At 36.7% G+C, this 72,089-nt stretch overlaps 2 protein-coding genes across 2 annotated transcripts; one reads left to right on the plus strand and one right to left on the minus strand.

Moving 5' to 3' along the window:
- Nucleotides 1-24,707: 24,707 nt before the first annotated feature.
- LOC144997667 (mitogen-activated protein kinase kinase kinase NPK1-like) lies at nt 24,708-29,654 on the plus strand. Its single transcript, XM_078957544.1, has 17 exons — nt 24,708-25,230; nt 25,331-25,372; nt 25,814-25,879; nt 26,095-26,205; nt 26,298-26,378; nt 26,457-26,534; nt 26,631-26,713; nt 26,829-26,910; nt 27,012-27,112; nt 27,203-27,242; nt 27,399-27,458; nt 27,545-27,591; nt 27,681-27,885; nt 27,974-28,183; nt 28,817-29,133; nt 29,215-29,282; nt 29,366-29,654. The coding sequence occupies exons 1-17, from the start codon at nt 24,907-24,909 to the stop codon at nt 29,464-29,466; spliced, it is 2,016 nt and encodes a 671-aa protein (XP_078813670.1). The 5' UTR covers nt 24,708-24,906; the 3' UTR covers nt 29,467-29,654.
- A 5,260-nt stretch (nt 29,655-34,914) lies between these two features.
- On the minus strand, nt 34,915-35,836 carry LOC144998097 (protein FANTASTIC FOUR 3-like). The gene has a single exon (XM_078957917.1). It carries the CDS (start codon nt 35,800-35,802, stop codon nt 35,200-35,202), a length of 603 nt encoding a protein of 200 aa, XP_078814043.1. The 5' UTR covers nt 35,803-35,836; the 3' UTR covers nt 34,915-35,199.
- Nucleotides 35,837-72,089: the final 36,253 nt, after the last annotated feature.

The following is a 72,089-nucleotide window of genomic DNA, read 5'->3' on the forward strand; positions in this document are numbered from 1 at the left end:
AAAATTTAAACCTCTTGCACGAATAAAGCGGATCTAGGACTAGTTGCATGGTGGATTGTAGTGCGGATGTCTTGATCAGTTAATCTCTCAAATGGATCTACTTCCTGTGACAAGGACATATGAAATATATATATATATATATATATATATATATATATATACAGAGAGAGAGAGAGAGAGAGAGAAATAATAATGAACGTGTTTGCACCTGCCATTCGGACCACAGACATCATCTGCGTTTGCTCCTGAAATCAATAACATAAGAATTAATAGTAAGTCAACATTTAACTATTATTTTAATTATTGATGTGAAAGAGCTCACTCACATGCTAGAATTTAAAAGCCCAATGCCCAGTACCATGTTGTTGCTCAAAGGATAAAGCCCAAGCATTCGGGTCCCCACCGTGTTCTTGGGAAAATTCATCAGCCCAACCATCTGCACGGGGCCCATGCCCCATGACTTGCGACTCCCCCCAATACTGTTCCAGCTCTACGTATCTACCAGGCATGTGCTCCCTAACCAACCCCTCATGATTATCGATCTCTAAATAAGATAACAGAGCATTCACCTGAACAAGTATTAATATATGTATTCAGTTATCTATCAAGATTGTATCTTAGGTAGGTCAATAGAGTAGTTGTTTATATGTAAAATCTTCATCAAGTTTTGCTTATCTAATAAGGTTGTTCCCTCCCTAAATCATAACAAGGAACGTGAAGCAAAATCTCAAATCTTTTTATTAGTCAAGACTTAAGACCATATCAACCTTCAAGGCTGTTACATCTAACTCATATAGTGATCAATAATGTGTGTATATATAGAAAAAGTGTAGGTTGTGTCATCATACCTTAAATGAGAAATTATTGAATGAGTAATTCACATTGAGAGTTGAAGCACCAAATTCTTCCAGGTTACCACATTCATCACCCAGCCTATTTAATCACACAGCCAAATGATCAAGGATTACAAAAGAAACTAGGTATGTGTGTGTGTCTGTGTGTGTGTGTGGAAAAGGATGCATGGATATGAGATCATACCTCTTCCTCTAGCATATTGCTGAAAGAACTATCACCAAATGTGCTGCTTGTATCAGACATATCATCAAAATCATTGCCTCCATCAACCTGCTAATCTTCTGGATTCCAAATAGACCGGCTCATGAAATAACTCGTGTCCAGAGTCTCAGCAGATGGTATGAATGTAGCCTGATTGAAACATACCCCCACACAACTCAACTCAACTCAACTTTTATAAAACAACTTTTTTTTTCTTAGAATAAAAGTTTAAAATAGATGAAATTACCTTCTGCCTTGCAAGTGTGTCCCAGTGGATATTCTTAAAGAAAAGGTGCATCTCTACCTGTTTGTTTATCATTAATAAGTCACACACATCATTTATCAATTAACTTCCTACCTCTTTGCCTTATATATATATATATATATATATATATATATATATATATATATATATATATATATATGATGGAGAGAGAAAATGTTACCTGTACAGCCCCTATGGCACCAAGGCGTTGAGCTGGATTTTCAGTCAGCAACCTAAAATTAAAATAAACATAAACATAATTATAATTATGTATAAATATGTGATGATTGGATTGATTGATAAAAAAGTAGAAACTTACTTATTAATCAGATCATATGCTTCATAGCTCATCTCCTCAGGAATCTTGGTCCATGTTATATCTCTGTTCATAATGTTGGCAAAGACTTGCTGCACCCTAACCCAACCAAATTCAGAAAATGAGAAGATAACCAAAGTACGTTTGTTACCTTTTTATGCAATGCAAAGCAATCTACCCTCCATCCTCAACAAAGTGTCATACTTTTATGAGAGTGAGTACCTGTGGAGATTCTGCATTAAACGGTGGTATCCCTACAAGTAGCTCAAAAAGAATAACACCAACAGACCACCAGTCAGTGTTTGCACCTACAACAAACCAGACCAAAGGAATTAAGTGTGTTTCAACTTTCAATATATAGATAAGCAATAAGCAGAAAGACATTTGAATAAATGATAAAGGGTAAAGGGAAGGGGTATAATTGTAAATTCCAACCATGTCCCGCGCCAAGAAGTATCTCAGGAGCCAGATAGTCAGAAGTCCCAACAACCGACTGTTTCTAAGAAGTTCTAGTGGGATTCACTGATTCAATTCCAGTGGCCTAAGCCCTTTTGATGTTTATTAGCAACAATAGAGACTGCCTTTAGATGAGTTGAGTTATTTTAAGCGGAATACATTTAAACAACACTACATTCTCATCTGTTTTCATCTCTCTCAACTTGGCAACAAAGTTAGCAGGTTCTGAATAAAGTACACGTGGATCTGCCAAAACATGTCATACATATATACCTCCAGTTAAACAATACATTAGATATATCAAGAAAATGATATTGGCACAAATTACCAAATAAAAAAAAGTAAACACTACAATATGTCACTGTTGTTATCTTCTGGAAAGGACAACCTACCATTATTCCAGCAGTAACAACTATGGCTGGATAATTCTAAGCTTTTACCTATTCAAAATAGACACCCATAAGTAATTAACTTCAACATTTTCATTTGATGATCTGTGAGATGGATTTATGTCAGTTAAACTGAAACAAGATACATTGGCACTCACATTATCAACTGGTGAATATGATTTCATGTAAAAGTAGAACTCTTCTTTCCGAGGATCACCCCATTCCTGCAATAGAGCAAGTCATTCACATTTAGAAAGAAACATACTAATATTATCATAGCATCCGGCTTTGAGTTTCCAAAACAAAAAATATTATATATAAATCACCTCCCATTCTGCAATTGTAAGAGGAATAGTTGGACCAAGCATTGTAGTCACAACATCTACAAATGGTACTCCAGCTACAGTAGCCTTAAATAAATCAGGTCTCATGTTCACAACAGCACCAATAAGCAACCCCCCTGCACTTCTTCCATTAATGGACAACTTTTCTTTTGTACAATATTTCTTTTGGTTTGAGAAGTTTGAGTTTCACCTATGTCGTTGGGTGATTGAAGGCGTCGAGGCTGCATTTTCTTCTTAGAGAGAGGGAGGGCAAGAAAGTAAACACAAACTTCACAGATTATAGAGGTTATCAAAACCAGTAAGGGGAACACCAATGAAAAATCCAATGGATTATTGAGAGAAAAACTGATTTTTGTTTGTTTAAAAGCTAGCGAAGTATCAAGAAATTTCCAATCTAGGATAATTCAGAAAGCAGATAGATAGGTACCTATTTTGACTAGAACCGCAACTGGACTAGGGTTTGTAAATTTAAGGAGTCGTTGTAGATGGAGTAGGGTAGAGGTGAAGAGGAGTTCAGTTACGAATTTTATGTTGAGATTATTGTGTCTAAATTTCGCCATAAAGATACGATCGAGAGAGAATGGTCTTCGATTTTTGGAAGGAAGCAAGGCTATTACAGAGAGGGGGGATTAGACTCACATGGAGATCTAAGGAGAGAGTGAGTGGTCTTCGATCCGATCGAGAGAGAATCATCGCCATAAAGATACGATCAAGGAAAATCGTCTTGAGAGGGGAAATTATTTGGGAAGAACTTGAAGCATTTGAAACCCTAGACCTTGATTCGATGTAACTTGACAGTAGACATTGTAGATTGATAGATTAAAGACCTGGAGCGATCCCTTGTGATGAAAGCTGCGCGATTACAGAGAGTCCTTCTTGACCGGATCCAAAGATTCCGTCAATGGCTCTATCGGGTTTGGTTAAATCCCCAGTTTGGAATGTGCTACATCTGGTTCATGAACTTGCCAAGTTAATTAGGGTTTTTTTTAATGAAAAATGAAAGGGGTTAATGGATTAGGATGATGTTGTACCTGAGAAAACAAAGAAAAAGAAGGAGACCTCGCAGATCAATTACGATTCACCTTCGAGGTTTACAGAGAGACGGGAGGTAGAGAATGAAGAGAGATCTAGAGGAGAGAGTATCTAAGAGGGGAGAGTGGATTGCAAGGATACAAAATATATAGAAGATAGAAAAAACAAGGCGGGTTTTCAAAATTTTGGGGATTTCGTTTCCCCCTTCATTAACTAAAAGCGCGTTTCATTAAAATTATAAAGCGACATGTACAGACGACGCGCGTTTAAGATAAAGCGCCCTCCGTGTTTCTAATTTTTTTTCTTGAGACACTAAATTAAGGGCACGCAATAATGCGTGACGTAAATCCTTAAATTTTTTGGAGAGATGACACTATTTTAAGGGCACGTCCTATTGCGTATCGTTAATCAGCGCGTGTCGTAAAAAGCGCGTCATTAAAGGTCTATTTTCTAGTAGTGAAAGTATCAAATCTTTATGTAAGACACTATGAATCGTGTCCCATACGCTTCGAGTATAGAATCGATTGCAAATGCTATAATATTTGACCATTCTAAAATTTTCCAATGTCTAGCGCATTTAGAGGGAAAAAGGATAAGAATCGGTTTTGACTAAGATAATTAAACAACTATCAAAGGACAATCCAAAGTTCGCTGAGGATTGGTCGCTTATGAGTAGTTGGAAGTATAGTATTGGATGGAGTATATCAACATTTTTATGAATAGATAAGATTCTATTAAGAATGAGTAGTGATATGGTAAGTATGGAAAGGTTTCCATATTGGGAGTTAGATATTGAGAATCTATGTCTAGATTAGAAACTTTATGCAAAAGGATGTTCAAAGAAATGTACTTTGAATGAGAGACATCACATCTATGGAATTGTCTTGTAACAATTTCCGATAGAGAACTTTGTAATTCATTGGCAATAGTCATTGTAACTTTAGTGCAATGACATTACAAAAGGATCTTTGCATAAAATGTTAGAATCTAACATATTCTATAAGTGGCAAGAATTTGATATTCTTACACTTATGAAAAAGGATTTGGAGTTGTGAAATGAGTATGATTGGAAATGTGTTCATTTGATCTATTTCACAAAGTAAGAACCATAGGTAAACATTGTGTGCATGCTGAGAGCATAGGACAAGTGTTATAATTCAAGTAAGAAGTTGATTACCGGAAACGACAAATAATGAGTAATCGATATGGTGATAAATAAAAGGTGTTTTATTTATACTCGAGGGTTTGGGGCCATATGGGATTAGTATTATCCTTGTGTTTCACTTTGCATGTTTTGACTTCTTGAATAATTTAATTGGTTAAGAATAGTCAAATTATTCGAACGGGCCACAATCATTCATATGTTGGAAGTAGGTATGAATGAAGACTATCATGAATTGGTGTGTGAATTTCTAAAAGAGTATTAGACATAAGCAAATGTTTGCTGCAACATTCATGAGTGCTTATGAATATGATTTGAGCATTGGATTAAACCCACACTCACTTGGATCACTTCATGGATTTTATCATGAGTGATTGGTGAGACGATAACATCTTATATTCTTGAAACCGAGATGTGTGAGTTGTACCTTGCGAGTCGGTTGCACATTGATAATATGTAAACGCACTAGTAACTTGGTGTTATAAAACATATTGTTATGTGTAATTCGGTGAGTGAGTGCAAGCGAGCATTGAGTCAAAGTTTATCCATTCCTTTTATTCAAAATAGGATAAAAGCGATATCTTTGGGCCACTCGATGATTTAGTGATGATAAACGTAAATGCTCGACCGGGCTAGGGCTAATTTGATTTGTTCAATTAGTCAGTCGTCATAAATCGGAAATCGAGAAATAGTACAGAAAGAATGATTTGAAATCATATCTTATACGATATCTAGAATGGAGAAATATATGATCCCTTATCTAAAGGACACGCGTATCTGATAGGATTAGAGTTGACAGCAGCTTTGGAAAGCTACGATTGCAAATCAGGATCTGAAGTCATACATAGAATAGTTATTAGACTTATCCAAGTGGGAGACTGTTGGATTAGTGTCTAAGTCCATAACTATTTTGGTATGTACTTGACCCGATGGTGCATGGTCCTTTTGGGTTGCCTTCACCAAAGCAACTTGATAGGATGAATTATGGAGAGAAAGGATTAAATATGATTTATTAATATATTATGGGAATAATATATTAAAGGAGAAATCATATTGTTTAATTAATATTAGTGAAGAACTAATAAGAATTAAGTTTGTGACTAAAAGAGATTAATTAAACTTAAGGGACTGGAATTGTAATTATAAGATAATTGCAATTGGGCTATGGATTACCTTATTATATAAGGTTGGACGAATTCTATGGGGAAACCCATAAGAAATCATCCAAGGGCTTTAATTAAAAGAATCCATGGGTTGCTTAGTGCTTAAGCATCCAAATTTAGCTTTCCTTGTTAGATAACCCTAATGGCCTCACTATATATAGAACCCTTAAGCCCCAAAAACGTGGTGAACTTGTTCTCTAGGGTTTTTTAACGGTTTTGGGCAGCCTCTTTCTCTTCTCTTCTTCATCCTCTTGCTCTTGGTGTTTGTGAACCATTAGAGGAGTGACATTTGTGACTCTAAGCTTTCTAAATTCATTACAAGGAGGATTTGTGATTGTTATTGCTACATAACAATCAAGGTAATATCTTAAACCCATTATTATGTTATATTGATTATCATATGCTAGATCTAGGGTTTATAGTCTTGGATAAATTGCATGTACAATAGAGAAACCTAGATCCGAGCATTAGGGTTTGTATGAGCACATAGGATGTTCTTATGACTAAAACCCATCACTATAAACTCTAGTCACGCTCCCTATCTAAGATATTCTGGTTACAGAGGCGGTCCTCCACTCGCATATCTCTGTGGAGTGTTCTCCGAGGACGTGTCTCCAACTTATAGGAATAACAAATCTACAAGTAATAATGCGGAAAATACTGTTTAAATTCTATTTACAATTACGATCCTCCACTCACGTATCTCTGTGGAATGTTACCGAGGACAAAACAAATGTACTAATCTACTACTTTTAACAATAATTTTAAGGAACAAATCATTTGTGAAATATATATTATAACATTATATAATAAGATATGAAATCGGTTTGTAAACTGATTCTGCAAGGTAAACAGTTGGTTAATACAGTTTCAATTGTTAAAAGCAAGTGGAATATGAAACATTTCAATTGAAATAATAAGTTTAAGCACAAGATATTCTTGTACTTTTGCTTGTATTCCCCCCTGTAAACATTGAAAAACATTGAAAAAGGATAGGGGTATGAACTCACCGGACGAGGAATGTGTCGACTAGGATGCTAAACGTCGGATCGAGGCTTGAAAACGTGCAAGGTTCCTATGTAATATTAAATGATATACAAATGTATCTAATTATATTTTAAATCACTAATTAGTTGAGGGTATACACTTCTAGTCACGAAAACACTTCATTTCAAGTGTTTGGAGTGACCCGTGTGACATCTATGGACATATATGGTTTGGATATGGAGTTTACTCTTCAAGAGTAAACTCCCAAGAGAGTTCACGACCCTAATGACCCACTGCCCATGAGTTTACGGACGTAAACTCATGGTGGGGTGTTCTAGAAGGCTAAATGGCCTTATATCATTTTAGAGGTGATGCTAGATTTGGTTTCAAGGCATTTGAGTGAAATTTGAACATGATAGGGACCAATTGAGGAGTTTACAGCAGTAAACTAAGTGTTTAAGGCTGTAAGCTTCCCCACACACCTTCATTTGATGTTTTGGTGGTCTTAAGTCAATCATATGTGATTCAACTCATTTTTACAAGTCAATGGGTGAATTTAGGGTACCATTTAACCCATTTATAGGATTTTACAGCCCAGGAACCCATTCTTGGGGGGTTTACGGCTGTGTACATCTAAAGGAAGGGTTTTCATCAAGTTTAAGGCTTCTAATTTGATTGTGGTTGCTTCTAGTTATTAGTTCAAGGCTTAGGAGGTCTGTAAGTGGCATTTTAACACCTAAAAAGGAGTTTACTACCCATGATATGGAGTTTACGGCCCAAGCATGTTCTTGGGCAGTAAACTCATGTTTACTCCCCAAATGTTGAGTTTAAGGTGTTCTAAGTCCAATCCAATAAGTCCTTAAGTCATATCTAAACTCCAATGCTATTTTGGAAGGGTTTTAAGGCTCAAAAACCCCATTTATATGTGTTCACTACCCAAGAGTGTTCCAGGGCCGTAAACACATGTTTATGGTCCTAAGTCATGATTTAAACACGAAATTGAAGGCTAAGGATGCTAATCTATGAGTTAGGGTAGTTACCTTGGTGATTTGAAGCTTGATTTGGATGATTTTTGGACCTAGATCTTGGATTGAGGAGAGAGGTTAGAGAGAGTGTGAAAAAGGCTTCAAATGAGACTCATTCCACTTTATATATGGTTCGGGTTTGAGACACGGTGGAATTCTACCCGATACTGACGTTAACCGAGGCTTTTGGTCGCACCCGATTAAGTTGTCGTAACCCGATATGGTCGAAACTAAAATTTTTCTAATTACTAGTTTGGGGAGTTTACTTGCGTTATAACGTGTTTGGATACTTACGAGGTCAAAATAAAAGTCCTACATTAGTTGACCTAATCCAAAAACGAAATCGAAACAATTTGCTAATGACAAATTTTACGGACGAAACGGGTTACGGCGATGGAACAACTTCGGGTTGTCACAATTGGTGACTCCCAATGTCTTGGTGTGGCTATTCCACCAGGACAATGATGCATCTGCAAAGGTGCAAGCTACGAACTTCACCTTACTCTCCTCAGTACATAAACTAATGTCAAAAATAGATTCGGTCATCTCAATCCACCATGTGAGTCCTAAGACTCCTTCAATTACATAAAAAATTGTGGGCTTGTAGTTCATAAAATCCTTATATGTACAAGCTCTAGGAAGACCTCGATTATCCCCTTTAGAGCTATCACCTCCCGTCCCTTGTCCAGATCTAGTGTCACGGTTGTCTTTGAAACTTGGCATGGCATCACGGATGCGTTGTACTACTAAGGCTTTTATGGCTATTGAGTCCATAAGGTTGGTGTTTTCAGTCAATTGATCATCTTCGTCTGGATGGGGTCTAGGGTTAGATATGGTGATTCTTGTGGGCACCATTTTCTTGATCCTAAAGTTAGTGGTCGAGATATGTGTTGGTTGATTGTATTCCCTATTAGTAGTTTCAACTTGTATAGGTATTACATTTGTAAGAGTTAGCACAATTTGTAAGAATCCGTTTACAAATTTGATGTTTTGCAGGAGAATAACTACAAACTTCGATTAGGTGCTTCAACACAAAAGTGTGAATTTTTCATTTGTTGGTGGAAATAGTGAAACATCGTCATTATCCTATGGTTTATGGGTTGTTAAAGTTAGCTTTGGTTCTACCTATCACGACCGCAACAATCGAAAGACGTTTGATGGTGCACTTGTACTTTTATTTTTTTATGTTATTATATTTGGTCGGAAAAAATAATGTCACTGATGTTGTAGGTTTATGTGTGTGTCACTATTAATCTACACTTCTACACTATCAGAATGTCACCAAGTTTCAGGTTTTCCAACTCTAATGTGGAGGTTCAACCCAAATACAATCATTATATTCATTATATATATATATATATATATATATATATATATATATATATATATATATATATATATATATATATAACTAGTTTTGTTCTTTTTATTATGATTTCCTAAAAACAATAATTCTCAATTAAATGGTAAAATGTTATTTTCATAAAATAATGTTTTTACAATTAAATACAAGTGTTGATAATATTTAATAATAATTAAATTACTATAATAATTAATCAATTAGTAGTAATTTGCTATAATGTATAACCCTATATGATCATATTTATTAGTAATATCATTCTATAATAACTCTTATATATAAAGATTTCAATACTTTTTTGGAAGATTAAGTGGAAATTTAGTGCCTTTTCTAGTCTATGATAGAAATGAAGAAATGGGAGATTATATTGGAGGCTATTACTTATAGTAGTTGTTCTTTTCGAAAGTTTTATAGTGTCTTTTTGTTTAATGTAATCAAGGTTGTAGAACTCGTTACTCAGTACCTGCTCGGCCGACTACCGAGAGGCGAGTACTCGGGGAGTACTCGGATTCGGTAATTCATGTAGAAATATTTTTAGGGACATTATATATGTCAAAATGATAAGCTGATAGAAATATATAACAAAATTAGATACATGTGAATACATAAAAACTAAAAAAACACATAATGATCTCACTTCGTGAATAATTACTGAAAATTTAAGAGATATACATGTAGTAATAATCACATGTGAGTTTGTTAAATAATAAATCATTAATTATATTATGCATATTAATCACCGAGTTGATCGGGTTTACAATATTGCTCAGTTCAAAAAGCGGCCGATCGGGGAGTACTCGTGATTTTGCAACTCACCTCGGTAATGGGCCGAGTAGCGAGTACTCGAAGTAATCGGCCAACTCGGCGAGTTTTACAACACTGAGTGCAATCAATGTTGTCTTGTAATGTTTTCCAAACTTCAATGGTATTTACTATCTAGTTAAGTACAATGTTATTTCAGACATATTTTTTAGAGACTTAGAATGTTTTTTTTCAAGTTAAATTCCATCAAATAAAAAGAGTGTTCTAAAAAATGTCAAAAAAGCACAAATCTAAGTTTTCCAAAAAGTCCCAAGACTAGTTAAGAGATTTTTAAGAAAGTATAATGTTGTTTTTGATGTTAAAATCCAGGAAATATGATGAGTAGTCCAAAAGCTATAAAAATCGAAAACATTATTTTTCTCAAGTTCAATGTATGTTATTTAATAAAGTACAATGCTATTTCATACATAATTGTTAAATATAGAAGAACATCATTCTAGGTTTTTAATTCCAACCTTTTTCATTTAAGACAACAAGTTCATTGCTATTTAGGGCTTACAACTCGAGAAGGAAAACATAATATGTAGCCTTCACTTGCAGCTTTGCCTTACGTTTTCCTATTAACCCTAGGTTTTATTTCCATTGTAATAATTTAAGGGCATTTATGTCTTTGCATAGTTTAGTGGATTATTTATGTTTTTAGGTGGTAAAGTAGGTTACTAGAAGGTATAAGTAGTTTGGGGGGGGGGGGGGGTCTTAGACATTTACTTATTTGGTTCAGTTGAACTCATTTAGGAGAGCCTATACTTTTTAAAGACAGAACTGTAATGAAACTGAAGAGCCATAAGCAAAAAATTCAAATCCAACCAAGAAGTCTAGTTACCCCAATTACATGAATAGGTAGGTACTCCTTATGGTTTACAAGAAAGCATGTTACATGAGTTCTTCAAAAGAATAATCACTTTGACATTTGCCATTATAATCTATTACAAAAAGTACTTAGCTTTGGTACCCCAACTAAAAACCATTTCCATAAATGTGACTTCATGCCAATCTAAATCGAGTTTCGGATTTTCCCCCTTAAATTCAAAAAACTCAACCCTTTTCACATCTGGAGTCATCTTTCTCCTTACATCACCTTCATGCAACTCCCACTCTTCCGGCCCATCAAATCTCTAGATCATATCAAATAAAATCATAAGCTTATTTGGTTCTTAGAAATTTACTTATTTGGTTCAGTTGAACTCATTTAGGAGAGCCTATACTTTTTAAAGACAGAACTGTAATGAAACTGAAGAGCCATAAGCAAAAAATTCAAATCCAACCAAGAAGTCTAGTTACCCCAATTACATGAATAGGCAGGTACTCCTTATGGTTTACAAGAAAGCATGTTACATGAGTTCTTCAAAAGAATAATCACTTTGACATTTGCCATTATAATCTATTACAAAAAGTACTTAGCTTTGGTACCCCAACTAAAAACCATTTCCATAAATGTGACTTCATGCCAATCTAAATCGAGTTTCGGCTTTTCCCCCTTAAATTCAAAAAACTCAACCCTTTTCACATCTGGAGTCATCTTTCTCCTTACATCACCTTCATGCAACTCCCACTCTTCCAGCCCATCAAATCTCTAGATCATATCAAATAAAATCATAAGCTTTTCATGTGACGTGCGGAAATTCGAACAAATGTTTTTTATTCTTGAAATAACTAATCATCAGCTCAATTGTGTTTTTTTATATAATAGGATAATGTGAAGGTCCCCACTTTAAATCCTTTTAATATTGTATCTAGGGTTCATGAAAATTCTGTCTAAAGACCATCTGAGATGTTTTATATGCAAAGAAGCTTTGAAGAAAACCTTTTACCAAATCGCAGTCTCCCAAAAAGTCAACATAGGTCAAATGTAGAACCCTAAGTGCCGGGAACCCCATAGTATTAGACACCGGTAGACAACGAAACCTCAAATTCAACCTTAATACCTCCAAGGAGCTGCCTGTCACAAGACAATTGGGCATCTCGACATCTTCATTTTCCTCCTCAGGGGAAAACATTAATTGAAGTTGTTTGACGTTTCTTGTAACAGCCATGTGAATCCACCGCCCTACTGTCGACATAGTGTAGTTATCAAAACAACCCAAATAAAGACATTCCAAATCGACGGATTTGGTTGCTAAAACCAAGTACACAAACTCTTTGAATCCGTCTTTTTTTTTTTAATTTGTCTTCTCTATCAAATCGGTAAAATAAGTTTAAAGATGGAATTGCAGTCCACAAATTCCCCCATCGTCTGGACAAAATGCTGGTTCGAATCACTTCTTCTATAAAGGAAATATGGGAAAGAATCAATAGAAGAATAGAATCCGGCATGTTACTAATCAAATCGACACCGTCTTCGCATTTTGATGCCTTTGGTGCCTTGGATTTCTTCATTATTATGGAGATGTGAATAGAAGAAGTAGCCAAGAGACTCAAACGAATCTCAAATCACCACGTTTTCAGTTGATTTCTCTCTTGGGTCGCTCATAGCTCCTACATGTTCTGTTATCGCGCCAAAGGCGTACTCTTATCGCGCCAAAATTAATCTTTGGGTTACATGGGAGTGGTTTTGGGTAATTTGGGTGATCGGTTCATCTTTTATTTTTTTTTATTTTTTTATTTTTTTTATTATTATTATATTATATTACTTTTAGATGTTTGTTGTTTTGTTTTTTACGATCTTTCATCTATACTTTTAAAAATATTGTTTTAAATTAGTTTTAATAATTATTTCAAATTGTTATTATTATTATTATTATTTAAAAATAATAATAATAATAATAATAATAATTAAATAAATGGATCCACCTCCTTCAATCTAATGAAATCCAAGTACCCAACCCAACCTAACCCCTCTATCTTCCCCCTCCTCGTACCCTCTTCTTTTGGTAATCCTCCATTCAACTACAACCAACCCTTTTGTCTTCTCTAGCAAGACCGTAGACAAATCACCACAAAAGGTGGAGGAAGTCGGAGAAACCAAAGAGTCTGATGTTGGCACCCCCTGTCGCTTACCCTTCCCATTTATTCCTTACTATTGACACATTATATAAAAAACACGAACATCCTTCTTCTTCCATTAAAATTGGTGATTTATAGGATGAAGGCTGTTGAAATCCCCCATAAATAGAAGACGTATATCCCCCTTGCTTATCTGGTGTTTGCTTAATCTTTCCTTCTACGGAAACCGTTGAAACATCATCATGGTTTGGTGTTATAGTGATAGGAGATGTTGGATCCGGTTGAAGGGATGTCGGAGAGGAGAAGACGCAAGTGATAATGGTGATCAGGTTCTATCGTGCAAAACCACTACATCAATATTCTTTCATTTTAATTTTTGAATATGATAGTTTAGACAAAAAAAACAATAAAAAGTAAATAAATAATAAAATAAAATAAAATAAAATCCCAAATCTGGAACTCAACGAAATACAACATAGCTAGGTCACAAAAATGAATGACTTCTTTTTCTTGCTTTCACGTGGATTCTTGGAACACTGGCCGCGACTTCTGGAACATGAATTGAAGATGTGTTTTTGAAAAAGAAAAAAAAAGATTTTATGGAGGTTTGTTAGAAATTAGGTTTTGACCTTTTTTCTGGTTGAAATCAGTTTTTTTTAGATTGAAATCGTACATTTTTTTCTGGATTTGTTTTAGGTTTGTTAGAAATCTGATTTTTTTTTTCCTTGGGATTTTTTTGGTTGAAATCATTTTTTCCTTTTATGTATTTGATGCAAGTTTGTTAATAATTAGGTTTTCATCTTTTTTTATCTTTTTCTGGTTGAAATCAAGTTTCAGTTCGATCAATATCTTTTTTGGAGACGTGGACGGTGAAATAGCAAAGAAGACGAAGGTAAAGTTAGAGGAGATGAGTTGGAGGTGATGAGTGGGGCCCATTTAATATTTATAGATATATAAACTAAAAAATAATTTATAAACAATTAATATAAAGATAAAAAAATTGGACAAGGGCATATTAGTCTTTTTAACTCAATCATGGACCAAAAGCGAAACCAATCCAAACCAGAAAGTTGGCCCGAGTGAAAAAAATGTTAGAGATCAAACATACAAATTACCTAAACCATAGAGATCATTCGTGTAATTTGCCCTTAATCTTATTAAATAACACGTTTCATATAAATTATCAATCTTTCAAATCTAACTATGCACATTTAGGATTTAGGAGTGTTTGACATGTAACGTCTCAAAAATTACTAAGTAGAAATTTCATTTTAAGAACCAACAGAATCATCATTCATTCATTTCAAAACTCATCAACGTTGATCTCAACGAGGTTCATCGAGAAGATATCTTCCTTTATGTTCTAATGTGATATAATCACATTCTAGCGTGTAAGACTTCTAGTTATAGGCTGCTTGATCTCAACGACGGGTGCAATACATGTATCGATTGCTTCAATTATCTTTTCCTTCAATTTTTTAACTTAAGGAGGATGCTACACCAATCATGGCTCTCTAAACCAGGTAACTTACTCTGCAAACTTTTTCTTAAGTCAGACTCGATTCAATATGACAACTAGGGTCAGAATACATTCATCATTTTAGTCGTTACCGAAACGATGGTAACAATATACATGAACAAAACAAAATCAATTACTAATTCTTTAGTAACTTTGTGACTCATCCTTATTCAAGTATGAATCATGTGTTTCTGGTAGTATGGGCTCATACTACCTTCCACACCTACTCATACATGTCCCAAAATTTGTCTCGCAGTCCCAAAGTTCTTATTCCTGAAATCACAAAATAATTTAACACACACAAATGTGTCCAAGCAATCATAAAAAATTTCCTAGACTCCAGTAGGACTTCTTCCAAACGTATCTTTAATAGCAATTCTACTTCAACTCGGTTGATGGTGGAAACACCAGATGATGGGACGACTTTGGGAATCAAACCAAAAGTTCTACCGTCCCGCCAATCAAAGGTGTACTTCATATGAACCATATTATTATGTATTATAAAGGCAAGATACCAGTCTATAGGTTTTACATGTGATGTCTTCTGATAGGTATCATTCATTATCGTAAGCCCTCTAATCTCATACATTTGTTCACTCCACTATCAGTCTTTACCATGAGGCTCTATACACCAAAGCAAATGTTCGGTTTACTGAGACGAGAATATAGATAGGGAAGGTTTTGACGCATGATCCTCCTTATCACTTTGAACTAGTTATATGCCAATTCTAATACCGTAGTTAAACGTTTAGAAGCCTGAACATATAAATTTTCCTAATTCCAGGTCAGCAACAGACCTTAAACCTAATAGCAATTTTGATAGACAACCTAAGGTAGGTTATAATATAAATTATTGAGCACATAATAGCAATTAAGGCATGTTCCTAAAGTATTCTACTACTTGAAACATCCCAAAAATACGGTCCAAAAATTTTGCTTTTAAATCATTAATTAAACCATAGATATCACCATCATAATAAGTTCTAAACCATGTATCTCAAAAATGTCATATCAACTGTCAACATAACAAAATCTCGTGTCAAATATCAGAGTAAATATCCCAGGCTAGAAACGGTGGTGTGTGTCATGCGATAATCCTGAGCCCTTCCCTTTGCTAAAAGAGTACCTGAAACGAAAACTGAAAAATGTAAGCACGAATCTTAGTGATCTCCCTCAAACTACCACATACCATACACATAGAATATAACACAAACTATGGGACTTCACCTAACTGCATCGAGATGAACCTGACATCGGCTTACCTGGCACCGGACTCCTGCCTAGCATCGGGCTCACCACGGCATCGGGTTTGCCCCGACATCAGGCTTACCCCGGAATACACACAACATATCATATATCATAAACACATAACATAAGCATATAACACTCATCGAGCTTGCCCCGGCATCGGACCAAAGCCCAGAACACATAACATATACGCTAACATACATGTTGCCCCGACATCGGACCGAAGCCCGGAACACATAACACATAACATGTATGAATCATAAAGACATCAAGCATACATAAACACTTCTCGGGACCGCCTGGGCATCGGACCGAAGTCCGGAACACATACTCTACATCGGGCTAGCCCCGGCATCGGACTGAAGTCCAGCATACGCTGACATACATAAACGGGGCCGGTATTGGTGCCTTCGACCCGTTCTTACTTCAGGAAGACTCACCTCTCAAACTGGATGTTGAACTCGTACGTGAGGAATCTCTGTTGGCTGCTCCCACAACTCCTCGACTAACACTATACAATAATACTTAGTCAAAAGCTGAAAATCCTTCTAAGGGTAAAATGACCATTTTACCCCTGGTCAAAGTGAACGCTCTGGTCAAAGTCAACATTCTAGGTCGACCAACTCGCCGAATCAACCTTTCAACTCGTCGAGCTCTTTAACTCATATAACCTGAGATCACGACTCAATTCGCTGAGTCACTCCTCCGACTCATCGAGTCATATCGAACTGCTCATAATCGTGACTGGGCGAATCAACTCGTCGAGTCCCTCTACAGACACGTCGAGTTCTGTTCTAAACTAAAATGGGACAACACAACCCGACTCGTTAACTTCCCTTATGGACTCGATGAGTCCTTCTGTCTGATTTGGCCATCCTAACAGATTAAGTCCCTATTTTCTATATCCAAGGTCCATATTTCGTTTGTCCATTGGAATGATCTTTCTAAGGGTAATGTTTCCAACTTTACCCATTGATAACTCTTCTTGAATGGTTTAGGTAAAACCCTAATTACTTTAGGACATATATCTTGTCCAAAAAGCCTTAACCAAAGCATGAAAACCTAGATCAAGGGCCTAGATACCAGTTAACCACATAAAGACTCGATCTTGCTTCCATGCATAGCCTTTTAGGGCTAAAAAGGCCATATAAATGCTTAAAAGCTTGCATGAGGCTTCCATGGTCATAAAGTTTGAAACTTTATGCCATGGAACCCCTCTTAGAGCCCATATCTGAAATATAAGTCACTTCGGACGTCCAAATCCCAAAGACCAAGGTTCTAGAACCAAAATTGTCACACCCGTGAACCAGACTACAGAAACGTCCGAGGGCCCGCGTGACTTAATTGAATATCATCACAATGAATATACATAAATCATAACATAAACATCACTATGCATCAATACATTACAACTGACATTGTTCACATCAAGTACATTGTTTAAACATTACAAATTCATAACATAAATTGTTTGATAGTTTTCCAAAAAAAAACATAATACTCTAACATACTTGGTATTTCTCCTCAGCTTACCTATTACCTGAAAATACAAGTTATTTTGCAAAACGTCAACATATGGAATGTTGGTGAGTTCATAATCATGGTTGTTATGAGAATGTTTTGTGTGGTTTATAAAACCCAGAAAATCCAATATTTTCTGAAAAAGACAATTGTTTATACCAAAGTGTGAAGATCCATAGGTTTATGCATGAATGATTTCAAAGCATGTATAAATGAAAAGTTTTGCATTATAGTTATTGAAAAGTACAAATGAATGGTGTTGATTTCCTCAAAAAAACCCGATGTTTTCTGATCAGAAGATATAATTGTTTCAAATTGTTAAACCGTCACATCAAATGATTATGATTTTTCCCCGATTACTCGGATAGTATTAGATTTGTTTATTTGAGTCATTATAACCATGCATGATAATGACTAGTTTGTCTGTCTTGGCATTCTAACGAATGCCATAATTGATCTTAAGAATTTGTCACCCAAGACTGGCCGAGTCTAACTGTAGCGAACAACTGAGGTGAGGGGGAGTCACCCCCGTATAGATCTATACATAAACTCTTGCTCTCCCTCCAAAAGACTTTGATTATAAATACAAACTACAGGCGACCCATAGAGGTGCCTCCTGCTATTACTCACTAAATCTAACAAGAATTTGATTAACAACTTGTATATGTTTACTGAATTGAAGGTATACCTAATAAACAAGGAGAAGAGGATTTCAAGGTCCTACTAATCCCACGTATTATTTATGGCTACTGGGTATACGAAGGGCACATTGGCCCATTTCACATTTGATTTACTTGGACCTTACTAGCAATGCTAATGGGCCACTAAGGCCTAATAGCACTTAAAAGCCATTGAGGGTCCCTTAAATATGAAATTGGGTCATAGAAGGCCCAATAACATTTATTATTATCATTTGGGCCCAAAAGTCATGTTAATGGGTCATAAAGGCCCAACAAGCATGATTGAAACTTTCAAGTCCAAAGATTTGAATATTTAATTGTTTTAGGTATTGCATAATTATCAGAAAGATTGATTTTTGGATTCGTAACGACACAAGGTCGGTCAGTTGTTTATAACGATATTTAGAATTATATGTATATTCATGTTTCTATCTTTGTAAGCTGTAAATTGGTGTTTTTGACTTAATATATTAATAATAAAGTATTTGACTCAACAATATTGATTTGAACCCCTTTCATCTCTTCTTTAGTGAAAATGACAATTTTAGTCCTTTATAAAAAAAACATTTTAAGTCCTTAAACCATTTTCTTGACACTTCTGACCCATAAACTTGTTCAAGTGATATTTTTAGCTTAAAACTTATTTTTTGGCAGTTTCAGCCCTTCCAGAAAAGTGTTTTTCGGTTAAAGCCCAAACTTTTTGCAACTTTTACAAATTTGGCCCAAAATCCAAAAACTTTACATTTTTTATCCCTGTGTGGAAAAATATCATTTTAATCCCATGAATTAATTTTGTTTACTCTTTTACCCTTGTTTTGAGAATTTTACCATTTCAACCCCTTGAAAAACACCTTTTTTCAAAAATTTGGGCCTAGAGGCCGAAAAGCCCAAGGTTTGGCCCATTAGGCTAAAATTTTCACTTTTAGTCCCTTTAAAAATCAATATTGTTATAATAACTCATATTTTAACTGATTTGACCTTTTTGACCCTTATAAAACTATAAATGACATTTATTTCCCATCTTTTGCTTATTTGTCAAAAATGGTTCATAGTTTGGATTTGTGTTTTGTTTTGTTTATTTTCAACTTGTATAATACTTTGTTCTTGATAATAACATGTTTTAAGATGCCTTAGAACATATATATCATAATCATGGTTAAGGATCTCTACTAGATCATGATTTTTCACACATATTTATTAAATAAATGCAAGAAATCACACATATCATACAAAAACACATAGATCTACACATTTTACTTGTATTCTCCCCCATAAATCTTGTAAAAACCAAAAATAGAGGGGTATGAACTCACCTTTTCTTGTGGATCTCAGTTTTGAAGAAGAAATGAAAGAAAATGGTGAGATTTTTCGGCCTAGCAAGCTTATTGGAAGACCTTTGGCTTAGATGTGTTCTAAGACGCAAGATCACGAATTTTGTATGAGTTAAGGAAGATTTTTTAGGTAATCAAGAAGTTAAAGCATGGATCAAACAACAACGTACCAAGGATTAGTGATATTAAGAAAAGATCTTCTCGTAGCCCCTTGTGATTCTCAAAAATGTTGGAGGAAAAGTGAAGGAGTTCTAGAGAGAGTTTTGGAGAAACTTTGAAATGGTGATAGGGTGTGTATGTGTTTCGGCCGAGGATAGAAGAGGAGATGGGAGAAGAGATAAAATGAGTTGACATGCATGGAAGTATAGGATTTGTGCATGGGTTTCCAATGGATAATTATGAGGTGGCATATAAAAGTCAACTCTTTTTCCCCCTATTTTTTGTAGTTAGGTCGAGAAGGGGAGAAGAAAGAAAGAATTTGGGCCTTTTGTGCTTAAATCCATAATATGGCCCATTTTGATGATTTTTCGGCCCAATAGGTCTTTGGAGATGGTTTACGGCCCAAAATAAATTAAAGTATGAGTCTCATGGCCTATTTGGGCTAGTTAGATTTGTTATGGCCCAATAAGGCCCATTAGAGATAAACTAGTCCACTTTAGATCCATTTATGGTCCAAAATGTTAAGTTTCATGAATGTGGTCCAATTAGGTCCCATTTAAGAGTTCTAAGCCCAAAATAGTCAATTTGGAAGCTTATTGGCCCATTAGGCCCAATAAGAAAATCCTAGTCCATGATGGACCTAAACCGAGATTTCTAGGGTTTCCAAATCTTTGTTGACTATTTGAAGTGTTTGTATAGAGTGTTTGATGAAATTTTGTTGTCATTGAATAAGCATCCTACATGCTTTCAAGTTTTAATCACCATGTTATCATTGTTCAATGCTTACAAAGCATCAAAATTCCTAGTTGTGACAAAAACCCTCATAAAATGGATAGAAATAGGTCTAAGAAAAGAATGATCAAGTTAGAAACTTGATTACCAGAAAATGTAGCAAAAGGAGTGTAGCTTCTGGATCTACTCCTTCTCTCTTGAGCCCTCTATCTTCTTCTTTTTTCACAAGCTTCAAAATCCAAAAAAATCACTCAAAATGGCTCACACGCTCAAGGGAATCTCTAGGGTTTCATGGATTAGGTTTTGGGACAAGGAGGCTATAAATGAGGCCAAGGTTGGGAATTAAGATGCTTAAATAGGGTGAAAAATCCTAAAATTAGGGGTTCAACCTGACTGAGCTTCTCGTCGAGTCGGGGATCTCAAATCACCGAGTAGCTAGCTCAAACCCCGCGCATACTCTGCCCTCTACTCAATAAGTTAGGGCCACCAACTCATATAGTCCTTCTTTTAAAATAAATAAATAATGAGTTAAATGTGTACCAGGAACCAGGCGTTACAATTCTCCCCCACTTGTCTTAGACTTCGTCCTTGAAGTCTGCTGCATCTGGAAACAACTCCGGGTAGTGCTCCCTCATTTCTTCCTCGGGCTCCCAAGTCCACTCTGAACCCTTATGGTGCTGCCACTGCACCTTCACTAGCTCAACCCTCTTGTTCCTCAGCTCATTCGTCTTGCGATCTAGAATCTCCACTGGTCTCTCAATGTGATTCATGCTGTCATCAACCTGAATGTCGTCTAAGGGCACAACTGTTATGTCATCCAATAAGCACTGTCGTAGCCGGGAAACATGGAAACTGTTGTGGATTTGGCTGAGCTTTGTTGGAAGATCCAATCGATACGCTACCTTTACCACCCATGATATGACTCTAAAATGAAAACCCTATTTTTAGGGGTTTTTACCCTATTTAAGGAACTCATGGATCATTTATCGCCTCTCTCGCTGTCCAAACTGCCTAGTGAAACCCTAATTCGAGCCTTATATCTCCTTGAGTGTGTGAGAGAGCTTTGGAGAGTGTTTTTGGTGTGGTTGTGAAGCATTTTGAAGCTTGAAGGAGGTGGAATAGAGAAAGGAGTAGTAGATCCGACATCTACTCTGTATTGGCAACCATCTTGAGGTATAAACTTGCTACCTTGACAGTTATTTTTTTAGATCTTGTTTTATGGAAGAATATGGTCACTTTTGGTGCAAAAAGGGTGTCATACTCGGATTTGGATTTGTCATAAGTATATAGCTCCAAATCTGGACACCTCTAGGTCTTCAATGACATAAAGTTGCCCACTTTATTTAGTTTAGGCTCTTTTCCATGCACTAAACCTTATAGGAACCTTGGTTTTAGTGTTTTAGCCTTAGGAGACTTTGCATCCACGTAAAGTTTTACGTGGTAACTACACTATAAAGGGTTGGATCTGTAATTTGGAGCCTTGAATCTCACCGGAAAGGACTGAACACAAAAATGGTTGAAGGGACTCGACGAGTTGCTTAGCCAGCTAAACGAGTCGGGTAGGGTTTACTCATTTTCGAGATTTTGAGTGATTTCGGTGAGGGATTAGAGTTTTCGGTCTACATGAGTTTTCGGTCTTTTGGACATTAAGGAACTTGACGAGTTACTCAGGTAACTCGGCGAATTGACTCGGGATTTTGGTTGTTTGGACTCTGAAGGAACTCGACGAGTTGTTGGATGCATTCAACGAGTTAGGGTCAACATGTATTGTTGACCTTGACTATTGACTTGGACTTTAACCATGGTTATTTTTGGTATTTCGGGATTTTGACATGTTAATCACATGATGTTTATAGGCAGATAAGTTGGAGCTGCGCGTTGGGACTTATCTGATCTTGTCTTATCAGTTCAACATTTTGAGAAGGTGAGTCTCCTCACCATACCAATGGGTCGAAGGCACCAAGATCGACCTATTTTATGATATGTGGTACACTAGCTGAAGTTGTATTATGTGGCATGATAATTGGTTATGTGCTAGGAAGTATGCTAGTTATATATGTGGTATGCTTGTATGGAAGTCCCCCGGGGGGGGGGGGGGGGGTCCCGTGGCAATATGTTAAGACCATGAGGAGGTTCCCATGGCATTTGGTATAACTCCTGGGAGGGTTTCCACAACTTTCTATTATGTTTACATGTTTAGTTCGTATGATATATCTATGATTAGGGAAGACCGTGTGGTGGTTCCTACGACAGTGAGCCAAGACCACGTGTGGGTTCCAGTGGCGGCTAGTAAAGACCACGTGGGGAGTTTCCCGTGGCACTTGGTGTAAGACCTTGGATGGTTTCACGACATCCCTATTTGTTTATATGCATGACTTATGTGTTTTATGTAGCTTTATAGCTAATATGATATATGTGATTTATGTGGATTTGTGGGGTATGCTTTGGAAAACTCACTGAGCATTAGCTTACAGTTTGTTGATTTATTCCAAGTACTTCTAAGCCTAAGGGCAAGAGTAAGGCTTGATGGCGCGACATGCACTCTCACATGCATTCCTATGGGACACTCTCATATTTGGAATAAAATATTTATGTTATGGATTTTGAAAACAATTGTCATTGATATTCCATATTTTGTGAAAGTGGTAGCAACGATTTCAATATTTTATCAACGACTTGCTAACAATAAAAGGTCACCAACGACGGTAAAACATCCGGCCACCAAAAAGCGTGAGAAATCTGTCGTAAGGGTCCAAAATGGGTCCTTAAACCAGAGACTTCGCATTCAGAATCCGACTCCAACAAAAGGCCAAGAACTTCCGAGTTGGATGTGGGTTTTGGTGTCGACCTCAACAAAGACTTTGACGACACCAAAGGGGATCGTCCACCGGAAGTCCAACTTCGTCGATTACCGAGAAGGAACAAAGGGAAAAAAAGCGTTGTCTTCAAGCGGAAAAGCGATTAGTGAAGACGTATTTGGGGAAAATTTTGAGAAAACTGTAAGTTTTTTGCAAAAAAAATAAAATATGACTCAACGGAGGAAGCTCGTCACCGGAAACTAACTTACTAATATTCCAATTTTAAACACAAAACTGCAACTGGACATCGAACCAAAAAATTTAGCCGTGTTTCTGAAAATCAAAAAACAAGTTCGTGATAAGTATGGAGATTAGGTTTTTAACGTTTTAATTTTTATGTTTATTTTTCTATGGTTTTTAAGTCGTTTAGGTTTAAATTTCTATGATTTTATGTTCTTTTTAGTAATTAAGGTTTGAAATTTATATTTTTATGTTTTTTTAGTAATTTAAGTTATGTAATGTGAAATATTTATTTATGTTTTTTATTTAATCAAAATATTAAAAAAAAATAAAAAAAAATGTGGAGTGATAACCATTTTCTAGTGCTAGTGAATATATAGTGAACATGTAGTGGAGATGATGTGACGTATAGATGACATCACTTTTCTAGTGTACATATAATGAACACACTCCTTGGCCTTAAAAGCCTAAGTGAACAAAAATTAAAAATTGTATTATAATTATTACTAGTTGTGAGACTCATGTATTATATGAGTTAATTTAAAAAAAAATTAAATATAAAAATATAAATATTTGAGAAGTTTGAATTTATAAGAAAAATAAGATAACTAATGAAGTATTATAATGAAAATGTTTTTTATATTTTAAATTTAAATAAACAAACAAAAAATCTAATAAATTTTAATTTTGAGAATTTTAAAATTAAAATGTAAATTTATTAATGATATTGATATCTATTTATTACTATATTTATTGTAATTATTATATTAAAATATTATGTGAAATTTAATAAAATAAAAAAACTTAGAAAATAACGTGTGGAAAAAAAAATTCATAATAACCAAAAAATAAATTTGACAAATTAAATAATAATGTGATAAGTGAAAAAAAAATATTTATTTATTAAAGATGATATAAATATGATTGACAACATTAGGGTTTTACAACCTTAAAAATATAGTTTTTTTTTTTTTTTTTTTTTTTTTTTTTTTTTTTTCGAGATACATAGTTTGACGTTTTAATAAATACATGAACATTTAATCAAATTTCTTATTAGGAGAATTTAAAATACTTTTTTCAATAATAGTCTATTATTTATCGACATAAACATTAAACACCACCTTGAAAATGAGACTTTTTAGGGCTTCATGAGTGAAAAGCCTCTAACGTAAACTACCATTTTCGATTTGTTTATTTTTGCATTTTTGAAATCCAATTCCTCCAACGGTTCCCTCCTCTCTCTATCTCTCTCATCGCATCATTGCAAGTGAAGAAGAGATCAAGGGACAACCTGGTAACACATTCGTGTTCGACTTCCTCAGTTGATTAATCTCAACTTCTTCACTTGGCCCTAAGTGATGCAAGATTTTATCGGCTCAGTTCGTCGATCTCTAGTGTTCAAACCCTCCGCCGGCGGTGGGGGAAATGAAAATGGTGTCGGCGATTCTTTCGGTGGATTTGTCGAAAAGATCGGTTCAAGCATTCGTAAATCAAAAATCGGACTTTTCTCTAAGTCTTCCATTCAGGCACTACCTCCAAGCAGACCGGTGGCGAAGACCAAAAACGAAGAGGCCGGCTCCCAGATCCGATGGCGGAAAGGAGAATTAATCGGTTGTGGGGCGTTTGGTAGGGTTTATATGGGAATGAATCTCGATTCAGGGGAGCTACTTGCTGTCAAACAGGTTTTTAAGGCGTAATTGGCATCTGCTGCATGTTGCTTGTGGTAGTACTAAATCTTATAGATTTGGTATTGATGTTGTTTTTTGTTGTGTTCATCTGCAGGTTTCTGTTGTTGTAAATACTGCTTCAAAGGACAAAACGCAGGTGTGTTTCTATTTACATAAGTTTTAATCACTCATGGTTGTGATTAGACCTCATTAAGCTCCCATTCTGATGAGGAAATAACCAATAAGTTGATTTATCTTTCATCACTTGTCTTCTATATAATCTGATTGTTTCTTAGCTTACACTTTTGTAATGGCTCAGATTTGGATCAATAAGTTACTAAGTGATCACACTCTGATCTATTAATTAGCTAATCACAATTCAATTCAGGAAGCACAGTACTAACTATATCCTGAACTTCTATCATATGACATATACCATATTTTTTTAACACAAATTGCAGTCACAAAACTTGTATTGGATTTTTAACATACAAGTAATAAGATACTGCATGATTTTGATTTGTAATATTAGATTATAGAATATTTGACTCTGTATTCAAAGATTGGTAGCTTAATGGAGGATTTTTACTCATGATAGGCACACATCCGGGAGCTTGAAGAAGAAGTGAAGTTATTGAAGAATCTTTCACATCCAAACATTGTTGTAAGTTGCAATATATTTTTTTTATTATCTTGTATTTGGTAAATCCCAACACCAGGAAAATAGCAATTCTCAAAAGCATTTATCATCATCCATATATATCATCAAAGATACATCATTATCCACCTATAACTGTATACATAGAGTATCCAAAAGCTACATAATCATGTTATGCCAATGTACCTTATGTGTCTTTTTTTATTTATATTTTGTTACAGAGGTATCTGGGAACTGCTAGAGAGGAGGAATCATTAAATATCTTCCTGGAATTTGTTCCAGGTGGATCCATCTCTTCACTCTTAGGAAAATTTGGCTCCTTCCCTGAATCTGTAAGTTACTGTTACCATAAGTTTGAATTTTAGTTAATGGAATCTTTTCATAAGGAACATGGAAATTTAACTTTAGTTTCTAAATGGAGCAGGTGATAAGAATGTACACAAAACAATTATTATTAGGGCTGGAATATCTCCACAAAAATGGTATTATGCATAGGGACATCAAGGTAAATTCACTCTCTCTATATCTCTCTGATATAAGTTCATGTTTGTAGTTGAATATGTGGACTTTTTTGTGACAACAGGGGGCAAATATTCTTGTTGATAATAAAGGAAGGATCAAACTTGCAGATTTTGGTGCCTCAAAGAAAGTTGTAGAGCTGGTATGCCTGCTAATATGCTATGCCCTAATTATTATTGAATACTTTTACCTTATATACTGATTATTTTTTTTTAAATATATTTTTTATTTTCTTTAGGCTACAATGACAGGTGCAAAGTCAATGAAGGGTACCCCATATTGGATGGCTCCTGAAGTTATACTCCAGACTGGCCATAGCTTGTTAGTATAATCAATTAATCATTAATTGTTTTCTGGATAAATAAATGTTGTTTAAAAATATATTTGAAAAAAAATTATATCACATTTATTTTGTTTTTATTTGTTATTTTTGTAGCTCTGCTGATATATGGAGTGTTGGATGCACTGTTATTGAGATGGCAACTGGAAAGCCTCCATGGAGCCAACAATATCAGGAGGTGTTTTTTGTTTACAATTTATTGTTCTGAGATTTTAAGGTTTCACAATTTATCCCTAGGTATGTGTACTAAATAAATCATGGGTGTTTTGTTTTGTTTAGGTTGCTGCTCTCTTTCATATAGGAACAACAAAAGCTCATCCACCTATACCAGATCATCTTTCTGCAGAAGCAAAGGATTTTCTTCTAAAATGCCTCCAAAAGTATGACTTCTGTTTTTGTATTAATTCATATTATATTATTATCTTTATTTTTATTTTTTTTCTTACATTTATTGGTTTATGCTATGATAGGGAACCAAATCTCAGGCCTGATGCATCAGAGTTACTACAGGTGATTTCCATCTCAAGCTTTATTTATAGTCACTAAATGGAAATGAATAACAATTAATATGGAAACAAAAAAAATGTTATTTATTTTTCTTTTCCTTTTAAACTTATTTGTTTAATAAAGTAAAAGTTTTGTTTTGAGTTTTCTAATTCTTTGCAGCATCCTTTTGTTACTGGAGAGTATGAGGAGTCTCATCCTGTCTTTCGCACATCAGTTATAGTCAGTATTCTAACATAAAAACTCCTTAAATTTTTTTTTTTAAAATATATTTTTTTTCTATAAAGTATTACACTTTTGTTATATAGGCAACCCCTAGCAATCAAATTCCAACATCCATAAAGCAACGTAGAAGGTGAGAGAATCCATAAGATTTATGATTTACTTTTTTTTTATTACTTATATAAATTATTTCAATAAATGAAAAGTTGATTGCTATTGCAGCATATGCATGAACATGAAAACAAGTGGTAGTGGTGGAATGGTGGATGCTGATGATAAAGATAGTGTAAGGTGCTCAACTATATACCCTGAGAAATTTTCTGGATGGGGTTCAAGTAGATATGATGATGACATGTGTCAAATGGATGATGATGATCTAATGGCTGGGAACACATCTATGAAATTTGAATTTAATGATGCTAATAAGGTAATAACTGCATAGATGGCATCCAAAATGCACATATGGTTATTCTTTTTTGGATATTATGGTTCTAACAATATGTGATTGGAGACAGAGTTTTAACCCCATGATGGAACCTGATGATGACGTGGCATGTCAGTTTGATGCGAGCCCTGAACTGGGAAAGAGTGTAGCTGCTAACTTGTTTTCAGATGAAGTTTGTGAGATGACTGCAGATGGAGATAATGGTTTCACTTTTCCTTTAGGGGTAGAGGAGGAAGAAGAAGTTACAGAAACAAAGATCATAGCATTCATTAATGAAAAGGTGGATTTTGTTTCTAAATTCGTTTTCTTTTCTAAATTTTGTTACACACAACATGGCATGATATGACAGAATAGAACAGGTTGTACTGTGTTTGGTTTGTAGTTTGACTTTTGACTGGGATTAATGTGAAGGAGACAAGAAATGTAATTCATGTCCCGCCTGAAAAGGTGGAACAATATTTGACATGGACTTGCTATCCATCCATCATATGTGCAAATGACATAAATGCCCTCCTTAACCTCATCATTGGAAATAGCCCTAAAAAGCTTGTTCAGTCCCGTCCAATTATATCTTGTGTAAAGAACACGGCCGAAGGCCGTGTTTGTTACATGGGATAGGAGTTAATGGGAAGGGACTGGACAAACATTTTAGGGCTATTTTCAATGATGAGGTTGTCGAGGGTATTTACGTCATTTGCACATATGAGGGATTGAGAGCAAGTCCATGTCAAATATTGTTCCACCTTTTCAGGCGGGACAAGAAGTACATTTCTCGTCTCATTCACATTAATCCCAGTCGAAAGTCAAGCTGCAAACCAAACACAGTGCAACCTGTTCTGTCATGTCATATACTGTGTACTGTACTGCATAATAAATGTTTAACTTTTTATTTTGTTGGGTATGTGGAAAACAGGCTTTAGATCTGAAGAAGATGCAGACGCCTCTATATGAAGAATTTTACAACTCGATGAATACAACAATTACTCCTGTTGGGAATGAAAACAAGGAAAATTTATCAAGCAACCTGCACTTACCTCCGAAAAGCAGTAGATCACCTATTAGGCGGCTAAGAAAGAGATTATCTTCAGCTGTTGACATTTCCAGTCCTGGTAATAATAATAATAATAATAATTCTGGGAGCTTATCGCGTGTTGGTGGTGTAAATGATCAAAATCCACATGAAATTCGGTCTCCTCAGAATGATTCTCAAGCCGAGGCCATTAGTCCAAGGTTTGTGACTATATAAGCTCTGTTTAAATTTAGCTTCTTATTTTGTGGTTATTGGAGACTAAAAATATTGTATTTTTATAGGGCAAGCTTCTCAGAGAGGCAAAGAAGATGGAAAGAAGAACTTGCTGAAGAGCTTGAAAGAAAACGAGGTAAATCTATATTTTCTTCCATCCTTTAAGAAAAAAAAATGAACGTACTTTGCTATGTCTTGTAACAATTATGAATGTGGCAGAGATGATGAGGCAAGCTGGTGTAGCAAAAACATTGTCCCCAAAGGATCGGATTATAAATAAGCAAAAAGAACGATTGAGGTTTGTGTTTCCTGGAAATTAAATACATGAAGATGATGAGAGCAAGGGTGTAATGTTGGGTTTTGATTTGTTTTTGATTTAGTTATTGTATTTAGTTCTAATATTATTATTTAAAGTGAAGATGTGACAAACGAATACGGCGAGCAAAACCACCTCAATTTGTATTAAATCCATGTGGTCGCCCTCATATAAATATTACCTTTTTTTTTTTTTTTTTTTTATTATTATTTTTTTTTATTTGTTGTGATTCTGTTATATGTGAAATATGAAAATAAAAAAAAAATATTTCATTTGCTTGGATTGAAAAAAGGCTTCGTTTGTGGTTTGATCGGATGCTATAGCTTTTTTCATTTTTGACTTCGGGTAGCATATAGTAGATGAGAGACAAGACAAAGTAGCACATAACAAACTCCTTTTGTTATGTATTATTGTTTTAGTCTTCTCAAACGTTACACCCGAGGGGATTAGAAATGTTCGTCTTAATAGGTAACTAATCTTGACAAATTGCTATTGCAATAAGTTCAATCAACGAGATAAGTATTATAAAACTAGAAATTGCCCTCTCTCTGTTTTATGGGGATGAACCTATATTTCTAATTTATTCGTCAAGCCCATGAGTTGAAAATGTCCGCTTTGTAAGGAGTGTAATGTAAATTTTCTATTAGGTAGGGATCATTTTTGTATATTTTTGTAAACACATGGATTATTTGCAATAAAAAAATCTGCATAGGGACCTCTTCTATAAATTATATAATTTATTTTCAATAAAGTGATCAAATCTTCCAATATACAAAAATCTTATGGTTAAAGTTTCAAACCCAAAGTGATAACAAAGACAACTTTTGTAATATATTCTCCACCCCCAACACCATTTTCTTTTCATTTTTTTGTTTCATCCTTAGACTCCATTTTGGAACCCACGCCGACAATTTTTGATTAATACGTTCCGCGTCATTTTGATCTTTGTTCATAAACATTACTTCCCCTGATACAATTTGAACAAATCTTTTCTCCACTAAAAATGTTTCGAAAGAAATTTTAATTCTTTAAGATACCACTTACAATCTTAGTGTTGTTTGAATTTTAGACATGAATGGACTTAAACTCAAGTCGTACCTACAAACCTCCCATATAGTTGATCTCAACTACTCCATAACCCTCCTTTTTACAAACCTTATGAATGTTAGTAATTAAATTAACATCCTGAGCCTTACCTAGCACTACACATGAAGCATCCGTCACTTTTAAAGGATATTTTCCTTCAATTACCATTTGCTTGGGATTGTTCTTTTTCGTCTCCAAATTCTTCTCCATTTTTCCTTTTTCTACCACCGAGGCACACAAATTCCCCGAATCCTTATTATCAGCATTCATGTTGTTTGTAGGTTTTGAGTTATTCACTTTTAAGTCTTCATCTACACCATTAGGTTTCCATTCATCTTTATTAAATCTTGCTACCGAAGGAAATAGATGTAATTTCCAATCCATATAGAATGTAAATTATGAACCAAATGATTTTAATCTTCCACCTTGATAAATCTAACAAATCTAAACCTTTTCCCAATACTTAGATAGCTTATGAGCTATGTAAACATTGGAAACCATATCTTTAGACTCCTTCAACAATTCTTTCACATCCATTGGATTTGGAAAATTTGTAACATACATTAAAATCAACAAGTTCTCCATGCTTCTGATGTTTGGGTTAGTTTTAAATCTCTCCTTATCTCGTTATTATATGCCCGATTACTGAAAATCCAAATCTATTCTCATTTGTTCTTTTGAAAAAGTACCCATCAAACCATGCACATAGAATAACAAACAGGGTTTATAATCTTAAGACCTCAAACCTGCTAAAAGAGAATTCACTTATAGAGAATAATAAATCAGGAAGAAACAGTCATCCCATAGTTGTAATACCTATCTTTTTAGTGATTTTAAAATGTTATGATTTCAAAATATTTCATGACATTAAGTCACGCTTTGTAATTTTTTTTACATCACAAGTGTTACCAAATTCATATTAAACACAATCCATATCATGAAATCTAGGGGAAGCTTGGATGTTGAATAAGATGGATGAACCCAAAAAGACACCAGTAATGTGCCAACTTGATGTAATGCTAGTTAAAACTCTTAAGCTTTAAGTTAAAACAAGATTATGACTTAAAGAGAGGATGGAAGCAATAATTATCTTCAAAGTGCAAGACTTGAGAGAACATGGAGAGGGAAGGAAGAGCTCTCAGCTTTTGCTAGGAAGAAGATGATGGGTCTTATACAAACAATCCTATGTGTGCATGCAACCCTAGTATTGGATCTATGTTTTCACTATTAGTTATACAACTTTATGAACACAAAAAGAAACCTGGCATGCTACTATAATTTTCGAAATTCATATATAAAGCTAGAATACATACCTTTTGTTGTTATATAGCAATAACAACTAGTTCCTTGAATTTCCTTAGCTCTTGAAAGCAAGTACCACAAGTGTAGTACCTCTAATGGAGTCACAAACACCATATGCAACTTGGATGAAGAGGAGAAGTAAGGAGGCTGCCCAAAAACGACTAGAAACCCTAGAGAATCAGTTGTCCACGTTTTTGGGGCCTAAGGGGTCCTTTATATACTTGTGTGGGCTGCTAGGGTTTCAGTCAAAACCCTAATGGAAATCTTAAACTCTAAGCAGCCCATGGAACCTTCTGGACAAGGCTATGGACGAAAATATGATGGGCTTCCATCATAATTTCGTTCACCCCTTATTCCTTTAGCATTCCTTAGCCCAATAACTCAATTATCCAATAATTGCAGTCCAGTTCCCTATATTTAATTAATCTCTTTTAGTCACAAAATTAATTCTTAATTAATTATTGACTAATATTAATTAAACAATATGATTTCTCCTTTAATATATTATTCTCATAATATATTAATAAATCATATTTAAACCTTTCTCTCCTTAAATCATCCTACATATTGCTATGGTGAAGGCAACCCAAAAGGACCATGCTCATAATCGGGTCAAGTACATACCAAAATAGTTATGGACTTAGACACTAATCCAACAGAAGAACCCATATATGAATCCACTCTCCATTCTTTAAAGTAAAATTATAATCCAAGAGCCCTTAATCATTAAGTACTTTAGACAACGTTGTCCCAATGCATGCACTTCTTTTGATTAGACAAATAAGAAAACCATGCCTTTCTTTTCCACTTAGTATGGCCGGCCATATGTGGAAAAAAGAAAAGAAAAGTTTATATTTTATAAATTCAAAGTTAATAAGATATAAACCATATCTTTTCCTAAAAGACAAAATAATATTCAAGTCCAAAATATTATACATGACTTATTGATTCATACATAATGAAATAATGTGTTACTTATATTTTAAAATAATTATTTCCATGAAATAAATATTTTCTCATTTTATTATAAGAGTTTATGAATATTTATTAAAATTAATTTCTAATAAATAATCAATTGTATCAAGTTGTTGTTGTTAGTGTGACCCTACTATCATATGTTATTTAGTAATATCATTATAATATGACTATTGAGCATACTTGATCCTTCAATTAAAAAAATGAAGAAAAATAGAAAAAAAAAAAGAAAAAAAACAAATAATTTAATAATAATAATAATAAAGACGTTAAAACCGAGTATATATCTATTTAAATTTATTGAATTTTTTTAACGAAAAGAAAAAAAAAAAAGAAAAAAACCAAAAAATAATAAAACCCACTTAAAGGATGTTCTATAAATGTTTGCTGCACGTGATTAAATCATCGAGTTCGTATTAATTACCACAGACATGGGTCGCATTCAAGCGCATCCCGGGTAAATACTTGGGTTTGACGTTTGTGCCTTTTACGAAATAGGTGGTGAAGAATTGTCTTCTCTTTACTCACAATTTTCTAAGTACTTACGGTAAGCGGACCCTATATATATATATATATATATATATATATATATATATATATATATATATATATATATATATATATATATATGAGAGGGTATGTATAAGGAAGGTGGGTCTTTAGGCCCTCCTAATTTTTTTTAACTTATTTAAAATTATTATAAAAAGTTTTTAGGGACCTATCTTAAAAAATTTAAGACTTATCTTACCTATTAAAATCTTTAGATTTGTATAAAAAATGTATATAGAAAAGTTAATAAACTATGTGATTTTCTATTCTAAACCCACCACTATATATATATATATATATATATATATATATATATATATATATATATATATATATATATATATATATATATAGAGAGAGAGAGAGAGAGAGAGAGAGGTAAGTTCAAATGTTTCTCACATCTGTTGTGTGCTAGAATGCACCAATAGGAATTTAGTATTATATATATATATATATATATATATATATATATATATATATATATATATATATATATTAAATGTTATCCATACTTATAACTCATTTTATGGAAACTAATTAAATTAATCATTAATATTAACAATAATATTTTTTTAGAATAAATTCATATCTAGAAGAATGAGAGTGTATTCTAGTAGAATACACTATCGTTCTTCATATTCCATGCAAATTTATTGAATTTTAAGTGAGTGAATCCTGAAACAAAATACGAACTCATATATAAAAACTTAGATGTGAATTCATTCTAAAAGAATGTTATTGCTGACATTAATGATAGATTTAATTAGTTTCCATAAAAAGAAAATTATAATTATGGATATCATTTAAAATACATATAATTATGGAAATCATTTAATATCTATATTTATTTAATTAAATAATTATCTAATTACTTAAATCTTATTGGTGCATTCTAGCACACAATAAATGTAATAAACAAAATAACCTACTATATATATATATATATATATATATATATATATATATATATATATATATATATATATATATATATATATATATATCTTAATAAATGAATAGTTTTAATATCTATTTGCCAAGTGTCACTTTAATACAAATCCTCGTTAATATTTTAATATTATTCCATGTATTATTTAGATATATTAGGCAACTCATTTCAAAATTTAAATTTACATTTTCTAATTGTATGTTAAATTTGAATTTATAATAACTTTAAAAATTTGATATATCTTCTAATTAATAATTTATTTAAAATGGTTTATTTAAAATAATGATTAATAATTATAAATTTTTATTCTGAATGTTTAATATAGTATAGCGGTGGTTCCGAAGGATTATAAACTAGTACATATATTAACGGAATCATGTTTGTTAGTACTAATATTATTTTAATACTTGATATACAAATCTTAGGTGACAAGCATTAGCATGGTATTCCTTCAATATAAAAGTGCGTTTTCCAGAAATAGAAGTGACATAATAAATGATAGAACTCAAAGAACTCAATCTCATCACAGGACAAAGGGAACAATATTATATGTCATGTAGTTAAACTTACATATTCTTTCAGATTTGATGACATTTGCTTTGATAAAAAAAATCACTACCCAAGAAAAAAGGTTAGACATTAAAAAAAGCTTCAAAAGGTAACCAACCAAAAAGGTTCTCAATTACATGTAAGTCCTTTCTATCCATGCCATCTTCCGTTCACCTAATTGGCACAATATGTTTTTCTTTGCTTTTAGGTTCCATCACAACATCAATTGTATCATCATCATCATCGATGGGCATAGTCGTATCCAATATTTCTGTTAGTATATCGTACATCGCTTGAATGGTTTCTTGATTTGTATGCAAAGATCTATCATCTTGACATACTCTTCGTGCATATCAACCGCAGACGTCCATGGCTTCTTTCAGCTTGAAAACAGCTATTCTTGTATGCTGCCTCCACTGCTTGGATGATTAGCCTTCCACCTTCCCGGTGATGACTGACATGAAACAAACTCGAACTACGTATTGTAGTCAAAGGGGGTGGAAAGCTACGAGAAACAACTTTCTTTGATCCCATTTGAGGAACCAAAACCCTAATTTTCTCCCTAGGAGCAATTTTTTCTTGGCTCCTTGCGTCCAATCTGTTGGACACTGAAAACAAGGCAACGCTCCCTTGGATAGTGTCACTCCCGCTCTCATTTCCTAGGCTTTCTGTGCAGAGTGCAAGGCTTTTCTGACTGAGCTTTGAGTGTGAAGATTGGTTGACCCAAGGATGGACATAAGAGCTTTCTTTTTCAATGGGTTTTTGGGAGGAAAGAGACTGAAGGAAGCTCCAAGAACCATAATCGTTATGTCTAATGACTTCTTTGCAACACTTTGGTGTCATTAGTTTGAGTCTCATGGTGGTTGCCTCTAAAACAAGCGGGGACTCGATGCAAGAATGCACACCTTGTTGACAAACCACCGTAGACATTGTAAAAAATGTAGATAATTTGGTGGTTTAATTTCTGATGGAAATTAGAACATGAGCGAAAGGATCAAATGGGGAGGATGCCAATTTATAGCGACTAGAAGTGGTAACGAGGAGGTGTGGGTGGGAAATGGAAGGCTTTTTGCACCACTTCGAATATAGTATTAGTTGTTGTGCCACAGGGGCATACAGTGCTATTTATGCAATCATACAACTATTTAATATATTATATTTATCTATAAATATCCAAAACAAAATTGAATAGTTACGATTTATCAAAAATCAAAGGACCTTTAAATGAAAATAAAGGTTAAACTTGTTGTATTGGTAAGTTTCTATTGCAAAGCACAAAAGATCTTGATATTCACAAAATCAGCCAGTTTTAATTAAAGCTAAAATTGATGAGCTTTGAGTGGGTTTTGCGGTTTACCGAAACTTATTCCTGTTCTTAAAGATGATATATCTTATGTTATACTGTATGATGAGTTCTTTTATCATGTAATGTTATAGTTAACTAAGTGTTTGGTTCAAGTATAAAAATATTTTTTTACATAATCTATGTGAAATTTTATACTCTATAAAGAAATTGAGAATCCAATTAGAATATGTATTAGGAAATATTTTGCATGAGTATGTATTTAGTAACACAAGTTTTTTTATAATTAAGGAAGTATTTTACAAAAATAACGGATATCAGAAAAATGGAAATTATGATTTTATATAGAAATGTTCGACAAAAATTGTTGTAAATTTTTTTAAGTATAAACTGTACTCCAATAACTAATTTTGAAGTAGCTTTTTGTTTATGAACTTTTGCTTACAACGAAAGCTAAAAGCTTGTGTAGGCTAACAGTACTTTTTGTCTAATTCAAGGTTTTTGTTAGAAAAAACTTAAAAGCAAAAGCTATTAAAAGCTTACTAATTACAATGCCCTAAATCCATATAAAATTAACACAAAATTACAAAAATGGTACATATGGTCTTTTGTATAGCAAGTTTAGTCCGTGTGTTATATGTATAACCCTTTTTGTCATTGAGCCACATGAAATGAATTTTTAACCTTCTTATTTTTTTTTACATATCTTTAATTAATTTTAATTAAAAATATAAGAAGATATCAAAATAGCACCTATTTCTCTCACTCCTGCTTCTTCCTCATGTTGTCACTCTCGCTCACTCACCTCCTCATCTATATCTCCCAATCGAAGAACGGGCACTACTCGCTTGTTTCCCCTTTATATTTCTCCGCCTCGGGTGGCGACTAATTGCCACACATGAACACCCATAACTTCCTTCTTGTACATTTATGTAACACCTATTTCATGTATGATCCAATCCGTATTCCTAATTTAAGTCTCCACTCTGGGTAACCACAAAGTGGTGCGACATCACCATGGCGTGGAAAAAAATTTCTTGATCACAGGATTAAAAGGACCCACCATGGCGTGGCTGATATGCGTATATTTAGTTACATATTTTGTCTAAAATCTTAATACTTTTTGGCTAATTTTTCATAATTAATGATTGAGTTTAAATTGTACTTGCAGCCTAAAAGACATGCTCAAGTTAAAAACGAAGCGGGAATAGCAAACGGAAGCTCGGGGAACAAACAAAGAAGAAAATGAAGCTTAAAGAATGAAGAACTCGTCGAGTTGGCCATCTACTCGCCGAGTAGACACGAATATTCGCGAACCATCGGCTGCCTTACCACACACAAATTTTAAGTGATGGACTCGCATAGTCAGCCTACGTACTTAACGAGTTGCCCCTGTTTTCAGAAAACTATAAATAAGGCATAATAACTCGAGACAAAGACTTCTTCTGGATACCTTGGAGACTTAGCTGCGATTAAAGGGTTATTGAGGCTCTAGAGTTCGAAGATTTCACCCTAGAGTTCAATTCGAACGTGATTAAAGGCAACATATCTCTTTTTCTTCGTATTCTATTGAACAAAAACATGCTTTTACTTCTAGATTTCATTTTTGAGTTATTGTTTGCTGTAATTATGAGCTAAAACTCGTATCTTCTGTTTAGGGTAGATGAACTTGCTAATATAGTTTGATTTTATAGTGTGGATTATCTGATTTGGTGAAAACTGGTTTGCTAAGCTTGTGATCGATCCTTATCTGTTGACAATAACTGTTTTTCTGTTAATTACCAAGTCTATTAATTTGCATGAACATCCTCTTAATTACTTGCTTCATATGATTTATGTGAAAACAACATTATATGCCTAGTATTAGTGAATATGAACCTAGGATTAATAGGAAATAGGTAATTAATGTGTAAGCTTGTATGATGAACAACCATACAAGATGTTGAATAAATTACTCATTTAATTAGCTAAACTACAAGTCTTACTTAACCCGAATCAAAATACTAGGAAATTCATTAGTTTAACCAATTGGCCACTATTTATATTAATTTATTTTCTAAGGATTAGTAATAATGAACATGAGTCTAATCACATTTATTGGTAGCCAATAACAAAATAATCCATTGCACTTGCTATAAAATCAACTATAGAAACAAGTGAGTCGAACCTAAATAGAAGTCTCTTTTAATATTGAATCTAGTTATCTTCAATTTCCTTAGCTGCTAGTTGTTAGTTTCTGTTTAAAGTATTAATTGTTAAGTTTCTAGTCTTGCAAAACTAGACAAAACCCTTTATTTTTATTGTTTGTTTTAATTAGGTAATTTTAGTATTTAATCTAGCTATTACCGTTCCTGTGTTAAATACCCTGCTTGCTTAAACTAAACTGCTATCGATAGGTACACTGCCTATGTGTGTTTGTTTTTATTTGAGTTTGTTAGGATTAAAAGTAGTTTGTTTAACACACATCAGTAGCCATAAGGGCCACAACGTGGCATGTAATTTTAGTATAAGCCTAATTTCTAGGTTTTGCGCCTTATTTAAAGGGAAGTGGGAGGTTAGGGTTGCCCATCTTCAGCCTCTATCACTCTCAAACCCAGAAACCCTGACCCTAATCCACCTTAGTGCTCTTGTGCTCATTTTAATGAAGTTGTGGTGGTTTTGAAGGAAGAAGAAGAATTAGTGCTCGGTTCATCAAGTTGTAACATCCCAATTTTCAAGACCAAAATTTGTTTTTAATTAAGTAACTTATAAAGCAGTTTACTAAAAAACATCATGGATATCATAAAAAACCATAACCGCATAAGTTAAATATCATAAAACACGTCGTGGAATAATAATAATGTTAGACTACAATCCCAAGAACATCATAATGCGGAAATCATGTATGTGAGATGCGCTGCTACCGTGCCGGCTCCTTCCCCTTCGCTAAAGAGGTACCTGAAACAAACTGAAAATTGTAAGCACAAAGCTTAGTGAGTTCCCCCATCATACCACATACCATACAATTTCTAGCCAGACATATCTCGGTGTCGGCCTCCCCTTCGGTGTATTTCAACCGGATAAGTGCCTAGCATATCTGGGTGATGGCCTCTCCTTCGGTCTATTACAATCGGATAACTGCCTAGTATATATGGGTGTTGGCCTCCCCTTCGATCTATTTCAACTGGATATCAGGGACTATTTCACACCTACCACTAACACATAGATTCATAACATACTGGCACATAAAACATAACATATAGTGGCATACCAGACAATTATCACACATACAATCATCTAACTACAAGCTCCTACTAGTGGGCCGACATTGTGGCCTTTGACCCACTTCTACTGGAAGGTAACTCACCTCAGTGTCGTGAGTTGTCTAAACTGTCCTCGCTACCGGGATCAACTTCTCTCGATTCCTACACATAGAAATTTTCCTTAATTACCATTTCATGGTCAAATCTTGTCGAAGTCAAAGTCAAGGTCAACACCTTGGTCACAGTCAACTCTTGGTCAAAGTCAACATCTGGTTGACTCAACTCACCGGGTTGATCCACCAACTCGGCGAGTTTTCCTTCATACAAGGTCGGGGCTTTCTACCACTAACTCACCAAGTTTATCCTTGAAGTCGTCGAGTCCTTCTTCATGCAAGAAGACACGTCTAGTCCTGGACTCGTCGAGTTCCTTATGAACTCGTCGAGTTCTTCTTCATGTAGTTGGGGCTTAGTCTTGAACTTACCGAGTTTTGTTCTAGACTCAACCAGTTCGATCAAAAGCCAAAAAGGTTAGGGAACCATACCCCGACTCGCCGAGTCCCCCACATTCCATGTCCATACAGTTCATTTCAGTCGAGCTTAATACATCCAGAACATAAATCTGACCTCCTAGGGTCCATATTACACGTAAAGTTACAAACTTGACGTTCGTGCATGGGGGTATTTGGCTCAAATGGACCTAATGAGGTTATATGATGCATGGGACTCCCATGGCCATAAACTTGGCGCCTTTATGCCATGGGAATCCTCAATGGTTCCAGATCTGAAGTTCTACCCCTTTAGAACCACAAACCCCGAAGTTGGCTCTACTAAAGCTTAGAAAAGGTAGAAATGAACCCTGACTAAAGATCAAAGAGATAAATGGTCAAGGTTGAAGCTTTTTACCTTGAATGAGCTGGTAATGAAGCAAAACCTCTAGATCTACTTGCTTCTTCTGGAACCCCCAAGCTCCCACTTCTTTCTTCAAGCTTCAAGCAACCAAAACACACAAAAATGGTTCTAGAACACTCCAAATGCTTTAGGGTTTCGAGTTAGGGATTTTCTGGGTTGTGAGAGACGATGGAGGCTGAATTTGGACAAGATAAAGCGTTTAAATAGGGTGCAAACCCTACATATTAGGGTTTCATCTAAGCATACCTACTCGCCGAGTCGGGCTACCGACTCATCGTGTAGGTTACTTAAAACCCACATCCAAAGTCTAGTCTACTCGATGATTTGGGCCTCCGACTCGTCGACTCCCAGTTTAAAACATGCAATTATTTAAATTTAAAATACATACAGGGAACTGGGCGTTACACAAGTGATCCTTTCCTCCATTGGTGTGCATCTTCTGGACTCCTTGTAAGTCCTCAAGCTTCAACCTTTTTGTGTTCTTATTCATAGATCTACATTTTGGAGCATGATTGGTCCTTTTTGGACTGGTTTGAGTGATATTAAGTGATAAAGTTTGCAACTTTATGGTTTCTCTATGTCCCTTGAATGTCATATCTCATAGATGTGGACTTTTTTCGTAAGATGGGAACCATGCATGGATTTTGGGTCATTTTGTTCCATTTTGACCTAGTTTGAAGAAAGACATGCATGGTTCATGCATGTCCATAAAATTTAGATTTTTATAGGCCATTAGGAGTCTTAGAAGAATTTTGGAAAAAGTTGGATTAAGGACTTTTGGTATTAAGTGCTTAATGGTTGAGCCCTTGCCACTTTTATCCTTTTTGGATCTAAGACTTGAGATCTAGACCTCTTGGTCGGTCTTAAGGAATAAATGTGGAAACTATCTCCATTTGGACATTTGAAGTGATCAGATTTGGACCTTGGAACTTTTGGTATTGGAGGTTTCGACTTAATCTATTAAGACATTTTGAACCCAGTGCCCACAACATGGCCTATGTTTCCACGATGTGGCGATTGTGGAAAATGCGACTCTATTATTTTCAGGACACGACATAGCAAGGATGGCCATGACATGAAGGGTCAACTGAACGTTGACTTTAAGTTGTTGACTAGAACCGATTCTTGGCCAACCCATTTGGATGGTAAACTAAAGGTTTACCTTGTATGATTACCTAGGTGTGGTGTAGCACTTGTATTGTTAGAAGTAGAGGAATATCAGTTGATCATCGTTGTTAGATAAGTTCCTTCACTGTACTCGTAGGTCGAAGGCACCAATGGCAGCCTACTGGATTATGTTTGTAAGATGATAGTTGTCTTTGTGACACTTACTTTTATGCCTATATGTGCTTGTTTTCTTTGTGACTCTTGCTGATATGATTTTATGCTTAAATTTAGGGGTAAAATAGACTTGATAACAGTTAAAAAAGACCGAAGGGGGTTACATATAACCAATACCGTTTGAAAGAGACCGATAGGGGAGAAATTGACCCATTAGCCATTGAAAGAGACTGAAGGGGGGTGAAATAGATCCAATATCAGTTTAAAGAGACCGAAGGGAGTGAAATAGACCCAATTATGTTTTAAAATGTTATGTAGTATGGTATGGATTATTTTGGTGAAACTCACTAAGCTTTTTTGCTTACAATTTTATGTTTATGGTTTCAGGTACATCCAGTTCGAAAGGGCAAGGTCTCGCATGATCGCACCGTATCCACCAGCATTCCACATTTTATGACATGATTTGTACTCTAATAAATATTTTATATATTATCATGTTTTGATGTGGTTTGAAATGAATGAATGATTTTTGGTTGGTTCTTAAAATGAAAATTTTACTTTGTAATTTTTAGGACGTTACAAGTTGGTATCAAAGCCTTGGTTTGAGGGATTTGGGCTCACTTTCGGGTGTGCCTGGACTTAAACTGAGTAATTGATAATATTTATAAGAAAAAGTTTTTTCTAAATAAATTATTATAAAGAAAAGGGTTACGATTCATGCAATCAGCTGAGCTCAGGTAAGTATTCCTAATATACCCATATATGTTTTTGTTTCAGTATATATGTATATGTGTATAGAATGCTAGATTAATGATAAGGATTTGATCAAAATTGAATAGTAGGATGCTAGGAGAGATGCCTTTGTATGCCAATTGTATGAACCCTTAGAACTGCATGCTAGTATGGACTTCAGATTATTAGATAGAGTGGCCTTGTTAGGTAGTGCTCTGGTTTAGAACTTAATGCTTGAATGTTGCTTGGTTTTTGCTTCTAGAGACTCCACTAGTGCTGGATAATTATTAAGCAAATACTTTAAATTACATGTTGTGGGGATTAGATAATTCTCGAAGGTTAGGTTCAACTCTGTTGCGCAACTCTTGTTTGATTCCAATTGTTGTAGAGTGGGACCTAACAATCGAAAATTATTTTGTGCTGGTAACATGTAGTTGTATTCGTGCAATAGTTAGAAGGCACTTGAGGGGAGTCTCTTCTGCAACTGATAGTAAAGTGTGGTATGGAAAAGAACCCTAGGTAAAAATAGGAAGTATTTTGGCGCTTAAGGCGCTCTATAGTACAAGTGAAGTAAATGATAGTATGGAAGTAACTTGGAGGATTTGTGACAGTACTTGAGGAAAGTATATATTGCTGCGGAAGGTAGTATTAGGCCGGTACTACTAGAAGCACAAGATCTATACCTAAGACAAAGAAGGCCTTAATTAATTTGAGTAGTGTGAAACTTTTTGTGTGTATACTAATTGTTTATGTATTATGTTTCAGCATGGTGATAACATGTGGCAAAGCAGGAGGTTTAGCATCTGGATCTGGTTCAGGCTCGGGTACCGTACTAATTGACATGGGATTGCGTGAGTTCATTGTGTATGAGATTATGAGAGGCATCCTTGATGCCACCCCGGTGATGTTTGGGTCGATCAAGGAGGGTATCATCAAGGTTATGGAGGATCGTATTTGGACCTTTAGGGTCGAGCTAGCTACATGTCAGTATGTGGCCCAGTTGCTCTCCTTCAAGGATTTCAGGGGATGTGGGGCACCAGAGTTATTTAGGGTGACAGACCCCATTTCTGCTAGACGATGGATAACATACATGGAGTATGCTCAGATGACTAGCTTTTGCCCTGAAGGGTCAAATGTGAGGTTTGTTTTTGGCTATTTGAGGGAACGAGATCGGGATTGGTGGGAGGAGGTTCGTTATACTCTGGGAGCCCCAGCCATTGAGGCCATGGCCTGGTTAGATTTTGTGACCCAGTTCCGAGCAAATTTTGGACCAACTGTTGAGGTTCAACAGTTGGCAAGGGAGTTCCTATATATGCGTCAGACGACTGAGATCATGGTGGAGATCATTGCCAAGTTCCGAGAGAGAACTTTATTGATACCCTAATATGCTGCAGACGAGGAGACGAGGAAGACTCAGTACCATGACATACTGAGATCAGATATCAGGGAGTTTGTTAGTCTTTAAGCCAGATCAACATTGGAGGACATGATATCTAGGGATCGTGAGTGGGAAATTGATTTGGAGCACACTGGGAAGATGAAGACAAAGTAGGTGCAGGCAACTAGGGTTTCAGTGAAGAAACCTAAGGGTTTTGATTCTAGATCAAGGGGCCAGCAAGTCTGGGGTGTTGTGGCAAGTACGAAAATATGCATGATGGGTGGTTTTGGCCGTTATAAGTGTAACATGACAGGGCACTTATGTGACACCCCGTTATTTTGAAGTCAAACATGTCAAATAAAAGTAAAATTTGTTGTTTTGTTAATTTATTAAACTGAAATTAATAATCTTGATATGCATAAACCTTTTATTAAAAGCGTTGTAAAAATTTGAATTTTAAAAACACTCAAACCAAGAAGACTCACATAAGAGCCTTCCCACCGAAAACCCTCGCAAACTGCCAAACCCCTCGCACAGAGAACCACTTTCGGCCAACAACTCTTGCGATCTTATCCTTCCGGAACGCAATCTGTTTCCAGTAGGAAACCTCCTTGGTGGGTTTCCTCTTTTCAGCCGTAAACGCCTTCGGACCGCAAGCAGGCTCGGTCTTATCTCCTATGATAGTGTTCTCAGCCGGGAACTCATGGGTATATATATATGTATGTATGTATGTATGTATGTATGTATGTATGTATGTATGTATGTATGTATGTATATGGTAGGCCGAAAACATTAATCACTTGTCCATATTTTGGCCAAAACCCTTCTCATTCTCTCTCAACTACGATCGAGTTCATCCTTCTTTTTATTTCAAGTATCAACCGAAGCTTTAGAAGTTCTTGTCAAAATCATTATATATTCCTCAAGATTTGCATGAATCACCTTACCATTTTCAAATCCTTAGCCAAAAACACTTAAAACCTCCCCATGAACACCATGAATGTAACGACCAAAAATTTAAACCAATAAAAAACATTTTATTTCATTTAAAAACCATTAAGTTCATACATCTTGTTTTCAAAATAGTTTAAACATCATAGTATCCCCCCACCCCCCCCCCCCCCCGAACCATATCACATAGATCATAAAACATGAGGAATGGCACGATCATGCCTTCGACTTGCCACGATCTCCTGAAGCACCTAAACAAACAACTATAAGCCTGAAATCTTAGTGAGTTCCCCCAAAGTACCCATACACACATAAACATATGCATACAGCAAAGAACAACATACTACGGGTCCAATCAACCTTCCGGTTGGAATACCCCTGACCCTCAACAATCGGGTTGGAATGCCTACGTACTACGAGCCCAATCGTCCTACCATGATGGAATACTCTCTGCCCACAACCATTGGGTTGGAATGCCCATACACCTATACGTACAACAATAACTACTATAGGTCTAATCATCCCTCAGGATGGAATACCCCAGGCCCCTCAACCATCAGGTTGGAATGTAAACATACTATGACTCCAATCATCCTACTAGGATGGAATACTCCTGGCCCACAAGCATTGGGTTGGAATGCCCCACTTCCTATACATACAATAACAACTACTACTATGGGTCCAATCATCCCTCAGGATGGAATACCCCAGACCCCTCAACCATTGGGTTGGAATGCCAACCTACTATGAGTCCAATCATCCATTCGGGATGGAATACTCCTGGCCCACAACCATCGGGTTGGAATTCCATTCTACACTAGCAAACAAGTATACATAACAGGAAACCACATAACACTCTATAGAATCAACATACTAGGGCCTTATCATCCTACTGGGATGGAATACCCTTTGCTACTGCTCAACATACATATACCACAGGTAACCTCCTACCAGTGTACATAAGGAAAGACCAACTACAAGTCTATACTCATAACCACTACTCAACTACCAGGGTGCTCACCCACCAGAACTAGCCATCACTAACTATCCATTCCTCTAGGATACTAAGATAACAAAGCATATCCTCATATCATCATCCTATCTGCCAGGATACTAGCAAGCATATCATCACATAAACATAGCAAGCTCTATACAACAATTCAAAGGGCCGACCTTGGTGCCTTAGAACCTTGAGTATAGTGAGTACAAACCCGAAGCACTACTTCAAACTCCAACACCTATTGCCATCAATGGACCATTGACATAAATAACCAATTACCATAACACCCTTGAAGGTCAAAATCAAAGTCTAGGCCAAAGTCAAACTTCATGACTGACTCTACTCGTCGAGTCAACCCATTGAATCGTCGAGTCCTTATACTCTGGAAACTTATAGAACACGACTCAACTCGCCGAGTCACCCCAAGACTCATCGAGTTCAACGATCTCCGAGTCCCATTCCACTCAACTCATAGAGTCACCTCCCGACTCACTGCTTCAAGGCTTAACCAAAAGAGATTGGGGTTCTGCGACCAGACTCGCCGAGTCCAAGAACAGACCCACCGAGTCCAAGGAAATCTTCAACAGACTCGCCGAGTTGTTCTTCCAACTCACCGAGTCCATGCATATGTTCATACAACTCGTCGAGTACACCCATGTGACTCGCCGAGTCTCTCCAGTTCTTAATCCATATAGTGGCTTTTCGAGCCATGTAGGGTCTCCAATCCATAGATCCACTCTTTTACAGTCTAACCCTCACATAAAGTGGAAAACTTTACGTGAAACCAAGGAGCTAAAGGCCCAAAACATTCTAGGGCTAGGGTTAAGGACTAGGGGGCTTCACCAACAACTCTTAGATAGGAGCTTTATGATATTTTGGACCATCACAAGCCTAGATCTGAAGTAGCAACCTCAGATCTAAGCCTCTAACTTGAAAGAGCACACAATCATACCAAAAATACCCCAAATCTCAAATGATAATAGATATAAATGCAAAATAGACCAAGCAACATATTAATACTCTGCGACCAGACTCGCCGAGTCCAAGAACAGACCCACCGAGTCCAAGGAAATCTTCAACAGACTCGCCGAGTTGTTCTTCCAACTCACCGAGTCCATGCATATGTTCATACAACTCGTCGAGTACACCCATGTGACTCGCCGAGTCTCTCCAGTTCTTAATCCATATAGTGGCTTTTCGAGCCATGTAGGGTCTCCAATCCATAGATCCACTCTTTTACAGTCTAACCCTCACATAAAGTGGAAAACTTTACGTGAAACCAAGGAGCTAAAGGCCCAAAACATTCTAGGGCTAGGGTTAAGGACTAGGGGGCTTCACCAACAACTCTTAGATAGGAGCTTTATGATATTTTGGACCATCACAAGCCTAGATCTGAAGTAGCAACCTCAGATCTAAGCCTCTAACTTGAAAGAGCACACAATCATACCAAAAATACCCCAAATCTCAAATGATAATAGATATAAATGCAAAAGAGACCAAGCAACATATTAATACCTCCAATATAAGCTCCAACTGAAGTAGATCCCGGATCTACACCACTCCTTTACAGCAAGCCTCTTGATCTTCAAGCCCCTTTACTCATGTTTGTTTTACCAGGGTGGTAAAGTATCTTATAGTCGTAGTCCTTGAGTAACTCTAGTGAGCATCGTTACCTCATGTTTAATTCCTTCTCCATACCTTTAAAGTGAATACTACCACTGCCAACTCCAGATCATGAGTGGGGTAGTTCTTTTCATGCTCTTTCAATTACCTCAATGCATTCGCTATCACTTTATCCCTTTATACTTTGTAGCCCAAATCCAAACTTTCACCTTTGATTAAACTGTGAAGTCATCAACTCCTTCAGGTGACGAAAGAATCAGTGTTTCACACGACGTCTTCTTTAACTTCTCAAAGCTTCCTATGCTTCTCATTCCATGTATAGACAAGTCCTTTGTGGGTCAAAGCTGTCAATGGAGTCACGATCGAAGAAAAGCCTTGGCTAAATCAGCGATAATATCTAGCTAATCCTAAAAAGCTTCAGATGTCCATTGGGCTTTCAATCGTAACCTTCAAATTACAAAATAAATCCTTATTGAGGACTCCTTCTTCTTCTTGGAATAAGTACTTTCCTTCATTTATTATAACATACCGATTGGTCATGTTCTAATGATCTCTCATTGTATACTGCACTACTTAGACTCAAATCTCCTAGGGACAAATTTTGGAACAAACTATACCTTCCTTCATGGTCTAATGTGATACAATCACAATTCAACATGTATCATTTCTAACTACCAACTTCTTTAACAATGAGTGCGATACTTCTATTGATCGCTTTGATCATCTTTCACCTTAATCTTCTGGCTTAAGTCAAATGCTACATCGAACTTGGTTCTCTGAACCACATAATAAACTCATCGTAGTTGGACTCAATTTGATATGACCTCTAAGGTCGGAATAACAATCATCTTCTTAGTCATTACCGAAACGATGGTAATGACAGACTAGAACAAGATGGAATCAAATAATAGCTCCTTGGTAACCTTGTGACTTTCCTTGATCAAAGTGTGAGTCCTGTGCTTCCATTAGTATAGATCTCTACTACTATTCACACCTACTCATACTCGTCCCAAGTACTGTCTCGCGGTCCCCAAGTCCTAAAATCACAAAACAATTTAACACATACGAATGTGTCCAATTAATCATAAAATTTTCCTAGACTCTACTAGGACTTCTTTCACGCGTATCTTTAATGATCATCTCTACTTCAACTTGGTTGGTGATGGAAATTCCAGAGGATTAAAAAAAAACTTCAAAAATTACACCAACCATTCCATTCATCATATGACAAAACCAAGGTTTATTTTATTTCCTTGAAACGATTACCCAAAGGTTCAAGCTTATCCTATACTATGCCTCTCATAGGCTAAACCACTTTTTACTATTCACATTACTACTTCGTAACTTGATCTTCGGGTATCAAGTCTTTACTTCTACTTCCTAGCGTTATTAATCGCTTCGTCAAGGATATCCTGAAATTCCTTTAGCGTTGATGGTGCACTTGGCCTTGTTACTTCATTGATCTTCGGATAGTTCTTAGAAATATGACCTTCTTCTTTACATACATAACACACCTCCTTGGGAATCGTACACTTATTGGCGTAATGCCCTATTTCTCCACACCTAAGGCACTTTACCTTCCCATCATAACTCCCAAAGTGTTAATTTTTTCACTTGTCACACCATTTTCCTTTACCTCCTCTTTTGCTAGAATTTGAGGAAATTTTACTCTTGTTCGGCCTTGAAGACCCATCAAATTTCCTCTTCTTGCCAACTTCAAGCTTATTGGCAGTCCTGTCATTGATCATTTCTTCAATAGACTTAGCAGCCCTAATAGTTGCCTCAAGAACAAATGCCTGACGTACCGGCATAGTAAGTTCATCCTTACTTTGTTGAAGTAAACGTTTTGTTTCTTCCATCTGTTGATCCAACATCTTACGCACCATTGCCTGCACCCTAGTCATCGTGATTGGTTCAGGCTGTGGATTATCACTTTTGAACCCACTTTGAGTACTCGCCATTTCGATTTATACACCAATCGTAGGTGAATTTTGATGTTCATTTTTGTTAGACGTTAAGTCTTTGTTATTACTCCGAAACATTTATATGTTAGTTCTAATATCGTAGTCATACGTTTAGAATCCTACACACATAAGGTTTCTAGATCCGTTCGGCAACATACCATAGATCCGAACAAATAATGGCACATATGGCAAGCATATAACATTTAGCACATAAAAGCATTTTAGGCATCTTTCCTAAAATAAACTAGTGATCTTACAAGCCCTACTTCTGCATCTCTCTTAAAATGGCTTATTCTCACGTGGCATCCTTGCCACTACTCCAAGCCGACCATTAGCCTTTCAACTCAATAGCACTACATATTAATCATGTATCACCCGATAATACTAACCCTTAAAATCAGGAACACAGCTCCGCGCCCTGCGAACGCTAGATACCACAAACACCCACTAAGTTATGTTAAGACACTAATCCATCTTCCTTCACCCAAGATTGGCGATAACCCTGATAACTTGCAACCTGGAACGAACCCTGATTTCCCCTCTGATTCTAAACCTTACGCACTGATATGATACTGCATCCTTCAGCTCCCATAACCCATCAACCAAACATATTGTGACATCCCCTAATTTCTCGGCCAGAAAAGACCAATTTAATTTATGCTTTTTTAAATTCAAATCAAAGAAATATTTATAAAAGATGTTGTGGAATTGGTCCCCAAAACAAAATATGATAAAAGTTTGTCAAAACCTTTCTTTAAGAATTATATCATTTCCTTTTATGTCAAAACCTCGGGATGCCATGTTCCTATATAGATCAAAAGCATAAACAAGACATTATAAGCCTTACAACAGTTATTTGTAACTACTGGCGTATAATCCAAAATCACTCATCATCATCATCCGACTATGCTCGGTCCTCTACCTGTAATATAAACAGCTGAGTGGGTCAGGCTTGGGAGCCTGGTGAGCATATAGGGTTTTCAACCCACAATAATAATAAACTTATTAAGTTCATCAATCAACAATAACCCTGATTACCCGTTCCCGTTATCATCAATTTACGTCCCTAAACACTTATCACAAGGGACCTAGCCTAAAGAATATCATCGGGATGGACACTATTGCTAAGGGGTTTCCTCAGCCATACGTGTCGTAAAGGCAACCATGAGGGGGATGGAGTACAACAAATGAACACTCTTAGTTCATTACACCTACAGGTTGCGGGTCTGCCAGTATTCCACTAGACTGTCTAGAAAGTCTGTGGTCGTCATCCAAAATCCGCTAGATGACTGGGTCTCAAATCACATTGAGGCCTCTCATCACTTTTATTTTATCACACATCACTATCTACCCATGTTTTACCCAACATATTTGTAGATAAAAATACATATACAGTTTAAAACTTGTATAAAAAATCAATTCAACAATTGTCTCAAATAAACAATCAATATATATACATATAGCATGTATTTATATAAAATACTTCATATCTATGTGTAAGATGAAAGTGACTATACACTCACTTGATTTAATGAAAACCGGGCAACAATTCGTTTCCTAAAACGATCGTTTCTAATAAAACCGGGAGTTTTATTGAGAAACCGGGCTCTGCAAATTTCGGGATTCGAAACCGAAAAGATAAATTTTCCGGGCTTCACGGGCACTTCGTGGCGTATTCCGGGGGTTATAATCGATACCAGGGCTATGGGGATTGTTATGACGAAGAAAATATGGAAAAAGGGGCTAAAAATGACAATTTCCTAAAAATATCCGAGAAGGCTCGCATCCCTCTATTTATAGGGAGGAGCTTCTGATCGGACGGTTGAGAAGCTTCCAGGTGGCGAAGATTCGAAGCTCGCAGGGGAGGGCTCGCACATGGGTTGCGCGTGCGAAGTGGCTGCTGGCAGCTTCTTACTGGACCGAGGTCTAGGTCCGAAGTAGGGTGAGTTTGTGGCATCATGTGAAGGCTTCGGACACAAGGAAAAGGACACGCGTCAGATTCTCACTGGACCGCTTCAGATGACTTATCAGAATTTCGGACACATGGCACATGCGAGGCGAGGACACGTGGCAAAAACGTGACTACGCCAATTTTCTCGATTTTTGTGCAAAAAATTCTAAAATCCATAACTTTCGCATACGAGCTCCATTTTTGATGTGCTTTATATGCACGCGTAGGTAAAACTACGATCTACAACTTCCATTTAGACTTCGTCATCTAATTTTGAATTTAGTTTTTATATTATTATTTTTAACAGACCGGGACATGAAATCCGTTAAAAATTCTTAACTTCTTCATCCGACGTCCGTTTTCGTCAGACTTTTTGCCGTTGTGCTACTAATTACGAGAACTTCGATTCTCATTTAGGTTGTGTTGGCTAAAAATCACTCGCTCTAAAATTCGAGTTTTTAACTGTCTACTGCTAAGCTGAAACTTCGAAAAATCATAACTTCCTCATATGAAGTCAGATTTTGGCATTCTTTTTATCGTACTTCTCGGTTTAACGAACACTACGAGTTTCGTTTAGATCACTAAGGATAAAAAATAGTTTATCAAAAACTTACTTTTTACGACATTCGGCACCGTGCCGGTTTATCGCGAAACTTTGACAGGTCATAACTTCTTCGTTATAACTCGGATTTCAGCATTTCTTATATATCCGTTATCCTTGTCACGCCTACTACAAGTTTCTTAATAGATATTGGCTTTATCTAAGATTTATTTTTTGACGCTCATTTTTATTCTTAATTAATTAAATCCTAATAATTAAGCATAAAACACATAATTCACATAAAATTCACATAATTCCTTTTCATTTCTTCTAAATGAGTTACAAACGTTAACCTAGAACATTATGTCAATATTAATACCTAGCCTAGAAACACGGGCCTTACACATATCGCGTAACCACTCATACCTGGCCCAATCAGGCAATGAGCCTCTGGATGGAATACCAGGCACACCTATAATGGGTCCAGTCATCCCTAGGATGGTATACCCTCACATCCTCATGTATGTTTGTCCCAATCAACTCTCGGGTTAGAATACCAAACACACCAGGTCCAATCAATCATAGGGTTCGGTCATCCTCATGATGGAATACCCCAGATTAGAATACCTCCACATACATAACTCAAGCCTATAACCATACTCAGAACCAAGGACCTTGTAATTGCGTCACCCTCGAACCCTTTGGTTCGACACAACTAAGTGTAACCTACTCACACCTCCTCATCATGATCTCTAGGTCCTCGACCTCCGACTGTAATATCCTTATACAATCCTCATCATTGGTCCAGACTACTCCCGAGTCTGTTAACCTGCTATCTCACTTTCCTCTGTCCAATTCTCCAATCTGGAACCACTATCCCCCTCCTCTTCTAAGGAGACTGAAAACATGCCTACGCATCATCCAACATTGCCACAGTGACAGGACCTCACTATACATCACCCCTCAGCAGAGCACACCACTAACTTAGAACATGTATACGTACTCAAAGATTGATCGGATGGCTAGCAATCCATACGTAGCTTGCCGCATTTCCTCAACATCTCCACCATTCAGGGACAACCCCACTAGCCGCTATCACATAACAACATCCTCACTACTAGTTCGAAGATCCATGACACATGCAAAGCCCTTACTATAACTAAACCGCCTCATCGCACCATTCCAATAACTAACATTCAAACCGCATCAGGAAACATTTTACATCTAGCGGCTCATCCGAGAATTTCCAATTCTCCCCACTTAGGGAACTAACCACCATCCACTAGCAGCGAAGCTAACACACTGCTTAATCAAATCAAACCAATACACCGAATTTCGAGGAACATGATTTCCTGCTGAAAGTTCCCGAATTCCCGAATCATGACCTTCCTTTCTCACGAATTCCACGCCGGATACTATTCCTCTAAAAACCCTCAATACTAACTCTTCTATAACACATACAACACTTTAATATCTCATGCAAGAAACAACATCTCATAAGCATAACATAAACAAGATAAAGCAGGAGAACATACCGACTGACACCTCTGGCTCAGACCTAATCTCCTCGGCCACAAGCTGATAAGCACGCCCTGGAGCCTTTGAAGGCTCTGCTCAACCCTGACCTCCGTCAGTAAGTCTCAAAGTGGATGGTGTTGGGGCCTGCACTGACCTGGCAGCCAGTAGAGGACACTGGGCCTTCATATGGCCCAGCTGATCACAATGATAACAAAGTCAGACTCCTGCCGCTGGAGTTGACTTCTTGCAATCCCTAGCTATGTGGCCCTCCTTGCCACACTTGTGGCACCCCAAAGAAAAACGACAACTTCCCTCATGCATCTTTCCACACTTCCCGCACGTGCGACTCCTCTGACTTCCGTGTCTATTATCAACGGCTCTCATCTGCTTCGGTGCAGGTTGTGACTGCACCGGGGCCTGCGTCTGCTCTCTCAACTGAAGCTCAATCTCTAACTCGCGCCGCCTAGCGGCCTCCTACAACTCCAACAAGGTACTACACCTCTACGTGGATACGAACTGCCTGATGTTCGTCTTGAGCATACTCAGATATCGGGTCATCTGAGCCTGCTCCAAAGCAAATTGAGGGCAAAACATTACCCTCTCCGTGAACATCTTGGTGATCTTCGTTACCGACTCAGAATCCTCCTTCATCTCCAAAAAATCTTGAGCCAATATCTCCCGCTCCACCTGCGGAAAATAATGAGTATTAAACATGTCTCGGAACTGGTCCCAAGTAACTGCAACTCTCTGCGCATCAGAATACAATCCTGTGGTTAACCTCCACTAATCCTTCGCCTCGAGCCTCATCATGTTCAGAGCACACCTCACCCTCTGATCAGCAGGGCATGAACATGTGAAGAAACATCCTTCCACATCTGACAACCATCTCATAGTAACAATCGGATCCTGAACTCCATCAAAAGTAGGGGACTTCTAATTGTTTAAATCCCGATACTGAAAGCCCAGACTGGCTCCTCCCCTTGCCGCTGACACAGCCGATGCGGATTCTGCGGCCGCTGTCTCTGTAAAAGCTGCATAGCGCTCATCAAAATACTCAACCATGGCGGTCTTGATCGACCCAAACAATTTCAATAACTCAGCTCAGAACATAGCAGCAACCTCATCATGCAGGATATCATGAATCTTAGCATCCAACTCATCCGTCCTTATCTGACCAATAACCTCTGGTGATGCTGATCCACCCTGACCACCCTCTCCTAATCCCGATCCCGAACCGGATCCTAACTCGAAACGTCCCGCATCATCCATACTGAAAAACACCAACAAGATCCTCAGATACTTCAAATAACTGCCGCTAACTATCCTCTAACCAACAACCTAGGGGTTGTGACTTCCTTGATACGCATATGGGTCCTGTGCTTTCAGTAGTACGGGCCCATACTACCTTCCACACTTACCCATATTTGTCTCAAGTATCACCACAACGCCCTAAGCACAAACATGCATAACAAGCACTCAATCCTCACTCCTAGAGGAATACTGACCTACCGGTCCCACAACTCATCCAACCATGAAACTTCCACTAAGCCTGCAGGACTAGTGTATGCTAGTCATACATAACGTTGGACCCTATAGACTTTCGAATATCCAATCCTTCACTAAGCTCCCAATCAGACAAGAACAGAACATAAGGCCAAATCAAACATTCTCAGGCTATAAGATCTTAGTTCTGTATAACCATGATGCATACACTAGATAATTATAGCAGTGATGCCAATTTCATATAAAGAGAACTCTAGGCTAGCAGGCATCATGTAATCAGGCAATTCTATCATGCAATTCCTGAAGATCCCTAGCCTAGTACTAGCATGCTGTTCTAACATATCACGTAAACAAATAACATGTATGGTATTTCAGGGTAACTTACTGGCTCCGACTGATCATACCCTCTGCGTCCTCCTTTACTTATTTTGAAAACCTTTTGAAAACTATTTTTGAAAATCTCTCCTTGATTTGAGACTGGATTCACATGAATGTTCCTCCAATTCACACAAACCAAGGCTCTAATACCAACTTGTAATGACCAAAAATTTCAACCAATTTCAAGCATTTTATTTCATTCAAAAACCATTAAGTTCATACATCTTGTACGCCATCGCCTTGCCACGATCTCCTGAAGCACTTGAAACAATAAACCACAATTGTAAGCCCGAAAGCTTAGTGAGTTCCCCCAAAGTATCCATACGCACATAAACATATGCATACAACAAAGAACAACATACTACGGGTCCAATCAACCTTCCGGTTAGAATATCCCTGGCCCTCAACCATCAGGTTGGAATGCCTAAATACTACAAGCCCAATCATCCTACCGGGATGGAATACTCTTGGTCCACAACCATTGGGTTGGAATGCCCATACACGTATACGTACAACAATAACTACTATGGGTCCAATCATCGCTCAGGATGGAATACCCCAGGCCCCTCAACCATCGGGTTGGAATGTAAACATACTATGAGTCCAATCATCCTACTAGGATGGAATACTCCTGGCCCACAAGCATTGGGTTGGAATGCCCACTTCCTATACATACAATAACAACTACTACTATGGGTCCAATCATCCCTCAGGATGGAATACCCCAGACCCCTCAACCATTGGGTTGGAATGCCAACCTACTATGAGTCCAATCATCCATTCGGGATGGAATACTCCTGGCCCACAACCATCGGGTTGGAATTCCATTCTACACTAGCAAACAAGTATACATAACATGCAACCACATAACACTCTGCAGAATCAACATACTAGGGCCCTATCATCCTATTGGGATGGAATACCCTTTGCTACTGCTCAACATACATATACAACAGGTAACCTCCTACCAGCATACATAAGGCAAGACCGACTACATGTATATACTTATAACCACTACTCAACTACCAGGGTGCTGACCCAACGGAACTAGCCATCACTAACTATTCATTCCTCTAGGATACTAAGCTAACAAAGCATATCCTCATATCATCATCCTATCTACCAGGATACTAGCAAGCATATCATCATATAAACATAACAAGCTCTATACAACATATCAAAGGGCCGGACTTGGTGCCTTAGACCTTTGAGTACAGTGAGGGTAGCTCACCTGAAATGAAGAACCGAACCACAGATGTACACACCCGAAGCACTACTCCAAACTCCAACACATATTGCAATCAATGGACCATTGACGTAAATAGCCAATTACCATAACACCCTTGAAGGTCAAAATCAAAGTCTAGGCCAAAGTCAAACTTCATGACTGACTCTACTCCCTAAGTCAACCTGTTGACTCATCAAGTCCTTATACTCTGAAAAAACTTATAAAACACGACTCGACTCTTCGAGTTCAACGATCTCCGAGTCCCATTCCACTCAACTCATAGAGTCACCTCCTGACTCACTGCTTCGAGGCTTAACCAAAAGAGATTGCGGTTCTGCGACCAGACTCGCCGCGTCCAAGAACATACTCACCGAGTCCAAGGCAATCTGTAACGCCCGCAGATCCGGGCTAGTCAATTTAGAGGCAATAGGGGTCAAAAATGACTTTTCGACAAAAGATTATTTAGAATGAATAGTCTTAACCAAGTTTTAGAATATGTCACAAGGTTTCCGTACATATAAAGAACGCCAAAATCCGAGTTATAACGAAGAAGTTATGGCCCGCCGAAGTTTTACGGCAAAACCGGCACGGCACCAGAAGACGTAAATAGTGAATTTACGATATAAGACTTTTTAGCCTTAGCAATCTAAACAAAAGTCGTAGAATATGTTAAACTAAGAGCGTCGATAAAAAGAACGCCCAAATCTGACTTCGTATGAGGAAGTTATGATTTTTCTAAGATTCGGCTTAGCAGTGTACAGCCCGAAACTCGAATTTTAGTTCGAGCGGTTTTTGGCTTACGTGAAATAAATGAGAGTTGAAGATCTCATTAATAGGAACTCAACGGTAATAAGACAGACGAAAACGGAGTCCGTATGAAGGAGTTACGAATTCTTCGCGGTCATTTAACAGTCTAAACGCCTCGTACTGTTAAATTTAAGATCGGTCGAGAATTAGCCGACGGAGTCAAAATGAAAGTTGTAGATATTATTTTTACCTACGCGTGAATATAAAGAACGTCAAAAACGGAGGTCGTATGTGAAAGTTACGGATTTTAGAAGTCGGAAGTGTGTTGTGCGAAAATGGGTGATGTGGCACAATTTTGGCCATTGCTTTCTTCCCAAGTCTTGCCACTAGATGGTGACATGTGGCACCAAGTTCAGCCATTTTCACCCTATAAATACCACCTCTCCCACCCTCATTTTCTTCACACCTTTCCCATTCTTTTTTCTCTTTACTCTCTCTCTAGAACCTCTCTCTAGCCCCGAAATCCCCCGAAAAGCCTAGGGAACCTCCCTAGCACGAGGCGGAAGCCCCGGAGTGCTCGACGGCTCCGAGAAGAAGATCTTTTCGGCTCGGAAATGCTGCTCCAAGCAAAGCCTGGTTTTCTATAAAACCCGCTGTAAGTGAGCTACGCCTACGCTATTTTTAATATAGTTTTTATTTAATTATATTAACGTTATTAAGAACATATAATAAATACTTGGGCTATTATTATGGGTTATATAAGTATTTTTTTTCTAACGCTTATATAATAGTAATAATAGTTAGACTATTAATTAGTCTCGGCAAATAATAGACTAAAATCTATTGGTGATAATACTAGGTTTCGTCGAAGGAAATTATTTTAAAGTAAACGAAGCGCTGTCCGAGTACCGAGTCACCACCTTCTCAGGTGAGTGCATAGTCCCTTTCATCTTACACATAGATATGAAGTATTTTATATAAACTACGTGCTATGTGTGCATATTATCTGAATAGTTGCTGTCTATGCTGGATGAACGTTTTATACATGTTTTAAAGGATTTAAACTGTATACGTATTTTATATACACGAATATGTTGGGTATGATGATGGGTAGATGAATGATGAGAGATAGAAGATGACGTGAGTATACATTGGCAGCTATAGACTTAGTGCCTATGGGACAAACACCGGTAGCTATGGACTTAGTACCTGTTAAACGTTGGTAGCTATGGATTTAGTACCTGTTGGGAATTGGTAGCTATGGACTTAGTACCTATTAGTTAGACACTGGTAGCTATGGATTTAGTACCTGTAGGAATTGGTAGCTATGGACTTAGTACCTGTTGAGCACTGGTAGCTATGGATTTAGTACCTGATGAATAGACTATAGCAGCTATGGAATTAGTGCTTTACGAACGAATATCGGCAGCTATGGATTTAGTGCCAGTCCTATAACCCTGGAAGTAAGGGAATTTGGAATAACGAATGCAGAATAGATGACTCTTAGGAGTAAAGAAGATAACGGGGATGGGTAATTGGGTTAATTGTTTAATGATTGAACATAACAATTATATTATTGTGGGTTGAAAACCCTATGTACTCACCAAGTTTCCCAACCTGACCCACTCAGTTTATTTACATCACAGGTGGCGATATGAAGTGACATTACATTGAGAGATTTAAAGAGATGTAGATCACTAGTGTAAATAATTGTAAGTTCTGTTTATGCTTATGTTTCTGTATTAACGATGACATCCCAAATGTTTTAAGATGAATAAAAATACATTTCTTCGAAAATGTTTTAATAACGTATTTATCGTGTTTTTCTGGGAACAAATTCCGCAACCTTTTTATAAAATGAAGTACTCTGATTTTTATAAAGCATAAACAAAATCGGTCTTTTCTGGCCGTGATTTTGGGGATGTCACAGTTGGTATCAGAGCATTAGTTTAAGCGAACTAGGAATATGGATTTATTTCTAGACTTAAACTTAGAATGCTAAGCGATGATTGTGAGGTGTGAGCACTAGCTTATTTTAGGAATTATGCCTAAAATGCTTTTATGTGCTAAATACTTGTGCCTGATATGCTGTTAGTTGTTCGGATCTATGGTCTGTTGCCGAACGGATCTGGAAATCTTATGTGTTTAGGATTCTAAACGTACGACTACGATATTAGAACTAGCATATAAACGTTTCGGTGTGATAAGGATGATTTAACCGTCAATCCTAAGTAAAGATCTAGATTCACCTTATTCGGTGTATAGATCAAGATGGCAAGAACCCGTAGCGGAAACGTGAATGCAAATGGGAACAGAAACCAACCCCCAGTGATTGAGCAAATACCGGTGATGGAAGTAGCCGCTGAGCCAGTCACAATGGCCGGAGTGCAAGCGATGATCCAAGCGATGTTGGATCGTCAAATGGAGGAAACTAGACGTTTGCTCCAGCAAAATCGTGAGGAAGCCACTATTCAGATCGAACAGCCCGAGTTGAACGAAGGGCAGACTGAGGAAGGAAACTACAGTGGGACTGTTGGTCAAGTCAACCCACCAATAGTTCGACAAAACAATCAAGATGATGAGGTTGAGAGGAATGGATGCAAGTACAAGGATTTTCTGACTTGCAAGCCATCGACTTTCACTGGAAAGGAGGATCCGATCAGGGTCATGGATTGGATCTCGGAGATGGAGTTAGCCTTCATGACATGCGGTTGTAGAGGGAAGCTACAGACCACATTTGCAGTGCGTCAGTTTCGAGGAGGCGCTGTACGTTGGTGGAATACCTTGGGGAAGACTCTGAGCCCTAATGAGCCTCTGCAACTGACATGGGCAGAATTTCTGGTGCAATTCAAACGAAAATACTGCTCAGCTCAAAACCTGCTTGAGCTAGAGAACCAGTTTCTAACCCTGAAGAAGGGAAGCATGTCAATCGATGAATACACCAACAACTTCACAGAGAAGATGGAGTTCGCCTTGCGTCTTGTTCCGGATGAGCTGACGAAAATCGACAAGTACGCAAAAGGACTTCCATGGGAGTACGCGGTGCCAGTGCGTCAAGCACCTACTCTAGAGGCAGCTATTTGGGCTGCCAAGTCTGTCGAAGATATGATCAAGGGAAGAGCCTCCAGCAAGATGGAGGTTGGCGAGAAGAGAAAGTTTGAAGGATCTTCAAGGTCCAGCGAGAAGAGAAAATTCTCGAAGTTTGAAGAAGGAACGCAATGGTGTGACAAGTGTAGAAAGAAGCACATCGGGAAATGCTCTAAATATACGACATGCTTTAAATGCAGGAAGACTGGTCATTACGCCAGCGAATGCAAAACCAAGAGAGAAGTCTGCTTTAAGTGTGGAGAAGAAGGACACTTCAAACAAGACTGCCCAAAGAGAGAAGGGGCTACAAAGCCAAATGTACCACCAAAGCCAAAGGCGAGAGCATTTCAAATGATCCTTGACGAAGCAGATGACAATGCAAGGATTCAAGAGTGAAGGCTTGACATCCGAGGATCGAGTTATGGAGTAATCGTGTAGATAGTACCTCACGATGTAGCCCGTTAGAGGCATAGTCTAGGGTAAAGTTGAACACCTATGTAACAATTTCAAGAAATAATATAAAACCTTTGTTTTGTTATCTGATGTGTTAAGTTGTTGTATGGTGACTTGGAAAAACTGCGGGACAATACTTGGGACGAGTATGAGTAGGTGTGAATGGTAGTAGAGGCCTATACTACAGGAAGCACAGGACTTACACTTGGATCAGGGAAAGTCACAAGGTTACCAAGAAGCCAGTAATTCATTTCGTTTTATTCAAGTATGCCGTTACCATTGTTTCGGTAATGACTAAGAAGATTGTTGTTATCCCGACCCTAGTGGTCATATCACCTTGAGTCCGACTACAATGAGTAGATTACGTGGTTCAGAGAACCAAGTTTGATATAGCGTCCGACTTAAACCAAACGATTAAAAATCAAAGCGATCAATAGAAGTATCGCGCTCGTTGGTAGCTAGAAATGCTACATGTTAAAGTATGATTATATCACATTAGAACATGAAGGAAGGCTTAGTCTGTTTTACAATTTAAGATACCTGAGTCTAAACGTACATCACATGATGATAGGTCATAATTTGAAGTCTAATATGAGGTAGAGAGCAGGTGCACGATCAAGTACTGCTTACAGTCAATAAGTCTAAGAGATAGACTTGAAGGAATAAAGAAGTTATAATTATTACCTAGGATGAAGAGATGACGTATGGAGTCATTATACGATCCTTGTTTCGTTGATGATTCCGGGACGTAATCATCCTAAGGGGGAGATAATTGTAACGCCCGCAGATCCGGGCTAGTCAATTTAGAGGCAATAGGGGTCAAAAATGACTTTTCGACAAAAGATTATTTAGAATGAATAGTCTTAACCAAGTTTTAGAATATGTCACAAGGTTTCCGTACATATAAAGAACGCCAAAATCCGAGTTATAACGAAGAAGTTATGGCCCGCCGAGGTTTTACGGCAAAACCGGCACGGCACCAGAAGACGTAAATAGTGAATTTACGATATAAGACTTTTTAGCCTTAGCAATCTAAACAAAAGTCGTAGAATATGTTAAACTAAGAGCGTCGATAAAAAGAACGCCCAAATCTGACTTCGTATGAGGAAGTTATGATTTTTCTAAGATTCGGCTTAGCAGTGTACAGCCCGAAACTCGAATTTTAGTTCGAGCGGTTTTTGGCTTACGTGAAATAAATGAGAGTTGAAGATCTCATTAATAGGAACTCAACGGTAATAAGACAGACGAAAACGGAGTCCGTATGAAGGAGTTACGAATTCTTCGCGGTCATTTAACAGTCTAAACGCCTCGTACTGTTAAATTTAAGATCGGTCGAGAATTAGCCGACGGAGTCAAAATGAAAGTTGTAGATATTATTTTTACCTACGCGTGAATATAAAGAACGTCAAAAACGGAGGTCGTATGTGAAAGTTACGGATTTTAGAAGTCGGAAGTGTGTTGTGCGAAAATGGGTGATGTGGCACAATTTTGGTCATTGCTTTCTTCCCAAGTCTTGCCACTAGATGGTGACATGTGGCACCAAGTTCAGCCATTTTCACCCTATAAATACCACCTCTCCCACCCTCATTTTCTTCACACCTTTCCCATTCTTTTTTCTCTTTACTCTCTCTCTAGAACCTCTCTCTAGCCCCGAAATCCCCCGAAAAGCCTAGGGAACCTCCCTAGCACGAGGCGGAAGCCCCGGAGTGCTCGACGGCTCCGAGAAGAAGATCTTTTCGGCTCGGAAACGCTGCTCCAAGCAAAGCCTGGTTTTCTATAAAACCCGCTGTAAGTGAGCTACGCCTACGCTATTTTTAATATAGTTTTTATTTAATTATATTAACGTTATTAAGAACATATAATAAATACTTGGGCTATTATTATGGGTTATATAAGTATTTTTTTTCTAACGCTTATATAATAGTAATAATAGTTAGACTATTAATTAGTCTCGGCAAATAATAGACTAAAATCTATTGGTGATAATACTAGGTTTCGTCGAAGGAAATTATTTTAAAGTAAACGAAGCGCTGTCCGAGTACCGAGTCACCACCTTCTCAGGTGAGTGCATAGTCCCTTTCATCTTACACATAGATATGAAGTATTTTATATAAACTACGTGCTATGTGTGCATATTATCTGAATAGTTGCTGTCTATGCTGGATGAACGTTTTATACATGTTTTAAAGGATTTAAACTGTATACGTATTTTATATACACGAATATGTTGGGTATGATGATGGGTAGATGAATGATGAGAGATAGAAGATGACGTGAGTATACATTGGCAGCTATAGACTTAGTGCCTATGGGACAAACACCGGTAGCTATGGACTTAGTACCTGTTAAACGTTGGTAGCTATGGATTTAGTACCTGTTGGGAATTGGTAGCTATGGACTTAGTACCTATTAGTTAGACACTGGTAGCTATGGATTTAGTACCTGTAGGAATTGGTAGCTATGGACTTAGTACCTGTTGAGCACTGGTAGCTATGGATTTAGTACCTGATGAATAGACTATAGCAGCTATGGAATTAGTGCTTTACGAACGAATATCGGCAGCTATGGATTTAGTGCCAGTCCTATAACCCTGGAAGTAAGGGAATTTGGAATAACGAATGCAGAATAGATGACTCTTAGGAGTAAAGAAGATAACGGGGATGGGTAATTGGGTTAATTGTTTAATGATTGAACATAACAATTATATTATTGTGGGTTGAAAACCCTATGTACTCACCAAGTTTCCCAACCTGACCCACTCAGTTTATTTACATCACAGGTGGCGATATGAAGTGACATTACATTGAGAGATTTAAAGAGATGTAGATCACTAGTGTAAATAATTGTAAGTTCTGTTTATGCTTATGTTTCTGTATTAACGATGACATCCCAAATGTTTTAAGATGAATAAAAATACATTTCTTCGAAAATGTTTTAATAACGTATTTATCGTGTTTTTCTGGGAACAAATTCCGCAACCTTTTTATAAAATGAAGTACTCTGATTTTTATAAAGCATAAACAAAATCGGTCTTTTCTGGCCGTGATTTTGGGGATGTCACACAATCTGTAATAGACTCGCTGAGTTGTTCTTCCAACTCGCCGAGCCCATGTGCATGTTCATACAACTCATGAGTACACCCATGTGACTCGCCGAGTCTCTCCAGTTCTCAATCCATACAGTGGCTTTTCGAGCCATGCAGGTGCTCCAATCCATAGATCCACTCTTCTACAGTCTAACCCTCACATAAAGTGGCAAACTTTACGTGAAGCCAAGGAGCTAAAGGCCCAAAACACTCTAGGGATAGGGGGGTTCACCAACAACTCTTAGACATGAGCTTTATGACATTTTGGACCATCACAAGCCTAGATCTGAAGTGGAAACCTCAGATCTAAGCCTCTAACTTGAAATAGCTCTCAATCAAACCAAAAATGCCCCAAATGTCAAATGATAATAGATCTAGATGCAAAATAGCCCAAACAACAGATTATTACCTCCAATATAAGCTCCAACTGATGTAGATCCCGGATCTACACCACTTCTTTGCAGCAAGCCTCTTGATCTTTAAGCCCCTTTCTAAGATTTTCTCCTCCGAAGCTCTATTCTCTTTATTAATGGAGGCTCACTTGATTCTAGGGTTTCTGGATCTCAAAAGGGTTGCAAAGAGGCTGAGGGTGGGTTATAATGTGATTTATATATAGCATAACCCCCAAGATTAGGGTTTTCTTTCTTCAGCACCAACTCGTTGAGTCCAAGCCGCCGACTTAGCGAGTTGGCCACTTAAATCTGCGACAGAATCCCACTATGACTCAACGAGTAAGCATGCCTACTTGTCGAGTCCCTTTCCTTAATTTACACTTTAAGTCCTTCAATAGCACCTCTAGAATTTGGGGTGTTACAATGAACACCACGTGAATCATCATATAACCGAAAACGCATCGGTGGCCGAAAACACCTATCTCTCTTGCGGTTCATTTCTTATACTCCGATTTGTAATTTATTCTTACATTTTAGGCTATTCCATAACATGTTTATCGCTATATTTGCTAATTATATAGATATATATTGCATGAAATGCTATTAGGACCCGGTTTTGTTATGGGTTCTAACTCGTGGAATTAACTTTATTACACCGTATCTTCACTCGAACACTCACATAAGGTGAGTTCATACCACAAAGCTTTACCATTTTAAATGATTTTCGGGGGGAGAATACAAGCAAAACACAAAGTAGTTGTGTTAACACTTACATGCGATTACAAATCATTTTTAAGATATTAATGTGTAATACTCGTAACTATGGGCTAGTCAATTTAGAGATGATAAGCGTCAAAATAAATTTTTAATAGAAGATAATTTAGAATAAATAATCTTAACCATGTTATAGTATATGTCACAAGGGTTCAGTACATATAAAAAACGCCGAAATCCAAGTTATAACGAAGAAGTTATGACCTGTCGAAGTTGTACGGCAAAACCGTCATGACACCGGGAATCGTAAAAAGTGATTTTTTGATAAAAAAAATTTTAACCTTAGAGATCTAAATGAAAGTTGTAGTATACATTAAACTGAGAACATAAAAAAAAGAACGCCCAAATATGACTTCTTATGAGGAAGTTATGATTTTTCTAAGATTTGGCATAGTAGTGCACAACTCGAAATTTCAATTTTAGATCGAGCGGGTTTTGGCCAATGCAACCTAAATGAGAATTGAAGATCTCATTATTATTAGCACAAAGATAAAAAGACAGATGAAAACGGAGTCCATATGTGGAAGTTATGAATTCTACACGGTCATTTAACAGTGTAATCTTCTCATACTGTTAAATTTAGAATCGATCAAGAAGTACGCGACAGAGTCAAAAGGAGAGTTGTAGATCTTGTCAATATCTACACATGGATATAAAGAACATCAAAATGGAGCTCGTATGCGAAAGTTACAGGGTTTAGAAGTCGGCAGGGTGCTACTGCTAAAGGGGTGACATGACTGAATCTGGGCCAAGGCTTTCTCCCCACGCCTTGCCACCAGAGGGTGACATGTGGCACCTACTCGACGAGTTGGAGACCCTAGACGAGTAGGGCAGTTTTTCAGCCTATAAATAAGCGCGTAAACCCCCTCCATTCTTCACAACTTTCTCATTCTTTCTTCTATCTACACACTCTCCAAAACCCCTCCTAAAGCCCTAGTAGCCTCAAGGCACTAGAGGAAAGCCCCGGAGCGCCCGAAGGCTCCAAGAATAAGAGCATTCAGCTCTGATACTCTGTTACAGTGAAGCCCGGTTTTTAATAAAACCCCCGGTAAGTGAGTTATGCTTACCCTACTTTAAGTATAACTTATGCTTAAGTTCATTATCATTATTATGAACTTATAAACAAGATTTATCAGTGATTCCAAGTCGTTATATTGATTGATTTACTTACAAGCTGGATGATGTCTAGGCCGTGATTTAGTGAGGTGTTTAAAGTGAGATTTCCAAACAGTATACTTCGTATACCAAACAAACCATCCTACCTGGTTGTTCCTTACTTGATAGATCACGAAAGTAGACTTTGAGTTAATGATGAATCTAGAAAATAATTAGTCGCAATAAATATTAGTCTAAAACTTAGCGATAATAATGCTAGGTTTCGTCGAAGGAAAATAGAATCGTAAGAAGCGAAGCGTTGCCCGAGTTTGGAATCATCACTTTAACAAGTGAGTACATAGTCCCTTTCATGAACATGACTTTAATACAAGTATTGATTGAAGTATTAAATATATGTTTATGTGTGAATTATTTGATGTTGCCTAAGATACGTGTTAAAGAACGTACCTGATAATATATGATGATTTAGGATAAAGAGTAAATCTAAATTAATTATGAGGAATATTGGGTAGTATCTTCTTATGAGTACGAGTGAGATATACATGGAGAATAGAACATTAAAATATGTCATTGATCCGAGAGCATGGATTAGACATAGTCATTGTCCCTAGTCCGAGAGTATGTATTAGACATAGTCAATTGTGATTAATCCGGGAGTATGGATTAAGACATAGTCAGTTGTCCTTAGTTCGGGAGTATGGATAGCACATAGTTATTTGTCATTAATCCGGGAGTATGAATTTAGACATAGACATTTGTCCTTAGTCTGAGAGTATGGAATGGGCACAGTTATTGATACAAGTGCATGAATTAGATCTGAGAGTATAGATTAAGTAAAGAGGAAAATTTTAAGGTCTGAGAGTATAGATAGTGTCGTTAAGAGGAACGATGGGATGGGGTAAGAGTTGCTTATATATATATATATATATATATATATATATATATATATATATATATATATATATGTTGAAATTGTATATTTTGTGAGTTCTAAATTATATATATGATATAACATTGTGGAATTGAAATCCCTATGTACTCACCAGGTTTCCCAACTTGACCCACTCAAGTTTATTTGTATCACAGGTGTCTATATGAGGTTACATTACACTGAGAGATTAAGGAGAAGTAAATAACTAGTTTTAATGAATGTAAGTTACGTTTATGCTTATATTTCTATATTGACGATGACATCCCAATGTTTTAAAATGAATAAAATACATTTCTTCGGAAATGATTTGATAACGTATTTATCATGTTTTTCTGGGAACAAATTTCGCAACATATTTATTTAAAAGATATTCTGATTTTCAAAATAAAGCATAAACAAATCGGTCTTTTCTGGCCATGAAAATGGGGATGTCACATAATGCCTTCATAAACTTATTAAACTATTTTAAACTGTTTTTCAAACTCTTAAATTGTTGTTTTTATCAAACTATATTCATATATATATATATATATATATATATATATATATATATATATATATATATATAATTAGGATTTAACAGACTTAGGACTATTGCTCTTGCCTTGACTCTTGTTCTTTGTTTGGTTGTGGGTTTAGGGTAGGATCACCTATCCAACTATCAGTTAACCCTTAATTATACATGGCAAATATATATATATATATATATATATATATATATATATATATATATATATATATATATATATATATATATATATGTCAGTACACACATAACAATTGTAAACTATAATATGTATAGTTTTGAGATCCTTTCACACTATTATCTAGTTCAATGATACATTACATCAATCAATACATAAGTACAAATTACTTTTCATACAAGTGTGTTATTCATTTACATGAACAAGAAAACATATACACACTTTACGTAAACAAGTTAATACTAGAATGTGAGACACTACTTCATGGTACCTATTAAGGTTCATGCTAAGTCCTATATTATAAGAAGACTCTCCTGGAAGGAGAGCGTTAATTTGTGTATAGATCTATACGGTACTGACAATCCCATACCTCGGTTGTTAGCTATAGTTGGACCGGCAGGTGTACGAGCGACAAATGTAATAACTTTTCGATGCTTGAAGAATGTCGTGTAGGCCACTAGTCAGTTTAGCATGGTTATAATCTCATTCACATTACATATTAACTAAAACATTTTGGTTTACAAAAAAACATCACTTCAATGGTTGTATGTTAAGTAATAGGACTACCTATCATTATTTTTTAGAACTATTACACTATGGAGTTCATACAAGTGCAGTACACTATTTTCTATCAAAGAAAACATACATTTATGGAAAACACACACTCACACCATTTCAGAGTACAATAACATACAAACATTTTGGTCTTAAGGCCTAAGACTGTCTTTCATTTAAATAGAGAAAATATGGGATTTTCTGGAGAACATACTAACATTTTCATGGAACAAATACAAGCTTCAATTACTAAATGCTTATGAACTCACTAACTTAAATGTTGATGCTAACTTTTCAAAATAACTTGTATTCTCAAGGAACCAGTAGACAGGTACACTTACCCAGGTGTTTGAGAAGATGGAGCCTATTCAAGACTCTTTCTTTTATTTTGCTATACATTTTTGGTGTCATACATTCAATTCTAAGAACACACATGTATTAACTATATTTTTAAATACAATGGATGTTGTTGCTAGTTTTACTATTATGCAATTGTTATGATACTGTAATTGATGTCCTCCGCTCCCGAACATTTCCGTCGTTCCGGTTTGGGGGTGTGACAACTTAGGAAGGGATTGCATTGCCACCACCACCACACCCATATTTTAGTTATGATATGCTTTCATTACAATTAGAGGGACCAAAAGAAGGCCGATTATCCGATTTTCGTTGGAGGAGCGGTTGCATCACCCGCTTCGGTGATGTTGAGGATCATTGGTTAGAGGGAAAGCAAGTGGCCCCTGTAGTGAAGAGCATGGCTTTTTAGCTGACGGCTGACGAGAGGCATGTGACTCCTGAAATGGTTACATGAATGTTTCCTTTTATTTATGCTTTTTTATTATTGTTTATGCTTATATTTCATGTTACAATGCTTAGGAGACGTTCTTAGTGAATCGATTTCCTGTTTTGTTTTTTATTCGGGTGCTACCTGATCGTTTGTATCTATTGTAATCAACAAGATATTTGATGATGCTCCTGGGGAGCTAGATTATTCGTTGGAGGTGGAGATAGCCGATGATCATCCAGTAAGTGTATTGAGAGTTCATAGGGGTTGTACTCTTGAGTTATTCCAAGAGAGATATCTAATCGATTTAGTTCCTATTCCTTTGTGCAAGAACAATGTCATTATGGGGATGGATTGGTTGAGCCTAATGGGGCATGATCAGCTGTTAGAACTATTTAGTACGAGTTCAAACCCCAAGTAGGGGAGAACTAGTTACTCATGGCATGGGTGCTCAACGTGGAATGGCTCTATGGTCAGCTATGACGGCTAGGAGATATCTGCAACATGGTTGTTCAGGTTTTGTGGCTTATGTATTGTACTCTAGGATGGAGAGGATGAGGACGATTAAGGATGTGCCGATAGTTTGAGAGTATTCAGACATGTTACCGAAGGACTTTCCTGGAGTGGCTCCAGAGAGACATATGGAGTTTTGTATTGATCTGGTACCAGGTATGGATCCGATAGCCAAGGCACCTTATCGGTTGGCACCACCAGAGATGCAGGAGTTGTCTACCCTGCTGCAGGATTTGTTAGACAATGGGGTTTGTCCAACCGAATAGTTAACCATGTGGATCACTAGTTTTTTTTTATGAAGAAGAAGGATAGCTCCCATAGGATGTGTATTGATTATCAGGAGCTAAACATGATAAAGGTGAAGAACTGTTATGTGCTTTCAAGGATTGATGATTTGTTCGACCAGTTGCAGGGTGTGTCTTGGTTCTCCAAGATCGATCTGTATTCAGGCTACCATCATATGAGATTTAGAGATGAGGATGTCTAGATTACTGCTTTCAGGAGTCGTTATGGTCATTACGAGTTTATGGTGATGCCTTTTGGGCTTACTAATGCCCTAGCAGTGCTCACAGATCTCATGAGCTGCGCATGTAAACCGATGTTAGATTGGTCTGTCATTGTATGTATTGATCATATCTTGGTCTATTCTAAATCCAAGGAGTAGCATGAGGATTACCTATGAGAGGTTCTGGAGACTTTCAAGAGGTAGATGCTTTATGCCAATTTCTCTGTGACATCCCCAATTTCACGGCCAGAAAATACTGATTTGTTTATGCTTTATTTTTAAAATCAGAGTAATCTATAAAGAAAACAGTTGCAGAATTATTCCTAAAACAAAATATGAGAAGAATTTATTAAAGCATTTCTTTAAAGAAATGTATTTTCATTATATAACAAAATCTCGGGATGTCATGTTCAATACAGACCAAAAGAATAAATAGAACAAAATAGACCTTACAATAGTTATTCATAACTATTGGCCTATAATCCAAAATCTCTCGTTATGTCAACCAACTTGTGCTCTCATGCCATAACTTATAATATAAAGAAAACTGAGAGGGTAAGACTTGGGAGACTGGTGAGCATATAGGGTTTTCAACCCATAATAATATAATTATTATATTCACTTATCAAACAATCAATCCAATTACCCACCCCTATTATCTTCATTTATTTCTTAAAGATTTACCCTAAGAACCGATTACCCTTCTCCCATTAATTCCTAAGGATTTCCCTAAGGAATTGGCACAAAGTTTAGTGCTGCCATGGTTCTTAGATTACCTTTGGTGAACATGCAGTTCAAAATAATTAATGAGCACCTAGTTCAAGAACAACCAGTGAACACACTCCGTTCAATAATACCTAATGAACACCTAGTTCTAAAACACCTAATGAACACTTAGTTCAAATATCCTTGGTGAACACATAGTTCAAAACATCTAGTGAACACTTAGTTCAAATATCCATGGTGAACTCAATCACCTAAGGAACACAAAGTACGAAAGCTCTTAGTTCAAAAAGGTGATAATAATGTATATCCCGGTCCTGCAAAACCACTAATATTATTACACATATAAATCATATTTCTAAAACAATCTATTCTATCCCGTTGATCCCCACATACTGACCCTATACAATGACCTTACGAGATCCAGCCTAAGGAATCGATATGAACAACGAACTGAAAAAGATGCTTCGGAAATTCCCTGGCAGCAAACGAGGATCAATAAAGACATCAATTGAGGGGAATGGAATAAGTTTCACCACGAACCTTTGTTCGTAAAAGAAAGAACCACAAGATAGTTAAGTCAGGGATAGTTATCTAGATAACAATGCCTAGGCGTGGTCCGACTATCATGAGGTATTATACCCTAGACTCTCCCTATCCAGCATCGAACTTTGCCTAGCACTGGCCTAAATACATGAGGTATTTCACCCCTAGACGCACCCTATCCAACAATATAACACCAAACATACCTAGCAATGATCTATTACCGACATACTTTATTAGGTAGTCTACGAAGTTCCCTTAGTTACTTTGTGAAAGAAAACGCTGACATATGAAGCTCGGTCGATCACTTCATGAAAGAAACGTTGACTCCAAAGATCTCTCAAAATAAAATTATGGGGAAATACTACTAGAGTACTCCCGTACGCTACCGTAACCGACACACAAAATTGTCAAAAAGACTATGTACATGATGGTACTTCTGGCTCATTATAATACTCTGGTATGCGAAAGACTCGTACCCGAGAACATAATAGTACCCTGGCACAAGTAGCACCCAAGATACGGAGCTTTGAAAAGGACTTCGTACATAAATTTTACTTCTGTACGTACGACATACTCCACCGATCATCAATCTCACCCCACACGTACTCTTAATAAGAGACTACCCAAAGTCCAATCTTAATTGAACTAAACATCCCTATCTAAGTCTTAACCCATCACCAGGGAAGCCTACAATGCCTATAATCAATTTTTGATACTATCTCCATTTAGGCAACGCCAACTAGTGTATACTTAACACAAGGTTTTAAGTAATAATATCATATATACACATCTTAACACAT

The sequence above is a fragment of the Lactuca saligna genome, chromosome 5, assembly GCF_052625555.1.
Source record: "Lactuca saligna cultivar CGN05327 chromosome 5, ASM5262555v1, whole genome shotgun sequence".
Lineage (NCBI taxonomy): Eukaryota > Viridiplantae > Streptophyta > Magnoliopsida > Asterales > Asteraceae > Lactuca > Lactuca saligna.

What these genes read in the sequence shown, in the direction of transcription:
- LOC144997667 (XM_078957544.1), top strand. Translation starts at nt 24,907, where the DNA reads ATGCAAGATTTTATCGGCTCAGTTCGTCGATCTCTAGTGTTCAAACCC. An exon ending in CTCCAGACTGGCCATAGCTT is followed by an intron (nt 26,714 to 26,828) that starts GTTAGTATAATC and finishes TTATTTTTGTAG; the next exon opens with CTCTGCTGATATATGGAGTG. An exon ending in GCCGAGGCCATTAGTCCAAG is followed by an intron (nt 29,134 to 29,214) that starts GTTTGTGACTAT and finishes GTATTTTTATAG; the next exon opens with GGCAAGCTTCTCAGAGAGGC.
- LOC144998097 (XM_078957917.1), bottom strand. Translation starts at nt 35,802, where the DNA reads ATGTCTACGGTGGTTTGTCAACAAGGTGTGCATTCTTGCATCGAGTCC.